Below are 72089 nucleotides of genomic sequence, written 5' to 3'. Positions count from 1 at the left end.
AAAGGAGTGCACAATGAGCCATACAGGAATTAGCGCCAACAAACGCCTCGCAATACATCCTGAAAAGAAAGCAGTCAATAACTGCACAAATGTATCAACATTCAAGTAAATCACGAAACACCAACAACAGGTAGAATGCCATCTCCCCCAGCTCCTTATCTCTCCTGTTCTAGCCCCAACCTGTGAGCTTCAGAAGCCGCTCCAATCCTGAACGAGTGAGTACCATATAGCCCTGTTTTCTTACCCAATTCTCTCAAAGCTTCCTTCAGTACAGCTAGCAGGTGAAATTAAGTCTGCGGTTTTCCATTCCAATGGTAAAAAAAATAAACGTGTATCTGTTACCATCTGCATTCTGCATTCCATCCTGCTGTCCAATGGACAAATTGACCAAGCACCCTTCTTCAAAAAAACTGTTCTCCCTTTTCGGTTTTGATCTCCTTAACAAAATAGTCAACACCCCACCCTGCAAATGAACTACCTTATATTAGAGGCCTAGAGAATAAGCATGCCCTAGAAGCTCCGAAACCTGAAACGCCCCCCTAAAAGTCCAAACCATGCACAATTTAAATACCAGAACTCAAAACTCGAGATACATGTGTGCTTTTAATTTCCAACAATCAATAATCAAAAGATCTGCTGAAATCGGCTCCCTACCCCTGGGTTTTCCTACCCCTTACGTGGCTTCAACCTTTCAACATTCCACTACCCAGTTCTCCAGCCAAAGGCTCAACACCTCAAAACAGTTTACCATGAGAAATCACCTACACTTGCCAGCCTTCCTGCAATAGGATATCCTGATAAGTCTTCTCCATTAACTGCAAGATAAAGGAATCCACATGATCATGCCAAACTAGCAAACCGTTGTCTGAATAGTACATCCTGCAGGCACCTCCCTTAATGAACACCGCCAAGCTTGCCTGTACGCATGTGTAGTTGAAGGAGCCAAGCAGTGTTCAAGAATCTGCCTTATCTTTAATGCCCTTAGTGCCCACACTGCTTCCAGCACTTCTGTCTTCTGGGCCTTCCCTGCGAACAGGGGTTCATCTAAATAATGTGTAACTCCTGCATGACCTGTTCTGAAAGAAAAACATCACTACACGAAACAGCTTAATCTTTCAAATAGCTTACAAGATATGGCACACTCCATCAGTAAGTGTGATACCATCAAATTCTCAAGTGGTCAGTCATTAAAGGGACCTGCTATGCTCCCTTCCCTCACTTCTTTAAGTATCTTGTCCCTTAGAGCCTGTAGCAGTTTTTAGGAGATTTTAGACTGTCCGCAAAACAGCATATTTTGGGACACTGATATCCCAGGCAGAAGGCCTCTCTGATCCCCAAACTAGAAAAGAAGTGTGAACCCTGTTGGGGTAATACTCCAGCCATTCTTCCATAATACACATCTTAACTGGGGCAAGCTGTTGGCCTTCTTGCAACCCCTTTCTCTGTTTAATTTATCCTGTTCTCCCTGTGTCATCCATACATTGTGCAATAGGGAGCCTGCCTCCACAACATGAACATTCATGTGTATAGCAGCAGGGGGTTTTGTTACAGGATCCCTGTTAAAACCCTAGCTTGTCCCAGAGTTGAAGCCTTGCCTGCTGCCTGCCACTCCCATCCCCCCAAGGGTGGGACACCCTAGAAAGGTCCGATATAGTATTGGTAAGCTACTGGCCATCTTTTCAGCAATACCGCTGCATGCCGTTGGTGCTATGCGGCTCTGCACTGAAGACATTCCGCTCTGCAAATGACTTGCAGAGCCTATATAAGCACCATATCTGCGTGATGACATCAGTTGCTTTCAAGACTGTACGGGCCTCCAGACGCAGAGCCCCAAAGCAATTGGTGTGACTAATGTGCCATACACTAGACCTGGGATCTTAATAATGGATAGAGTAGAGCTACAGAACAGGAGGATGGGAGGGTCAGAAAGGAATCTGCTAAGTAGTTTCAAGCAGAAAGAGTAAGTAACTTGTTCTTCTGACAGAGACTTCTAGCTGCAGATTGATCACCTTCTGAATAGATATCAAAGCAGTATCTATATGGAGGTGGGTCTGTGGATGGACTCAGACCAGAAAATCCTGAAGAACTGAGGGGCCAAAATGCCCCTTTCATTGTACTTGACTGTCCAGACAATAATGCTTTGTGAATGTACAGCGGGACCACCATTTAGTTGCCTGGCAAATGTCGAGGACAAGTACTCCACATGCTAACACAAGGGTGGCAGCTATGGCCCTGATCCGATGAGCGCGCACCCCATCTGAAAATTACCTTTTACCCAACGTGTAGCAGATCTTAATGAAGAGCATGATCCACCAGGAAATGGTTCTCTTCTGCACTACCATGCCTTTTTTCATCCCTAGAGAACTCCAAAAGAGCAAATTGTCCATATATGTTCCTTGGTATGATCTGTGTAAAATCTCAGATTTCTCTGGAAGTCCAGGTGATGGAGTCTCTTGTCCTCTGTAGAGGGGTGAGGCAGAGCAAAGAATGCCAGCAAGGTGAAGGTTTTGCGGGCATGGAACGGGTTCACAACTTTTGCTGCAAAGGATGCTTATGTCCACAAAGCCAGTTTGGGAAGAAGGTGGTGTACAGCGGTTTGACACAGAGAACCTGAAGCTGACTCTCTCGCTGTGTAATGACAACGAGGAACACTGTCTTGAGGGTAAGAAGCCGTGAAGGGCAGATGTGAAGGAACTGCAATGGAGTACACATCAGAAATATGAAGACCAAGTTAAGATCCCTCTATGACATGATGAAGAGAGAGGGAGGAAACAAATCATGTAATCCCTTTAAGCAAAACATAACAACTGGAAATTTAAACAATGAAGGCTGTTTCAGCAACCGCAAAAAAGCTGAAAGAGCTGAAAGGTACTTTTAACTGTGACCTGAGCAAAGCCTTGCTGGGCTAGGGTCAAAACAAATAAAAAACATTAGAAAGCTTTGCATGGTGAGGTTCTATCTCTCATGTACTGCACTGGACTACAACTTTATCCCAATGACAGACATATACAGTTTTTGTTCAGGGAGGTTTGGGTGCCAAAGATGGACCTGCCACCTCCATGGGAAGGCTGATTTGTGATCATCTGTCGCAGCTCAATCTTCAACCTTGAAGGTGGAGATTGTGAAGGCTGGGATAAAGAACCCAGCCCTGCTGCTGTGACAGCAGGTTCTTCCGGAGGGGCAGCCCATTCGGAGGACAGATACCCAAGCCCTGAAGTTCAGAATACCATACTTTCTGTGCCAACTCTGGAGCCATTAGGATAACTTGGACCCAGCCTGTCCTGATCTTCTTACGAACTTTATTAGGACTGACAATATTTTGTATTTGCACCCAATGCAGCATTTTCCCATCTTTCAGCCCCCCCCAACTCCTCCTCTTAGTGGCGCTCTAACGCCCCAAACTCCCCCTCCTGCCCCATACCATTCACAGCAGACCTTTCACCCCATCATGCACTTCCCAGTCAATTCTGTCATCTGTAAAAGGCAGATTCGTTGTCAGGATGGCTGCTTCTTGCCACTCCCTCCCTTTAGGCCTCTGTGTCCAAGCTGCTGGAGACCTTACTGGTAGCTGCTGCCTTGGCCTCTTTTGCAAGGATTGTTCCCTCGTTCCTCACAGCCTCGCTCCAATTTAGGGCATCTGTGGTCCTGTTCTATGTGGTATCCTGTTTAGCCTGCATCTCCCATGCTGGTGCCCTCTCTTCTGCCAGGATCCAAGTCCATTTACCTCTCTTAAAACCTTTGTTTCCTCTGTGCTCTAATTTTGTTTAATTTCAGTGGTTGATATATTTGTGCAGTTAATTGTCTGCTTTCTTTTCAGGTCAAATCTTGTAACCCTTTTAAGCAACACATAACAAGTCTATGTTAACAACCCTCTCTTCTGCAGGGATCCAAGTCCATTCACCTAGCTTATCACTTTTATTCCCTCAGTGCTTTGATTTTGGCTCCATCTGTCAACCCTGTGTCCAAGACCATCTTACTCTACTACCATCTCTGTTAGCACGTCGGACCTTATTTGGTTTCTTATCTTTAGTTTATAAGGGGACACGTTAGAGGTTTGATGACCTTTTGACTATGCTTAAAGTAAATCCCACCATAGGACTCAATTTCAATGCCAATCAATAGCAATATCAATCAATAGAATCATCAGTCTTGGGAGTCAGTAATTTCCACACACCATGACCCCTTTGGCCAGGAATAAACACACCTTGATGTAAAAGTTAGAATGTTTATTTCCCTATATTAACAATGCTAATATCTCGTAACTTAATTTCAATACCAAATTATAAAGATACAGAAACAACACTGGTTGACCAAATCTTCTAAAGAATCTCAATTTAATCAAAGCATGTATGGTTACACATTCTAAGATTACAGTACAATTCAATAGCAAGAACAACTGTGCAATAGACATAGCATACATTTAGATTCAGCAAAGAAACTTCATCAGTTCTTGTTGATAATTAGCAACCATCTTCGGTGAGTCTCCTAGCTAGCCTTCTGATTAGAAGAGCAGATTTGGACTTCATGCAAAACAATTTAGTCAACACAAATTTGGAAAGCATCTATCTATGGCTCGATCCAAATTAGAGGTGGGTTCCTAGGAACAAAAGACAAATTATATCAACTATAACATTTGGCTAGTACCTCTCCTAGGTATGGATCAGCAAGCTGCGACTGTCTTTGTCAATTGTACATCTGTTCGGTCAGCATCGGAATTTAGCAATAAAGTTCATGATAGAATTCTCTAAGTAAAGGATCAAGGCGAGTACACCTTATCGGTGAAGAAGAAAACGAAAAAGTATCTAGAATGGGGATAATCGGAATGGTGCTTCTCAGCAAAGGATTAAGGGAAAAATGAACTCTCTCTCGCTGTGGAGTCAAGCTAAGTTATAATTCTCTAGAATACTTTCCATGTTGCTATTGGTCAAAGAATCGCACACTGACATTTAGTCCAATGAAAGTAGAACTTCAAATCTTAGATATAACGAAACTGTCTTTCACATGTCGATAATCGGCTCCTCTTCTCCTGTTCCAGTCGTCGGACTCGTCAGGTAACAATTTTGTTTCTCTCGGTCCTTCAGTCAGTGAATCCATTGTTAGCTTCTGGTAACAATGCTTTCACACACACTAAACTTTACAATGTATCGATAGTTAATACAGCGTATTTTAGCAAGCATAGGAAAAGAAAGCATTTACTAGTGTTTGTTCTTCGCAGTGGAATAATACAAGTATTTGTTTCTCTAAAAAGCCATTTGATGTGAATTAGTTAAACAGTGCAACTTAACTTGAGGCTGTGCAACTAGGCCCAAGACCTCGCTAACTTAAGGCCTACGGTTAATAAAGCAAATACATAATACGTAATAATTAATATAGCATACTACTACATTAATCTAGACGTGAGCACGTAATTTCTTATTAATGAGCAATTAATAAAGACACTTTGGGGGTGATTCTAACCCTGGCGGTCGGTGTTAAAGCGGCGGCCAACCCGCCAACAGGCTGGCGGTAAAAAATATGGGATTCTGACCCTGGCGGGAACCGCCAACACAGACAGCCACTTTAACACTCCGACCGCCACGGCGGTACAAACAAACAGCGCGGCGGTCACCGCCAACAGCCAGGCGGCAGCCAATGTACCGCCCACACTATCACAACTCACCAATCCGCCACCTTTTCCGGGGCGGGAGCACCGCCGATAAAAACACGGCGGAAACAGACTACGGACGGGAAAACGCTCACCACTACGCACTCCAGGAGGAAGGAGGACAGCATGGAACCGAATTAAACATCCTACCTGCTCTCGTCTACCTTCTCATCTACCACGAGTACGAAGTCCGGCGCAGACGACAACGGTGAGTACTGCACCTACGACACACGGGAGGGGGGAGGACGAAAGGTTACGGGCACACACATATGCGACCCCCACCCCCCCCCCAACTATGTACACACCAATGCAGAGCAACAAGTCACAGTGACACCACCCAAACACCCCTGAAAAATGCTAGGACATAATCAAATTTGGAATAAATATTTATGTACCAAAAAGCTCCTGAAAATTATCGTACAACCATGAAAGATATTCACAACAAAACTAATGACATACACATCAGTGTATAACTGAAGTAACAAGTCCTGCACATCCTACGAATTCATCATGTCCGTGGGCCAAAGTTTTGAGAAACAAGGGCAAAGCCCACACAGGAGACCTGAGTCCTTTGGAGAGAACACTGCAGGGGCATCAGATGTAAAAACTACAGGCACCTCAGGGGGAAGGGAAGGGGGGGGCACCACAGCCACATGAGTCCACGACGCCAGATCCACGAGGAGCCACCATGCCCACTGTACCATCCTGGGGAGTGCAAAGCCACAGTCTCTCAATGTCTCTACAGTGGGTGGGCTGCCCACTGTACCATCCTGGGGAGTGCAAAGCCACAGTCTCTCAATGTCTCTACAGTGGGTGGGCTGCCCACTGTACCATCCTGGGGAGTGCAAAGTCACAGTCTCTCAATGTCTCTACAGTGGGTGGGCTGCCCACTGGACCATCCTGGGGAGTGCAAAGCCACAGTCTCTCAATGTCTCTACAGTGGGTGGGCTGCCCACTGGACCATCCTGGGGAGTGCAAAGCCACAGTCTCTCAATGTCTCTACAGTGGGTGGGCTGCCCACTGTACCATCCTGGGGAGTGCAAAGCCACAGTCCATCAGGTGGATGACAGTCTCCACTGGTCAAGGAGGAGGCATGGTGGGCACAGTGAACCATAAACAGTGATTGAGACAGCGGTGCCCAGCGGAGCGGTGCTTGAGATGAAGGGCCCAGCGGAGCGGTGCTTGAGACGGCGGTGCCCAGCGGAGCGGTGCTTGACAGGAAGGGCCCAGCGGAGCGGTGCTTGACAGGAAGGGCCCAGCGGAGAGGTGGCGAGACAGCGGTGCCCAGCGGAGCGGTGCTTGAGACGGCGGGGCCCTGTTCAGCGGTGCTCTTCTCCACGGCGGGCCCTGTTCAGCTGTGCCTATCTCCACGGCGGGGCCCTGTTCAGCGGTGCTCTTCTGCACGGCGGGCCCTGTTCAGCGGTGCCTATCTCCACGGCGGGGCCCTGTTCAGCGGTGCTCTTCTGCACCGCGGGCCCTGTTCAGCGGTGCTCTTCTGCACCGCGGGCCCTGTTCAGCGGTGCTCTTCTCCACGGCGGGGCCCTGTTCAGCGGTGCTCTTCTGCACCGCGGGCCCTGTTCAGCGGTGCCTATCTCCACGGCGGGGCCCTGTTCAGCGGTGCTCTTCTGCACCGCGGGCCCTGTTCAGCGGTGCTCTTCTCCACGGCGGGGCCCTGTTCAGCGGTGCTCTTCTGCACCGCGGGCCCTGTTCAGCGGTGCTCTTCTGCACCGCGGGCCCTGTTCAGCGGTGCTCTTCTGCACCGCGGGCCCTGTTCAGCGGTGCTCTTCTGCACCGTGGGCCCTGTTCAGCAGTGCTCTTCTCCACGGCGGGCCCTGTTCAGCGGTGCCTATCTCCACGGCGGGGCCCTGTTCAGCGGTGCTCTTCTGCACCGCGGGCCCTGTTCAGCGGTGCTCTTCTGCACCGCGGGCCCTGTTCAGCGGTGCCTATCTCCACGGCGGGGCCCTGTTCAGCGGTGCTCTTCTGCACCGCGGGCCCTGTTCAGCGGTGCTCTTCTGCACCGCGGGCCCTGTTCAGCGGTGCTCTTCTGCCCCGCGGGCCCTGTTCAGCGGTGCTCATCCAGCAGGTCAAGGGAGCCAGACCTGGCCTGGACTCCCGGCTCAGTCGCCCTCGGACCGTGACGTTTCTGGACCCTTCGGGGACGGACTCCTGGCCTCCTTAGTGTCCTCCTTCCCAGCTGGGATGTGGCATGTGGGGTCCACCTTCTCCGCGCTCCTGCTGCCCTTCCGCTCCTTTGATGGGGCTCTCGGGCCCTTGCCTCCCCTAGATGGTGTGGGTGGTGAAGTGGCCGCACATTGCTCCTTGGGGGCAGCCCTGTCGGTCCTCGCACGGCGGCCTTTGTTTTTGCGGGTCCTCTTGCCGGGGGGGGGGCTGGACGTGTCCTTGCTGCTGATCGATGTGTCACTGCTGGCAAAGGGTGGGCTCCAGAACCCATGCACAACAGTGACACCCGAAGCTGGGCTGGTGGTGGCTGCGGTGCTCTTGGGACTCTTTGAAGATGGATGGGGGAGCTCATCGGGGGAAAGAGGTCAAGGTTAGCCAGGAAAAGTTTTTTAGGGCCAAGGTAAAGGGTAGGAGAAGTGGAGATGGAAGTGGAGGTAGAGGAGGTGGTTGTAGGAGAGTCAGGTGTGCTGTCATTGGGTGAAGGTGCTGGTGCTGTAGGCTGTCGTGAGGTGGATGGCTGTTGGGTGGGTGGCTGCCTGCGTTTGTGTGTCTTGGAAGAGGGGGTGACAGACACAGTGGGAGAGGACACAGGGGACGTGTAAATGGCAGTGGGGTGGTGACTGCACGAGTGTGGTCTGTACTGGAGGGTGAGGTGGTGATGGAAGCACTGGCTGATGTTGGGGTGCATGCAGGTGTGAGTGTAGACGTCACAGGGAGGGAGGAGGGAGACGAGGAGGAGGGGGACACAGGGGTGGCAGTGGCTGTTGGCATGTCTGCATCTGGGTGTTGCTTGGGTGAGTGTTTGTGGGATCTGTGGTGCTTGTGTTTGGATGAGCTGCTCTTGGGTGTTGAGGTGTGTGCAGGCTGGTCTGATGGTGTGGATGGGATAGGCTGAGGAACAGGAGACAGAGAAAGGCTGGAGGCAGTAAGAAGAGGGAGGCTGGAAACAGGGACAATGGCTGCCGTCAGTGCTGAGGCCAGAGCAGTGAACGCTCGTTGATGGGCAGCCTGACCCGAATGAATGCCCTCCAGGTACGCATTGCTCTGTTGCACCTCCCTTTGCACACCCTGGATGGCATTCAAAAGGGTCGTCTGCCCAACAATGAACGTCCTTACCAGGTCAATGAGCTCCGCACTGAGGGCAGCAGGGGCAACAGGGGCAGGGGCTGAGGTGCCTGGGGCGAAGGAGACGCGCGCCTTCCTGGGCGAACCGGCACGGAGTGAAGACTGAGGGGCTGCTGGGAGGGCGGGGCTGGTGCGCTGGGGGCACGGATGTTGCCGCCACCGCTAGGGAGCTCCCATCCGAGGACGTGTCGCTTTCGCTGCTCTCACCAGCGGTCCCCGTCGTGGTGCTCCCCTCGCCCTCCGGATCACTGGTGCCCTCGGTGTCTGTTCCTGGGCCCACCGGGGCCTTGTGTCCTGCACCTCCCTCGTGCTCCGATGCCAAATCTCCTCCGCCTGATGATGCTAATGCACACATGCACAAGAAGATGAAGAGAAAGGGTGGGTGGAGAAAAAAGAAGACCAGGTTGAGTGCATGCAATGTCAACACCGTTGGCGGAGAGGACAGACACAGGAGCCTAATGCACTAAGCCGCGCATTCGGGGTACACTACTCAGTACTACTGACTAGGACAACAGGCCAAGAGACGTCAAACGCGCACATGGGAGATGCTGGACCTTCAATGGCTGTACTTGTCACCCTACCGAGGTGGGGGCCGGGGGCACAGGGCCATGCCTAAGGGAGAGGACTACACTACAGAAAGCGCCCTGGCCTAATGTCACCCACAGCCCTCCTCCCCCACCCAGACGCCTCCACTGCGCAGAAAGATAGGAGAATGTGCTGATACTCACCCCCTTGTGTCTGCTGTGATGTCTTAAAGCGCCCATCCAATTCTGGGTAGGCCACCGCCAGGATCCGGGACATCAGGGGGGTCATGGTGCGACTGGCACCCCTCCTAGGTTGGGAGGCCATCCCCAGCAGTGTTTCTGCGGTCTTCCTTGTTCCGCGGCGGATGTCCTCCCACCTCTTGCGGCAGTGGGTGCCCCGTCTGTTGTGGACCCCCAAGTTCCGGACTTCCTTGGCGATGGCACGCCAAATCTCGATCTTCTGATGGGCGCTGACCTATTTGACATGTACAGGGTGGAAAGGAGGAAATCATCAATGACCTGCATGTTAGATGTGATTGGCCCCCCCCACCAACTTTGCCATATGGCACATGCTCTCATCTGTCGGGCGTTGCACTCCTCATTCGCCCCCCACCCCACCAACTTACATCCACCCCAATCCACACAGGCATAGCCCATTCCATGTGCACCCGGTGTCCTCACTTGTTGGTCTGGAGGACCGTAGAGTAGCGCATACTGGGGGAGGACCCCATCCACGAGCTTCTCCAACTCTTCAGACGTGAAGGCAGGGGCCCTTTCCCCAGTCGCAGCAGCCATTGTATCTTCCAGACCAAGGTCACAGCAGCACTTGCAGTATAGGTCCTCTCCTGTGGATGATCAGGTCTCGAGTGATTAAGCAGATAGAAAATGGCGGTCACGCCCGCGGCGGTGCGTACCGCGACCGCCGGCGCACTTCGTCATTGGCTCCTGAAACCCATAGGCTTCAATGTTAACCAATGCGGCTTTGCGCCGCGGTCTTCGACCGCCTACCGCCACGGTGTGCCCCGCCAGCGCATTGACCTCACATCCCATTGTCCCACTTCACAGGTCAGGCAGCCGCCATTTCAAGGGCCTACATGGCTTAATTTTGACTGCGACACACAGGCCTAGGCCTTGCATTGCCACACATACACGCCTTTCAACCCATTGCCATTCTTTAACTGTGCAAGCTGTCTGTACGTACCTGTGGTTTGGCTGACTCTGTGCTCCATGTTGTCCTTCCTAGGCACCGTCCGCTGGGACTTGGGATGAGAAGGAGGAATCCTCGCGTGTACCGACCGCTGGTGGACCTGTCGACAATGGAAGAACGCCATATAATACTTCGATACAGACTTGACCGTGCCACTATCCATGAACTGTGTGCCCAGCTGGAGCCAGCCCTGATGTCCCCCATCCGCCAACCCACAGGGATTCCCCCTCTGGTGCAGGTTTTGTCAGTCCTCCATTTTTTGGCAAGTGGGTCATTCCAGACCACAGTGGCCATGTCATCTGGAATGTCTCAGCCTATGTTTTCAAAGATTTTGAGTAGAGTGTTGTCTGCCCTGATGAAACTCATGCGGAGCTACATCATTTTCCCAGAGGAGGGTGACTTGCCTACAGTGAAGGGTGATTTCTATGCCCTTGGACATATCCCCAACATCATTGGTGCCATTGATGGGACCCATGTGGCTTTGGTACCCCCAAAAGACGATGAGCAGGTGTACCGAAACAGAAAAAGTTATCATTCGATGAATGTCCAGGTGGTCTGTTTGGCTGACCAGTACATCTCCCATGTAAATGCCAAGTTCCCAGGGTCAGTGCATGACGCGTATGTGATGCGAAATAGCAGCATCCCCTATGTGATGGAGCAGCTACAGAGACAACGTGTGTGGCTAATAGGTGACTCTGGTTACCCCAACCTGCCTTGGCTACTGACCCCAGTAAGGAATCCCCGGACCAGGGCAGAGGAACGGTACAATGAGGCCCATGGGCGAACTAGGAGGGTCATCGAAAGGACCTTTGGCCTCCTGAAGGCCAGGTTTAGGTGCCTGCATATGACTGGGGGATCCCTGATGTACTCACCAAAGAAGGTGTGCCACATCATCGTGGCCTGCTGTATGCTTCACAATCTGGCATTGCGACGTCAGGTTCCTTTCCTGCAGGAGGATGGTGCAGATGGTGGTGTTGAAGTAGCTGTGGAGCCTGCGGAGAGTGAAGAGGAGGAAGACTCAGAGGACGACACAGACAACAGGGACAGAGTAATAGCACAGTATTTCCAGTAGCACACAGGTAATGATCACCCATGCCATTTTACATTTCCTGAAAGCCTCCTGCATCTCAACTTTGTCGGTTTCCCCCCAGACCTATGAACATGATGTTTGATTTTCCCTTCCCTTTTCTGTGCTGTATGAGCCACTGCGTGACCTCGGCTTGGTTGGCCCATGGACTAATGCTAAGTTACCTCGGTATGTGTAATTCACAATGTTCACAATACGTAATTGATATGTAATGTGTCATACATTTGTAAATAAGACAGGCTGAGTCCTGATTGATTTCAGTGCAATGTGTGATTTATTATTAGTGCATAGATATTGGTACATGATAGTGAAACAGTGATGGGTGGGGGTGGAGTAATGTCCATGGCGGAGTCCAGTTCTCAGACTCACAGGTGCATTGTCCATATGCCTGTGGCATGATGGAGCAGGGGCAGTTCAAGGTTTGACAGGGTGGCAATGTGGGACAGTGGGAGGACTTCAGGGGGTATGTGATGCTGGCGGGGGACTTGACATCCTACTCTGTCGGTTTTTTGGATCTCAGGCTCCTTTTGCGGGGCGGTTGTTCTTCAGCAGGAGGTGGGGTTCTGGTGGGCTGTCGTTGTGGTGGGGCCTCCTGTCCACTAGCGCCGGCGGAGGTGGTAGGCTGTTCCTGTTCCTGGCTAGTGACAGGGGCCCTGTGTGATGCCACATGGTCCCGAAACGTGTCCTCTATGCGGTTCAGGGCCTGGACTATGCTCCCCATAGCGGTTGAGATGTTGCTGAGTTGGTCGCTGAACCCCATGTAGCGTTGCTCCTGCTGTGCCTGGATCTCCTGGAACCTGGCCAGTACCGTCGCCATCGTCTCTTGTGAGTGGTGGTAGGCAGCCATGATGGTGGTGAGGGCCTCTTGGAGAGTGGGTTCCCTGGGCCTCTCCTCCCCCCCCTGTCGCACAGCAGCCCTCCGAGTTGCCCTGTTTCCCTGGGCCTCTGTCCCCTGGACGGTGTGCCCACTCCCACTGCCCCCAGGTCCCTGCTGTTGTTGGGTTGGTGGGTTACCCTGGGGGCCCTGTAGTGGTAGACACACCGCTGCTTGACCTGTCCTAGAGACAGAGGCATGGGCCCGCTGGGTGGGAGATGTGCGGTTGTTCCCAGAGGGGGTTGGGTCTGCAGACTGCCCAGAGGTCCCCGATGGTCCGGGCTGGTCGTCAGGTTCCAGGTCGACAGAGCTGCTGTCATCACTAGTGGCCTGTTCCGGGGGTGGGATGGACATTTCTGGTCCCTCCTGACCGGTGTGTTGTCGTTCGGGTCCTGCATGGGGTAAGAGGGTATGGTTATTGTTTCTGTGTGTGCATTAGCTTGCGTTTTATAGGTGCCCTTGTCCCCCAGTGCTGGCATCCCCTTGGGGGAGGTGTTGTGAGGGTGTTTTGTGGGGGGGGTGATGGGTATGTGCAGTGGTCATGCTTAGGTGATGGGTGTCCATAGTTTGGGGGTGGCATGCAGGGGTTGGTGTTGGGTGGGTTGTGCTGGGGAGACATTCTCAGGGAGGATGTGTGCTGGGGGGTTGGGGGTGAGGGTGGGGGTTAGCATGCTGGGGGGGGGGTGAAGTGGTTGGCCTTGTACTTACCAGAGTCCATCCCTCCGTGTACTCCAGCGAGGCCATCAGGATGCAGGATGTTGAGTACCTCTTGCTCCCATGTTGTGAATTTGGGTGGAGTGGGTGGGGGTCCCCCGCCAGTCTTCTGCACTGCGATGTTGTGTCGCGAGACCATCGAGCGCACCTTCCCCCGTAGGTCGTTCCATCGTTTGCGGATGTCCTCTCGATTTCTGGGATGCTGTCCCACCGCGTTGACCCTGTCCACGATCCGCTGCCAGAGCTCCGCCTTCCTTGCTATGGTGGTGTGCTGGACCTGTGAGCCGAAGAGCTGGGGTTCCACTCTTATGATCTCCTCCACCATGACCCGGAGTTCTTGGTCCGAAAAGCGTGGGTGCCTTTGTGGTGCCATGGGGTGGTGTGTATGAGGTGTGGGGTGGTGTATGTGATGATGTGTGTGTTGGTGTGTGGTGCTTTGTGCTTCTATGTGGTGTGTGTGATGTTGCGGTGTGCCTCTGTGTGTCTGGATATCTATTCTCTGATGTGTCTCTCTCTCTCCTTCGTCTCTGGTTTTTGTTGGTAGGGGTTTGTGGGTGATGTGGGTGTGTGTTTTATATGGTATTGGATGTGTGGGAGTGGTGTGTGTATGTGTTTCAGGTGTGTGCCTTTCAAATTGTCCAATGTGGTAGGGGTTTGTAAAGGTGTGTGTATTTTGACCGCGGCGGGGTCTACCGCCAATGGAATACCGCGGTTGAATGACCGCCGCGTCGATTTGCGGGTCATAATGGGATGGGCGTATTTCTGTTGGTGTGGCGGTGGAGGTTTGGTCTTCTCCAGTTTACCGCTGGCCGCTGATGTGGCGGACTGCAGTGGAGGGCGGATTTTCGGAGGTTTTGCAGTAGTGGGTCAGAATGTCCGTGGCGGCTGACCGCGGCCGCGGCGGTATTGTGGCGGTGTAGGAAGTTGGCTCTGTATGTGCTATTTCAAAGTAAGGAATAGCATGCACAGAGTCCAAGGGTTCCCCTTAGAGGTAAAATAGTGGTAAAAATAGATAATACTAATGCTCTATTTTGTGGTAGTGTGGTCGAGCAGTAGGCTTATCCAAGGAGTAGTGTTAAGCATTTGTTGTACATACACATAGACAATAAATGAGGTACACACACTCAGAGACAAATCCAGCCAATAGGTTTTGTTATAGAAAAATATCTTTTCTTAGTTTATTTTAAGAACCACAGGTTCAAATTCTACATGTAATATCTCATTCGAAAGGTATTGCAGGTAAGTACTTTAGGAACTTCAAATCATCAAAATTGCATGTATACTTTTCAAGTTATTCACAAATAGCTGTTTTAAAAGTGGACACAGTGCAATTTTCACAGTTCCTAGGGGAGGTAAGTATTTGTTAGGTTAACCAGGTAAGTAAGACACTTACAGGGCTCAGTTCTTGGTCCAAGGTAGCCCACCGTTGGGGGTTCAGAGCAACCCCAAAGTCACCACACCAGCAGCTCAGGGCCGGTCAGGTGCAGAGTTCAAAGTGGTGCCCAAAACACATAGGCTAGAATGGAGAGAAGGGGGTGCCCCGGTTCCGGTCTGCTTGCAGGTAAGTACCCGCGTCTTCGGAGGGCAGACCAGGGGGGTTTTGTAGGGCACCGGGGGGGACACAAGCCCACACAGAAATTTCACCCTCAGCGGCGCGGGGGCGGCCGGGTGCAGTGTAGAAACAAGCGTCGGGTTCGCAATGTTAGTCTATGAGAGATCTCGGGATCTCTTCAGCGCTGCAGGCAGGCAAGGGGGGGATTCCTCGGGGAAACCTCCACTTGGGCAAGGGAGAGGGACTCCTGGGGGTCACTTCTCCAGTGAAAGTCCGGTCCTTCAGGTCCTGGGGGCTGCGGGTGCAGGGTCTCTCCCAGGCGTCGGGACTTTAGGTTCAAAGAGTCGCGGTCAGGGGAAGCCTCGGGATTCCCTCTGCAGGCGGCGCTGTGGGGGCTCAGGGGGGACAGGTTTTGGTACTCACAGTATCAGAGTAGTCCTGGGGTCCCTCCTGAGGTGTTGGATCGCCACCAGCCGAGTCGGGGTCGCCGGGTGCAGTGTTGCAAGTCTCACGCTTCTTGCGGGGAGCTTGCAGGGTTCTTTAAAGTTGCTGGAAACAAAGTTGCAGCTTTTCTTGGAGCAGGTCCGCTGTCCTCGGGAGTTTCTTGTCTTTTCGAAGCAGGGGCAGTCCTCAGAGGATGTCGAGGTCGCTGGTCCCTTTGGAAGGCGTCGCTGGAGCAGGATCTTTGGAAGGCAGGAGACAGGCCGGTGAGTTTCTGGAGCCAAGGCAGTTGTCGTCTTCTGGTCTTCCGCTGCAGGGGTTTTCAGCTGGGCAGTCCTTCTTCTTGTAGTTGCAGGAATCTAATTTTCTAGGGTTCAGGGTAGCCCTTAAATACTAAATTTAAGGGCGTGTTTAGGTCTGGGGGGTTAGTAGCCAATGGCTACTAGCCCTGAGGGTGGGTACACCCTCTTTGTGCCTCCTCCCAAGGGGAGGGGGTCACAATCCTAACCCTATTGGGGGAATCCTCCATCTGCAAGATGGAGGATTTCTAAAAGTTAGAGTCACCTCAGCTCAGGACACCTTAGGGGCTGTCCTGACTGGCCAGTGACTCCTCCTTGTTGCTTTCTTTGTTCCCTCCAGCCTTGCCGCCAAAAGTGGGGGCCGTGGCCGGAGGGGGCGGGCAACTCCACTAAGCTGGAGTGCCCTGCTGGGCTGTGACAAAGGGGTGAGCCTTTGAGGCTCACCGCCAGGTGTTACAGCTCCTGCCTGGGGGAGGTGTTAGCATCTCCACCCAGTGCAGGCTTTGTTACTGGCCTCAGAGTGACAAAGGCACTCTCCCCATGGGGCCAGCAACATGTCTCTGGTGTGGCAGGCTGCTGGAACTAGTCAGCCTACACAGACAGTCGGTTAAGTTTCAGGGGGCACCTCTAAGGTGCCCTCTGTGGTGTATTTTACAATAAAATGTACACTGGCATCAGTGTGCATTTATTGTGCTGAGAAGTTTGATACCAAACTTCCCAGTTTTCAGTGTAGCCATTATGGTGCTGTGGAGTTCGTGTTTGACAGACTCCCAGACCATATACTCTTATGGCTACCCTGCACTTACAATGTCTAAGGTTTTGTTTAGACACTGTAGGGGTACCATGCTCATGCACTGGTACCCTCACCTATGGTGTAGTGCACCCTGCCTTAGGGCTGTAAGGCCTGCTAGAGGGGTGGCTTACCTATACTGCATAGGCAGTGAGAGGCTGGCATGGCACCCTGAGGGGAGTGCCATGTCGACTTACTCGTTTTGTCCTCACTAGCACACACAAGCTGGCAAGCAGTGTGTCTGTGCTGAGTGAGAGGTCTCCAGGGTGGCATACGACATGCTGCAGCCCTTAGAGACCTTCCTTGGCATCAGGGCCCTTGGTACTAGAAGTACCAGTTACAAGGGACTTATCTGGATGCCAGGGTCTGCCAATTGTGGATACAAAAGTACAGGTTAGGGAAAGAACACTGGTGCTGGGGCCTGGTTAGCAGGCCTCAGCACACTTTCAATTGTAAACATAGCATCAGCAAAGGCAAAAAGTCAGGGGGCAACCATGCCCAGGAGGCATTTCCTTACACAACCCCCCCCCAAACGAAAGAGGATGAGACTAACCTTTCCCAAGAGAGTCTTCATTTTCTAAGTGGAAGAACCTGGAAAGGCCATCTGCATTGGCATGGGCAGTCCCAGGTCTGTGTTCCACTATAAAGTCCATTCCCTGTAGGGAGATGGACCACCTCAACAGTTTAGGATTTTCACCTTTCATTTGCATCAGCCATTTGAGAGGTCTGTGGTCAGTTTGAACTAGGAAGTGAGTCCCAAAGAGGTATGGTCTCAGCTTCTTCAGGGACCAAACTACAGCAAAGGCCTCCCTCTCAATGGCACTCCAACGCTGCTCCCTGGGGAGTAACCTCCTGCTAATGAAAGCAACAGGCTGGTCAAGGCCATCATCATTTGTTTGGGACAAAACTGCCCCTATCCCATGTTCAGAGGCATCAGTCTGCACAATGAACTGCTTAGAATAATCTGGAGCTTTTAGAACTGGTGCTGAGCACATTGCTTGTTTCAGGGTGTCAAAGGCCTGTTGGCATTCTACAGTCCAGTTCACTTTCTTGGGCATCTTCTTGGAGGTGAGTTCAGTGAGGGCTGTCACAATGGATCCATATCCCTTCACAAACCTCCTGTAATACCCAGTCAAGCCAAGGAATGCCCTGACTTGAGTCTGGGTTTTTGGAGCTACCCAGTCCAGAATAGTCTGGATCTTGGGTTGGAGTGGCTGAACTTGGCCTCCACCTACAAGGTGTCCCAAGTAAACCACAGTTCCCTGCCCTATCTGGCATTTGGATGCCTTGATAGAGAGGCCTGCAGATTGCAGAGCCTTCAAAACCTTCTTCAGGTGGACCAGGTGATCCTGCCAGGTGGAGCTAAAGACAGCAATATCATCAAGATAAGCTGTGCTAAAGGACTCCAAGCCAGCAAGGACTTGATTCACCAACCTTTGGAAGGTGGCAGGGGCATTCTTTAAACCAAAGGGCATAACAGTAAACTGATAATGCCCATCAGGTGTGGAGAATGCTGTTTTCTCTTTTGCTCCAGGTGCCATTTTTATTTGCCAGTACCCTGCTGTCAAGTCAAAGGTACTTAAGAATTTGGCAGCACCTAATTTGTCTATGAGCTCATCAGCTCTTGGAATTGGATGAGCATCTGTCTTGGTGACAGAATTGAGCCCTCTGTAGTCCACACAAAACCTCATCTCTTTCTTTCCATCTTTGGTGTGAGGTTTGGGGACTAAGACCACTGGGCTAGCCCAGGGGCTGTCAGAGCGCTCAATTACTCCCAGTTCCAGCATCTTGTGGACTTCCACCTTGATGCTTTCCTTAACATGGTCAGATTGTCTAAAGATTTTGTTCTTGACAGGCATGCTGTCTCCTGTGTCCACATCATGGGTACACAGGTGTGTCTGACCAGGGGTTAAGGAGAAGAGTTCAGGAAACTGTTGTAGGACTCTCCTACAATCAGCTTGCTGTTGGCCAGAGAGGGTGTCTGAGTAGATCACTCCATCTACTGTGCCATCTTTTGGGTCTGATGACAGAAGATCAGGGAGAGGTTCACTCTCTGCCTCCTGATCCTCATCTGTTACCATCAACAGATTGACATCAGCCCTGTCGTGGAAGAGCTTAAGGCGGTTTACATGGATCACCCTCTTGGGGCTCCTGCTTGTGCCCAGGTCCACCAGGTAGGTGACCTGACTCTTCCTTTCTAGTACTGGGTAAGGGCCACTCCATTTGTCCTGGAGTGCCCTGGGAGCCACAGGCTCCAGAACCCAGACTTTCTGCCCTGGTTGGAACTCAACCAGTGCAGCCTTTTGGTCATACCAAAACTTCTGGAGTTGTTGGCTGGCCTCAAGGTTTTTGGTTGCCTTTTCCATGTACTCTGCCATTCTAGAGCGAAGGCCAAGTACATAGTCCACTATGTCCTGTTTAGGCTCATGGAGAGGTCTCTCCCAGCCTTCTTTAACAAGGGCAAGTGGTCCCCTTACAGGATGACCAAACAGAAGTTCAAAGGGTGAGAATCCTACTCCCTTCTGTGGCACCTCTCTGTAAGCGAAAAGCAGACATGGCAAGAGGACATCCCATCTCCTTTTGAGTTTTTCTGGGAGCCCCATGATCATGCCTTTTAATGTCTTGTTGAATCTCTCAACCAAGCCATTAGTTTGTGGATGGTATGGTGTAGTGAATTTATAAGTCACTCCACACTCATTCCACATGTGCTTTAGGTATGCTGACATGAAGTTGGTACCTCTGTCAGACACCACCTCCTTAGGGAAACCCACTCTGGTAAAGATACCAATGAGGGCCTTGGCTACTGCAGGGGCAGTAGTCGACCTAAGGGGAATAGCTTCAGGATACCTGGTAGCATGATCCACTACTACCAGGATATACATATTTCCTGAGGCTGTGGGAGGTTCCAGTGGACCAACTATGTCCACACCCACTCTTTCAAAGGGAACCCCCACCACTGGAAGTGGAATGAGGGGGGCCTTTGGATGCCCACCTGTCTTACCACTGGCTTGACAGGTGGGGCAGGAGAGGCAAAACTCCTTAACCATGTTGGACATATTGGGCCAGTAGAAGTGGTTGACTAACCTCTCCCACGTCTTGGTTTGTCCCAAATGTCCAGCAAGGGGAATGTCATGGGCCAATGTTAGGATGAACTTCCTGAACAGCTGAGGCACTACCACTCTCCTAGTGGCACCAGGTTTGGGGTCTCTGGCCTCAGTGTACAGGAGTCCATCTTCCCAATAGACCCTATGGGTTCCATTTTTCTTGCCCTTGGACTCTTCAGCAGCTTGCTGCCTAAGGCCTTCAAGAGAGGGACAGGTTTCTTGTCCCTTACACAGCTCCTCCCTTGAGGGTCCCCCTGGGCCTAAGAGCTCAACCTGATAAGGTTCAAGCTCCAAAGGCTCAGTTCCCTCAGAGGGCAGAACTTCTTCCTGAGAAGAGAGGTTCCCTTTCTTTTGCTGTGTTGCAGTTGGTTTCCCAACTGACTTTCCTTTCCTCTTGGTAGGCTGGGCCATTCTTCCAGACTCCAGCTCTACTTGTTCACCCTGAGCCTTGCACTGTGCTCTTGTTTTCACACACACCAGTTCAGGGATACCCAGCATTGCTGCATGGGTTTTTAATTCTACCTCAGCCCATGCTGAGGACTCCAGGTCATTTCCAAGCAGACAGTCCACTGGGATATTTGAGGAGACCACCACCTGTTTCAGGCCATTGACCCCTCCCCATTCTAAAGTAACCATTGCCATGGGATGTACTTTTCTCTGATTGTCAGCGTTGGTGACTGTGTAAGTTTTTCCAGTCAGGTATTGGCCAGGGGAAACCAGTTTCTCTGTCACCATGGTGACACTGGCACCTGTATCCCTCAGGCCCTCTATTCTAGTCCCATTGATTAAGAGTTGCTGTCTGTATTTTTGCATGTTAGGCGGCCAGACAGCTAGTGTGGCTAAATCCACCCCACCCTCAGAAACTAGAGTAGCTTCAGTGTGGACCCTGATTTGCTCTGGGCACACTGTTGATCCCACTTGGAGACTAGCCATACCAGTGTTACCTGGATGGGAGTTTGGAGTGGAACCTTTCTTGGGACAGGCCTTGTCTCCAGTTTGGTGTCCATGCTGTTTACAGCTATGACACCAGGCCTTTTTGGGATCAAAGTTTTTACCCTTGTACCCATTGTTTTGTGAAGAGGCTCTGGGCCCACCCTCCTGAGCAGGTTTTTGGGGGCCTGTAGAAGACTCTTTACTATTTTTAGTTTTGGTTGTCTCATCACCCTTCCCCTGGGGAGTCTTTGTGACCCCTTTCTTTTGGTCACCCCCTGTTGAAGTCTTGGACACCCTTGTCTTGACCCAATGGTCCGCCTTCTTTCCCAATTCTTGGGGAGAAATTGGTCCTAGGTCTACCAGATGCTGATGCAGTTTATCATTGAAACAATTACTCAATAGGTGTTCTTTCACAAATAAATTGTACAGCCCATCATAATTACTTACACCACTGCCTTGAATCCAACCATCTAGTGTTTTCACTGAGTAGTCAACAAAGTCAACCCAGGTCTGGCTCGAGGATTTTTGAGCCCCCCTGAACCTAATCCTGTACTCCTCAGTGGAGAATCCAAAGCCCTCAATCAGGGTACCCTTCATGAGGTCATAAGATTCTGCATCTTTTCCAGAGAGTGTGAGGAGTCTATCCCTACACTTTCCAGTGAACATTTCCCAAAGGAGAGCACCCCAGTGAGATCTGTTCACTTTTCTGGTTACACAAGCCCTCTCAAAAGCTGTGAACCATTTGGTGATGTCATCACCATCTTCATATTTTGTCACAATCCCTTTGGGGATTTTTAACATGTCAGGAGAATCTCTGACCCTATTTATATTGCTGCCACCATTGATGGGTCCTAGGCCCATCTCTTGTCTTTCCCTTTCTATGGCTAGGAGCTGTCTCTCTAAAGCCAATCTTTTGGCCATCCTGGCTAACAGGAGGTCATCTTCACTGAGAGCATCCTCAGTGATTTCAGAAATGTGGGACCCTCCTGTGAGGGACTCACTATTTCTGACTAACACAGTTGGAGACAGGACTTGAGGGGTCCTGTTCTCCCTATTTAGGACTGGAGGAGGGACATTGGCCTCCAAGTCACTAATTTCTTCCTCTGTGAGGTCATCATCAGAGGGGTTGGCTTTTTCAAACTCTGCCAACAGCTCCTGGAGCTGAATTTTGGTAGGTCTGGAGCCAATGGTTATTTTTTTGATATTACAGAGAGACCTTAGCTCCCTCATCTTAAGATGGAGGTAAGGTGTGGTGTCGAGTTCCACCACCTGCATCTCTGTATCAGACATTATTCTGCTAAGAGTTGGAATACTTTTTTTAAGAATCTAAAACTGTTTCTAGAATCTAATTCAAACTTTTAACAAACTTTTTAAACTCTAAAAAGACAATGCTAAACAGGGACTTAACACACAAGGCCCTAGCAGGACTTTTAAGAATTTAGAAAAATTTCAAATTGCAAAAATGAATTTCTAATGACAATTTTGGAATTTGTCGTGTGATCAGGTATTGGCTGAGTAGTCCAGCAAATGCAAAGTCTTGTACCCCACCGCTGATCCACCAATGTAGGAAGTTGGCTCTGTATGTGCTATTTCAAAGTAAGGAATAGCATGCACAGAGTCCAAGGGTTCCCCTTAGAGGTAAAATAGTGGTAAAAATAGATAATACTAATGCTCTATTTTGTGGTAGTGTGGTCGAGCAGTAGGCTTATCCAAGGAGTAGTGTTAAGCATTTGTTGTACATACACATAGACAATAAATGAGGTACACACACTCAGAGACAAATCCAGCCAATAGGTTTTGTTATAGAAAAATATCTTTTCTTAGTTTATTTTAAGAACCACAGGTTCAAATTCTACATGTAATATCTCATTCGAAAGGTATTGCAGGTAAGTACTTTAGGAACTTCAAATCATCAAAATTGCATGTATACTTTTCAAGTTATTCACAAATAGCTGTTTTAAAAGTGGACACAGTGCAATTTTCACAGTTCCTAGGGGAGGTAAGTATTTGTTAGGTTAACCAGGTAAGTAAGACACTTACAGGGCTCAGTTCTTGGTCCAAGGTAGCCCACCGTTGGGGGTTCAGAGCAACCCCAAAGTCACCACACCAGCAGCTCAGGGCCGGTCAGGTGCAGAGTTCAAAGTGGTGCCCAAAACACATAGGCTAGAATGGAGAGAAGGGGGTGCCCCGGTTCCGGTCTGCTTGCAGGTAAGTACCCGCGTCTTCGGAGGGCAGACCAGGGGGGTTTTGTAGGGCACCGGGGGGGACACAAGCCCACACAGAAATTTCACCCTCAGCGGCGCGGGGGCAGCCGGGTGCAGTGTAGAAACAAGCGTCGGGTTCGCAATGTTAGTCTATGAGAGATCTCGGGATCTCTTCAGCGCTGCAGGCAGGCAAGGGGGGGATTCCTCGGGGAAACCTCCACTTGGGCAAGGGAGAGGGACTCCTGGGGGTCACTTCTCCAGTGAAAGTCCGGTCCTTCAGGTCCTGGGGGCTGCGGGTGCAGGGTCTCTCCCAGGCGTCGGGACTTTAGGTTCAAAGAGTCGCGGTCAGGGGAAGCCTCGGGATTCCCTCTGCAGGCGGCGCTGTGGGGGCTCAGGGGGGACAGGTTTTGGTACTCACAGTATCAGAGTAGTCCTGGGGTCCCTCCTGAGGTGTTGGATCGCCACCAGCCGAGTCGGGGTCGCCGGGTGCAGTGTTGCAAGTCTCACGCTTCTTGCGGGGAGCTTGCAGGGTTCTTTAAAGTTGCTGGAAACAAAGTTGCAGCTTTTCTTGGAGCAGGTCCGCTGTCCTCGGGAGTTTCTTGTCTTTTCGAAGCAGGGGCAGTCCTCAGAGGATGTCGAGGTCGCTGGTCCCTTTGGAAGGCGTCGCTGGAGCAGGATCTTTGGAAGGCAGGAGACAGGCCGGTGAGTTTCTGGAGCCAAGGCAGTTGTCGTCTTCTGGTCTTCCGCTGCAGGGGTTTTCAGCTGGGCAGTCCTTCTTCTTGTAGTTGCAGGAATCTAATTTTCTAGGGTTCAGGGTAGCCCTTAAATACTAAATTTAAGGGCGTGTTTAGGTCTGGGGGGTTAGTAGCCAATGGCTACTAGCCCTGAGGGTGGGTACACCCTCTTTGTGCCTCCTCCCAAGGGGAGGGGGTCACAATCCTAACCCTATTGGGGGAATCCTCCATCTGCAAGATGGAGGATTTCTAAAAGTTAGAGTCACCTCAGCTCAGGACACCTTAGGGGCTGTCCTGACTGGCCAGTGACTCCTCCTTGTTGCTTTCTTTGTTCCCTCCAGCCTTGCCGCCAAAAGTGGGGGCCGTGGCCGGAGGGGGCGGGCAACTCCACTAAGCTGGAGTGCCCTGCTGGGCTGTGACAAAGGGGTGAGCCTTTGAGGCTCACCGCCAGGTGTTACAGCTCCTGCCTGGGGGAGGTGTTAGCATCTCCACCCAGTGCAGGCTTTGTTACTGGCCTCAGAGTGACAAAGGCACTCTCCCCATGGGGCCAGCAACATGTCTCTGGTGTGGCAGGCTGCTGGAACTAGTCAGCCTACACAGACAGTCGGTTAAGTTTCAGGGGGCACCTCTAAGGTGCCCTCTGTGGTGTATTTTACAATAAAATGTACACTGGCATCAGTGTGCATTTATTGTGCTGAGAAGTTTGATACCAAACTTCCCAGTTTTCAGTGTAGCCATTATGGTGCTGTGGAGTTCGTGTTTGACAGACTCCCAGACCATATACTCTTATGGCTACCCTGCACTTACAATGTCTAAGGTTTTGTTTAGACACTGTAGGGGTACCATGCTCATGCACTGGTACCCTCACCTATGGTGTAGTGCACCCTGCCTTAGGGCTGTAAGGCCTGCTAGAGGGGTGGCTTACCTATACTGCATAGGCAGTGAGAGGCTGGCATGGCACCCTGAGGGGAGTGCCATGTCGACTTACTCGTTTTGTCCTCACTAGCACACACAAGCTGGCAAGCAGTGTGTCTGTGCTGAGTGAGAGGTCTCCAGGGTGGCATACGACATGCTGCAGCCCTTAGAGACCTTCCTTGGCATCAGGGCCCTTGGTACTAGAAGTACCAGTTACAAGGGACTTATCTGGATGCCAGGGTCTGCCAATTGTGGATACAAAAGTACAGGTTAGGGAAAGAACACTGGTGCTGGGGCCTGGTTAGCAGGCCTCAGCACACTTTCAATTGTAAACATAGCATCAGCAAAGGCAAAAAGTCAGGGGGCAACCATGCCCAGGAGGCATTTCCTTACAGGCGGCCTTCTGACCGGCGGTAAGCGGCTTTTACCGCCGAGGTCAGAATGACCCCCTTTGTGATTGTTGACGGCCACTCAAATAGGTACATTTTCCAAGTTGTGCATTATTTTCTATATTAAGTCATTTTCTTTGCAGATTAAACATTCAGAATACATGAATATTTATTAGTAAAAATTCAGCGATCACACCAGCAAGCCCAAAAACGCATGCTTCGTATTTTAACTTCTGCTTGTCCTCCTCCCAACAAGTTAGACAAAATTCCGGCCACCCATCATCTGTTCTTGGGCACTATGGAAAGTGAGCAGCTGTTGGGGAAAGCCTGCTCTCTAGTGCCCCCTGTTGTGCATGCTCATGCACCTCATTCTTGGCCATAGGCCCGCCTTCTCAATCCTTAGGGCCCTCCCTGCTCCCTCGTTGCGCTCATACAATTGGCTCTCATACTGACCTTCCCACCGATTTATTCTCTGGTGAATTCCCTCCTCTCCACTTGGATACTGCAGTTTCCTCAACCTGCCATTTGTCAGGCAATGCCTGGGGTAGCCCTGCCCCCTTCTTCCAGTCAGATTGTCTCTCCCTCTTGTTGTACTTTTCTTGTTTTCTTTCCATCGTGGCGGCGAGCACACCAAACTGCCATTTCTCCTGCAGCTTCCTTTTTGGGCCTTGAGAGACCCACCCAAACCTGTGATAAAACCCCGGGCTTCAGGAGGTCATCACACCCGCCGAACAAGGCGTCTGTAAAGCAGCTCTAACTGAGTCAGACAACATTCTTTAAATTCCTCGTTTAGAAAAGAAGCAAGAAAGAGCCTCTGTGGCAAAAAACCGCCGAGCAACCAGCAAGGACCGACAGCGAAAGGTGAGTGAGGTCAGAAACGCTGGGTCACCAACCACTCCACCTCGTGCAGTGGACCACACAATTAGAAAACAGCTGGTCCTTTGGGACCCACCATCTGCCCGAAAAACCAGGGGGAGACTTGCCGAAACTTTCTCTTCCCTCGGGATCCCATTGGGCCTGGTGTGGCTGGGTTGATGGAGACTAGATTAGGTGCGCAGGACAGTGGGTGGCAGGGGCTCACTGGGAAGCTATACGTGATCTTGACTGGTAGTCCGTTGAGTGATCCCACGAACATGGAATTGTGCATCGGGGCCTGTGCGGAGCCGGTGTTTGTTTTTCCACTAAAGGCATGGGTTTCAAAGCAGAAAGGGTGGTGCTAAACATAGCTTAAGATGAATGTTTTAGCGATGATAATATGAAGATATGTGAACACCAGCAATGAAGAAGCCCTAAACAGTCAAGGGAGCTGCCAAGATGGCTCTTTTATATCGCAAACTACCTTACAATCACCCACTTGACTTAAATTTCAGTCTGTCCACCCCTGGTGGGTGAGGCTATGGTGGTCAGGGGAGGGTATCCTGTTTTAGTCTTAGTTTTTTGTCCTGTAGTTGTACATCTCGTTCAAATGTAATGTTTGTTAGTACCATTTATACATAATTTTTATTAACAATATTTCTTGAGTGGGCATAATTAGGTTTACTAGTCAAACCATATAATCCACAGATGCTAATCATTTGCCACAATGATCATATTTACAAATCGAACCACATAATCGGTTACATACAGCAAATGAACTTGGCATTTCTCAAACTAACAATACCAATAAATGCACAGTAACGTATGTGATGCATCAACAGGTCTATGTGCGGTACTAATACTTGAATAGCAGGCTCTGCTGCAGGCCAGGATTTGGGAGCACATTCACAGATGACATGCAAAAGACAGGAGGATGAATGCAAATAGAAACCAAATACCGAAATGACTGACGTGTTTGTCAGTGCTGGAATGGTAGGGGGCGTTGCAGGTAGCTGCATTGACAATGAAGGGAGTGGCAAGCTCTATCAATGCACCTCTTCAGTATTGGCCTGCAGCACCCCTTCTACTCTGATCATAACTATAAAATGTTATGTATGCTACCGAGGCTGCAAGAGTTCACTCAATAATTTCCAAGTTTGATGCCTGCCTTTAAAGTACTGAGACACCTACAGAACATTCGCACACTTACACAGAATTCACAGAAATGCGCAATGCACCCCTATCCTGATCTGAGATATGAGCTGGCATCCCATTGTTGACACACTGGGAGACCTAGCTGTTGAGGGGGCTACGATCAGATACAGGCCTCATACAGGCCTTAAGGCATGCATAAAAATTATACAGGGGACACATGTATGTAGTACAGGTGTGTACTAGCTTCTAGCGGCTACTGCATCTTTATTTAAACCCTCGGACCGCGCTGGCCCCCGGATGTGTGTGAATATAATGTTGCATAGTGGCCAGGTGGCTCACTACATCCTTTCCAACCTTTCAGAATGAAAAAACAACAAAATAATTTAAAATAATAAGGCAACAAGTCCACTGAGATTATCTCTATATAAGAAACTTAACTTCAACATACAAAGTCTTGCAGCCTCTGGCTGGGTCTGAGATTGGCTCTCAATTGAAAATGGTGTCCTATACAACCCATATGCTGGCATTGAGTTTATGACTTTTTTTCCTCCCACACAGCTGCTGGTGATGGAGCATGATTGCCCCTACGACCTTCTCCTGTGGTGCTCTCCTTGGCCTCTTCTTGTGTGTTTTCAGCAGCAGTCACCTATTGTTCATGTCATTTCCTCTTCCTCTTCATCAGACCCTCTGGATGGAACCCTTTTGAACCAGAACACGTTTCTCAATATTTCCATACCCCTTCTTTTGGCCATTCCTTTTACTTTCACTACCTTATTTTTCAAAAGGAGTGTGAAACTTCCACCCAGGATGGCGATCTTTGATGACTACATGGTTTCCTACATGAAGAGTAGGCTCTACTGCTCGTCTGTCTCGACTCACTCTCTCATTGTTGCTTCTCCTTCTTTGCTGAGCAGCATGCACATCTATGATGGATGGTTCCCACGTGGGCCCTGATAATAGAAGATCTCGGGTTGACTGTCTCATCAAAAGATCGATTCAGGCACATCCTGTGGTACTATGATGTGCTTGTCTATATGCTCTTAGAAATTGGTTCAGACAATACTCAAGACTTCATGCCTTTCTACTCCAATCCAAAGTGCTCTGTTGAGTCTGCACAAATCTCTCCACTTCCCCCTTGGCTTGAGGCCATTGGGGAGTTATTCTCCGATGTTTAATGTTTATTGTTGTGCAGGTATTCCCTAAACTACTGTCCTTGAAACAGAAGACCATTGTCTGATTTAATTTAGTTGGGTAGTCCCAACAGAGCAAAGATTTTTTCTAGTGCGGGTTTTACGCTCTCAAAGGCAGTGGATTTCACCAGTTCAACTGCCGGAAATTTGGTGTGACTGTCCATTACCACTAATGTTAGTCTGTTATCCGGAAAACTTCAAAAGTTGTTGCTCACAGATGAACATGGCTTCATGCTACGAGATCACTAGTGCTACAGGTGGCTCATTAATTGTGAGGATGCATAGCTGACAATTTTTTACCGTGTCCTCAACCATTCGGTCCATTCCAGGAAGCCACACCTGGCTTCGTAGGCACGCTTTGGTTTTGGCTACCTTTTGATGGCCTTGGTGTGCTTGTTCCAATCCAGGCACACAGACAACAAGGGATTACAATTTGGTGGCCCCTCAATATAAACTCCTCCTCACTTTCACCGAGCTCATCTTTGCATTTCCACAGCTGTGTTCTTGCCTTCTGTTCCACCCCTCCTGAGGCCACGGCATTGTCCAGGAAATTTCTACAGTGATGTTTTTGCAACGCCTCTGCTCCTAGCATTAAATAGCTGTCAGCTTTGGTGTCCATGATTTCAGGCAGCGATAATGCTCAGGAACAGGTTATTTCGGTCACCATCCAGACAAACCTCTCGACTCCAGGATCATCTTCCTGCTGTGTAGTCGGATCGGCGGGCAGAGGATGGCGTGACAGATAGTCAGCTGGATTATTTACTCTGGGAGAGTACATCACCTCAAAGGAATATTGCTGGAGCTGGACATCCCATCTCTCGATCCTTGGAGGGCTGTTCCAAGCAGTGCCTGCAAAGAGTTGTACAAGGGGCTTGTGATCAGTCACCACTTGAAATTTCTGTCCACACAAATAGAGGTGGAAATGTGTGCACGTCCACCTGATGGCCAGGGCTTCTCTTTCAATCTATGCATATCACATTTCCACTGCTGTAAAAGCTCTGCCCGCGTACGCAATGCTAGCGTCCACAATAAGCTCCATGTGTCATGTGGAACTGAAGTATGCCATGGTTGCATCATGTAACAGAGCCATTTTATTGTCTTTGAACAATTGTGCAGCTTTGCTGTTCCATTTCCAGGGAACTTCTTTTCTGGTCAAGGTACTGAGGGGACCAGAGAGGGTGGTCAAGTTAGGAATGAACCTGCCTCAATAATTGGCCATCCCTGAGAAGCTGCAAACTTCTGAGGGACTCTGTGGAACAGCCTCCTTTCTGATGGCTTTGACCTTCGTTGAGTCAACTTGTACACCCTCCTCTAAGAACTTGTATCTCAAAAACTACTTAATTGGTATAAAATGAGCCTTTCTGGCAGTGGAGAGTTAACCCTCTCTCTTCCAGCTGTTGCAGCGCAGCTCGTAGTCTGGTGTGATGGTGTTCAAGGGTGCTCGAGAAAATCAGAATGTCATCACTTACATTTATCACACCTATTAGTCCACATAATTCCTCCCATATGACATCCTGGAAGACCTCCGGCGTGGATTATGCTCCAAAGCTGAGGCACCTGAATCGCTGCAGTCCTACATGCATGGAGAAAGTCTTATCTGCTGGATTCCTCCACCATCATTTAATGATATCCTGAATTAAAGTCGACTTTCGAGAGCCATTTGTCTCCATTTAAATCCGCTACAATTTTGTCTGTGGTTGGGGTGATGTGCTTCTCTCTGCGAATAGCCTTGTTGGGGAGTCTTATATCAATGCACAGCTATATAGCGCCTGGCTGTTTGGGCTTCAGCGCTATGACCAGAGGCCAGACCCATGGAGTAGGGCTGGTCACCTTCTCTATGATGCCGTATTTCCCTAGTTGTTCCAGTTTCTTCTCTACCAGTGGGAAAAGATTGAAGGGTTCTCTCCTGTGGTGCAAAGCCACTGGCTTTACAGTGTCATCAATGTGGAGCTTCACCTAAACAACTTTAAGACATCCCAGCCCCTTAAATTTGGAAAGTCTTTCAGGATTTCGTGTTCATGGGATTGATGAATCTGCCTTGAAAAAAAAAAAGTAGCCCGAGATCTTCCGACATTTGGCAGCCTAGTAGCGTTCTGGTGTTTTCTTGACTTACATGAAATTTGGCTTGTGTTGTGGTATTTCCGGTGGCCATCTCCACCTTAATGACTCCTCTCAGTGGAATAGGTTTTGTGTCCCCAACATGTCTGCTTCACTCCGTCCTCTCCATCTTCCAACACTAGCTGCTGAATATTTGTGCTCCTTTTCCCTCTTGAGGTTGGGGTGTCCACTATGCTGGAGCTCCAACAGACCTTTGCAAAGCGGTTTGGACAGCCACACTCCAGGCACGGCTTATCCTGTGCAGGGCATCCTCAAGGTGGGTGTCAAGTCAACCCACAGTTACTGCACATATTTTCGCTCGTCTTCAAAGCAATTTCACGTGACCTCACTGGGCGCCGTTGTATGGCCTCAACTCGTTCTTCTTTGATCTTGACCTCGCTAGATGTTGTTAGGGCCATGCGTGCTAGGGCAGATTCCATTTCTCCCACACGACTATCAGCCAGGTCATTAGATCTGCCCAGATTTAGTATGTTGTCTAACGTGATGCCAGGCTGCTGCAATATCAGCTTTCTGAAGTTGAATGACCTGCATCCCTGCATTTGCTGTGCTCAGATCGCCTCTTGTTTGTCTATTCCAGTGCACGTGCTTGCCAATTTGCGCAACTGTGCAAAGAACATGTTGATGCACTCACCCGCACCAGACGTGCTTGTCTAAGTTTGAACCTTACATAGTCTGGGCTTAATTGGGGATCAAAATGCCTGTTCAGGGCAGCTACAGCGGCGTCAAAATCATCATCAGCTCGGTGCGTGGTAAGTTTTTGGATAACTGGTACAATTCATCATCTCCCATATTTAACAACATAGAGTGTTTGACGGCTCCACCAGTTTCGCACGTGGTGCACAAGTAATGCTGTAGACGCCCGATCCATTGGCAGCATCGTGGTGCGGCTATTGCCCGATCTGCCAGTTGACTGAATGGCAGTAAGGCTGTGAATGAGGCATGTGCACAGTTTAGTTGTTGGGCCAGAGATGCAGCTCCTTGCTGCGGTACTAACATGTTACTTTACAGTGTGGTTGCATTTGCTTGTGCTTCTTGGATTCTCTCTCTGTCAAATAAGTGGCTGCACGTGCATGTGCTTATTGAGATCTCTGGTTCTCCTGTCGTTTTATTGGGCCCACCCTTCTTTCAACATAGCCCACTTACAAGTCTCACCAGTGCATAAATGTCTTACAAGCTTGCTTTTATTACGGTATTTATTTTTGTGCAATTAATCATGGGACCTGTCTTCAGTCCATTAACTCTCTTGTGCATGCTTGCAAAGCTTAATCTGGGCAGATGCTTCTCTCCTTCCTTACACTTGCGTGTGTCTGCTTTGTGCTCCTCAGCAGGCTTCACTGTCAGGCCCCAATTCTGGCCACAGCTATCGAGCACTTATTACACACCTCACGCTCTGTAACTGTGCAGTCTTGGGATGTTCTATTCTGACAGGAGAGACTGGGGGCCTCGCTCACACATACATGGGCCGTTGGGTGGGGCTACGCTGTTCTCTGACAGACGCTACAGAGCTGCGCCCTGACACCGCTCAGCACAGGCCGCCTGGGGCCATCACCAGGAGAGGTAGTAACTTTCCGTTTCTTCTTTTGCATGTCGGCGAGGTTCCACCTCATCACCAATGTAGCAGGGGCCACAATAAGATACAGGCCTCAAAGCATGCACAAAAATTATACAACAGACACCATGTACTTAGTGGAGGCATGTACTAGCCTCGAGTGGCTAGTGCACCTTTATTTAAACCCTCGTGCCACTCCCGGCCCTCGGGATGAGTGTGTGAATACATCGTTGCACAGTGGCCGGGTGGCTCAATACGCTAACAAAAAGCACCTTAGTCTATAGAAGTAACATGCAATAGCTTTTCAGCACTCAACTATTCACAGATAATGTATGACTCTCTATACCTAGAGCATGCACCTGCTATTCCGCTGCTGGGACACCCACAGTGCTACCACCTTTAAGGCATATTTAGAAGCACTCTGAATCAGTCAGTTGAGAACTCCTTAAATCTCTCTTTCATTGTTTTTAGCTTATGTCAGCATCAACCTAATGTACCTCCAGTTATATGCATACACGATATAAATACAACAATAAAATCGAAACAAAGGAAGGAAGCAACATTTCTTCTATTATAGTAACATCTAGTGTTCAATTTGAAACTACACTCGAGTAAAAAGTAAATTCCCCTCCCAAACCACTCAGCCAATCCACTTGTAGAATACACAGTTCTCAAGCCAAATACTACAGCTCATTCTCTTATACATCAAGCTTGCCACAAATTTGATGATACAAATATAAGCATCCTGTTCTGCTTCTTAAGAAAATGCTGTCACATGATCCTCATTCATTGAAATGTTTGTGTTTGTGAGGGGTTCTTGCACGGTCAGTTGACTGTCAGGCTCCCTGCCAGGCTTCCTTCTTAAAGCAATCCTCTGAAATAAATCTGTCTTACTCACATTGGCGGCCGTTGCATAACTTTAGGGGAGGGGCGGATGGGAGGGCAGAGACTAGGTAAAAATAAAATAAAAAGCACTTACATTGCCTCCGTCCCTGCTGTCTCGCACTCCTCTTCTTCTAGTGTCCCAGCATTCAATGCTGGGACACCAGCACAGGCTACCCAGCAATCCTGACGCTGCTTTCATGCAGAACTAGCAGGAATGCAGCACCAGAATTGGTCTGAGTGGCTGTGACTGCTGTTCAGACACAGTCCTGGAGTCTGTGCAGTTTCTCCAGCCTGGCTGTTAAACACAGCCGGGCTAGAGAAACCTAAGTGCGCGTGTGTGTTTGGCCGGCCTCAGATGGCAGGCTGAATACACATGCGCACTTAGGTGCACTTTCCTCTCCTCCCCCCACCCACCTCTCGTGGCCAAGCACCACCCCTCCCTGCACTTCAGGCTGTGCCAAAAGCAGGCAAATAAAGCAATAGTAAACTATTGTTTCATTTTTCTCCTTCTAGCTCAGTCAGTGGGGCGATGCTCCTTCGCCGTGCTCACGTGATCTGCTGCATATGTGAGCGAAGTCATTGCGCGATCAGTCATGTGCATCTTGGATTGCTGTTGCCTACTTATGCAATCAAAGCCATCCATGCCATCCTAGCTTACAACCAAGGATTGTTGTGGCCTAGCTATTCGCAAGCACAATTCCATGCACAAGCCAAGCAAAGTATTGCACTAACACCAAGTTGGGTGCAAGGAAGATTAATTGATGAGTAACTGAGCAGCTGCATGTAGGAAAGGGCTACATTGTATTAATTTTTTTTATAAAAGCTACCTTTTCTTGACACTCCTTGAGACCCAGTTATAAACTGGGAAGACTGTAAAGAAGGTTTTGAAGTTTATCTAGAAGCGGTAGGAGAAGACATATTTATCATTACTGAAAACTGGCAATGCTCAAACATTGTTTGGGAGCTGAGGGACAGCAAATTCTCAAATATTTTCCACCTCTTCTTGAAGTAGATGGAGAGGAAACAAACTACAATGAGTATTAGGTGGCCATTCAAAGATTAGTCCTAAATAATGGAAAGAAAAAAACAAGGTTGTGTAAAGATTTAAGTTTCTTGAAATAAGTCAACATCCAGGTGAATCTGTTGACCTTTTCATAGCAGCTTCACGTTTTTTAGCATCTACTTGCAAATACAAGAGGCTTCTGGACAAGATGTTGCGAGAGCAGTTGGTGCAAAAAGTAAACAACAAAAGAATACAGAAGAAGTTGCTGAATACTGAGGATGTGGCACTTCAGAAAGCAGTTGATATTGCTAAAAGCGAAGAGAACACTGATGAAGATTTAAAAGAGATGGTGTTCATCGATAATGAGATACTGAGAAAGTGGCGACTGTACAAGCCACTATGTACAAAGCTGATGTTGAGAAGAAAGAGACAATTTCTTGTCTTAAATTCAGTGCTCTCAACAACAGAAACCTGTGTTGCCGGTTGAAAGGTCAACTCACTACTGATACCAACTGCACTGCTGTTAGCTAGACTTGTAGGAAATGTAAAGTGAAGGGGCATTTCGTTGTGTAAGGGAGGAGTAGAAACTTTCAATGGAGTCTAGGTACCATTACTGGTACCATTGGAGTCAGTACCATTAGTGAGAATAAGGAATACTGTGTGACAGAGGAGTTTATAGTACATGTCAGTGAGGTAGGAACTATGGAAGAGGACGATACTTTGCACTATTTTAATTGACAGAGTGAAAGTGTGTGTGATGGAAGATCAAGCTGCTTGATATAACTTTATTGCAGAACAGCATCTCACGAAATTCTATACCCGTTTGTTACGTTCTCCAGACATAAAGTTACTAGGCTATGATAATAAACCAATTGATTTGTCCACTGGAAATATGATTTTGTGGCCACTGCAGTTTTTGCATAATTGTGGGTTTAGCGCATTTGCCACAAAAGCCATCATCTGCTGCATAATCTGCTGAAAAAAAGTGTTTCTATCCTAGATGGGCTGCAGGTAACTAAAAATGCAGGAACACATGTTACTGCAAAGTGGAGACCCTGCACAAAAATTGATTGACCCCATGCTTACTGATGGATTTGTAAGTTAAACTGGTACTAATGAGGTGAAACATCTACCTGAACAGGATTAACAAGTGTGAAAATTGAAAACGAATGAAGTAATACTATCACAAAATGTGCCATATCAAGCCGTATAATGTGCTTTTTCTTGCCACATAATTTAGTGAACCTTGTTGCATAATTTGGCCCTCTTCTGCTATATAATTCTAGGGACCCTGATTGTAGGGTGTCAAAATAGTATCCAACATGTACATTGTCATAGATGATTCCTGTCTCCTGGGGTGGCAACAGCAAAGTGATTTATACATTCGGTTAGACCCTAACCATCTGGACCAAGTTCTGGGAGTGGAGGTCAAGGTAAAAGTTTTGAAAAGAGAAGATAGGGAATATAAATTTCCAGAAGGTTTTAGGGGAGATTGGGGTTGCTCATGGGGTTTACAAACAAACTTTATTGAAAGAAGGGGTGATTCCTAAGACACATAATTAATGTTGTGTACCTTTAGTCATGAGAGAACCCCCTGCGAAGGAAGTTACAGAGTTTATGTGAAGAGAACACTTGAGGAGATTGAGGAATCAGAATGGTTGGCCCCAGTGGTGTTGACCAAGAAAGCTAACAGAGAGTTGAAGTTATGTGTTGATATGTGTGACGTTGATGGAGATATTTGGGTAGACAGGCATGCTTTTCCCAACATTGGTGAGATGCTGACGACAATCAAGTGGGGCTAGATTTTCTCCACATTAGATTTGTTGCCAGCATATCATGAATTTTCTCTTTCTCCAAATTCCAGACCTCTTGCATTCTTTATCACACCTAGAGGGGCATACAGTTAATGCAGAGGTTGTTTGGGAGTTGGTTGACTATCAGACATAACACATGAATATCTCAGCCACTGGTTAGACGAAAATGGGGTATCACCTAATCTAAAATCTTTTAGTGAAGGCGACTGAGAAGCTCCATCTCCTTAATGTAAGGACCACCTATGATCATTCCTGGGACTAGCAAAGTATTATTCTTGCTTTGATTTAAAATTGGCTTATAAGGGTCGCAATGATGCAAGCATCGAATGAGGGCTGTATATTGAAGCTTTATATCATTGGCCTGGGCTAGATCATGATGTAGAGAGAAGTAACATAGGCTGCTTACCATGTGCATTGAGCAATAGGTAAAAGAAAACTGTAGAGTATCCACCACTGGAATTTGATAAAATGGATGCCCCTTGGAAAAAAAGTGGTTTGGATAATTTGGAAATGTACAATATGCTGGGTGTTTGCCCCAAATATATCATGGTGGTTGTTGATTATCATTCAAGGAGGATGGAGGTTAAATTCACCAAACAAGTCAAGTGTAAGTGATTAAGTTTCGCAAAGTGTGGGGGAGAGAGGGAATACCCAAGGCCATTCTGATGGATAATGGGGTACAGTTCGTGTCCCAAGTCATGAAGGACACTTTGAATGTAAATGATGTTGAGCAGATTTGTTTGTTGATGTATTATCCCAAGGGAAATGTATTGGTGGAAAGATGGAATAGAACTTTTAAGGAGGGTCTGCTGTTGGCTTTATGGCATGGTGGCCTATGGAGTAAGTTGTTGTGGCTTTGTCATACCACATATAATAGTGTCACAGATATAACAACCTTTGAGGTCATGAGAGGAGGGAATTTCAGAGTACTCTTGTCCAAGGGTGTGCAAAGGTAGAAGATGAGTGCTAGTAATGTTAAGTAGCTGCAGAGTTCTAGTCATGAGGATATTTGTGTGGGTGATTGGGTGCATGTGAGAAGGGGATGTAGGGGGATGAGAGGGCTGTTCACATTCTCCAAACCGCTTCAGTTAAGGAAAGTTAATCCTTATACTGTTCTGTTGAGCAATGGGAATGAGTGGAATTGCAAAAACATAGTGAAATTGTCTGTGTGTCTTATAGATGGTGGGGAGGATCAATTTGTTGTGAAATTGAATGATGTGACGCATGCAGGGTCCAAGGCACTACTCCAGAGAATAATCTGTCATGCATTGAAATGTCTGGATGATTTTAAAATGTATTAACACCTTCAATAAATGTAATTTGCCTAAATTTGATGTAGATGTACTAATGTATTCTTTTACACATATATCATTCAGTCATTCTTGGAGTTTGAAGTTTTATGCTTAATTATTGTTTGTTTCGAGGAAGGAATATGTGTTGCATTCTGGTCTACTTATCAAGAGCATGTTATCACACCATTCTTGTTCGTTGGAACACTTGTATTTGCAAGGGATTCCTGCTCAGTCAGTTGGCTGGCAGGCTCAATCCTTGAAACAATCCAGTGAAATAAACCTGCCTTACCTCCCATAGTGGTTACTTAAGGAGAAACTTTCAAATACCTCCCAAAGTAAATTGAACATTGTGCCTCATGTTAAATGCACTCCAGATGAACTCCTTGACACTTGGCACTCTTTCTGAGCTAAATAGGCTGCATGGAGTGGGCTATTGTGAACTGTCTTCATGATTTATTTTGTTTGAAGCACTTGGTAGTTTTCCTTAAGCAGTATTGCTATGTTGCATACAAGAAAGGCTGCATTAGACCATAAATCACCTCTACCCATTTTAACAATTACGTTTCCCATGTGCGAAAACCATGTAATGTGAGATGAATCATTAAGAGCTATCACTCCCCTCCCTAGTTTTTATATAAGTGCTTGTGTAACAATTCCTACTTAATCTCATCCAGTATAAAATCGGTGTCAATGCAATAATATACGAGGTAGGTTTTATACCAAAGACCTGATAAAGTGCCACTAGTGGTGTTCCTGGTACTAACCATAGCAAAAATATTAATGGTTTATTTTCAGCCTCATGGATCTCTTTTGTATTTGCACAGCCCGAGGAGCTTCTCCGTGAATTGTAGGTGCTACTTCTTTTTGTCTATAAACTTGTAGTATAGTTGTTATTGATTGATTACCAAGTTTGTGTTTATAACGTAGTACTGCATTAGCAGTCTGGCTTAATAGATTGACTGCTTTTACTCATGTGGGAAGACCAATCCAATTTGCAGTTGAAACGTACTCCCAAGCAATCATAAAGGTTTATTCTTTCCAAGGATTCTTTGTTAAAGAATATGTTTTTCTGGGATGTTGAGCATTTTTCATGTCCATCAATTTTGTTTCCCAATATCTTTTGTAAGGGCTTATCTCAGCAGTATTGCACGGAACCGTCAATCAACTTATGCACAGAATTTGCTGTCTCAGAAAGCATCATCTGCAAATAGCAATATAGGTATTTTTGAAATACAAGTTTGGGCACATCGGCCTCTAAGATCAGGAGAGGGTCTAGAAGGGGTGTGTTAAGAGAGACTTATCCACACCAGTGGGTGGACTCAGCCAGATCTAACCTCCAAAACGAATTTTTGCCATCTTGGATTTTTGGAGAATTTTGCTTTCTGGGATTGATTGTTGTCACATTTTACAGGAAGTGGTCACCCCAGAGGGTGTTTCCCTGCACTCCACTGGCTAGGAACACCCTCCTACTTCCCCACCCAGAAGCAAGGATAAATATGGCAGAGCTGCCCCACAATTCAGATCCCTGCTGGAAGAAGATACTGGAGAAGAAGGTCTGTCCTGTTGAACCACTGGTCTGCACATGAAGAACTGCATTCACAAGGACTGCACCAGCTGCACATTTTGGGCTTCATCAAGAACAGGACTTTGCCTTGCTTCTGCAACTCCTGGAGGGAAATCGCTGTAAGCCAGGGGTCTTCAAACTGTGGGGCGAGCCCCCCTAGGGGGGCCTCAAGTGATCCTAGGGGGGGCGCCAGGCTCTGGCCAAAAGAAGCATTTCACAGATAACAGTGTTATGTTTTAAGCAGAAACATGTTATTGCATTTTTTTAAATGGCAACAGTACTTACCTCCAATGTTTAAATATATCGAGACATACTTAAACATTGCCCTCTTTATAAAATATTTGTGAAACATTCTGAAGGGGGGCCCAGTGATTTTTATTTTCAACTGGGGGGGCGCGGCATTAAAAGGTTTGGAGACCTCTGCTGTAAGCTATAGATACAAAGAAGCTGACCAGTCCCTTGCATCAAGTCCTGCAAGAGCCCAGCTGACCAGTGTCCAGAGGCCATTTGAGGATCTGACCTGGTGCATTCTGAGAACTGTAGCCCCAACTTCCAAGGAGCTACTCAGAGCTTCTAGAAACTTGGATCACATTGGTGGACACTTCAAGGACCCAAAAGGACCACTGGCAGAAGATCCAGAAGTTTGGAGAAGTTTGGAGCAACTGTTATAAAAAAAAACTCCATAAGTTGAAGAGGTGCATTGTGGGCGTTGTAGTCCCAGACCCCAAGAGGAACACCAGAGCCTCTAAACTCTTGGCTGGTGCTGTGGGCCCCTTTTCTGAATCAAGAAACACTTCTGAAAGTAAGTGTAACAGTGTTACATCATAGTTGGCCTGAACTCTGCACTCTGTCCCTATCCAGTGCAACCTTTTTATTTTAACCCTTTGAGTGCTATTTGATTCTAAGCACTAGTTTTACTTTTAATATATAAAAATTCATATTCCTGGTTCCCTGCATTAGATGTTTTGTCATTTTGAGGTCATTTTAAAGATAAAATATTTCCTATTTTTGTAAATTGGTGTCATATTTTTTTTGCGTGTTGTTGCTTACTTTTTTTACTGTTTTGTTGTTATAAAATGTTTTGCACTTCTGTCCTCTAAATTAAGCCTAATCTCTCATGGTCCAAGCTACCAAGGGTTGAGCAAGGATTAATTTATTGACACCTTGACTGGGCCTAGTGGGGGTTGTTGCCTATTGCCAAGTGTAGGTTCCTACCAGCCCTTTCCAATAACCTACTTTCCAACAGTCAAGATCAGACTTACACACTGTAAATTTCCATGTGCTGTTTTCACAGATAGTTGTTGTGCTTATCTTTGGAATTAGGTTGTGGATCCAAATGAATGGACCACTTCTAGACCTCCCTGATGTTGATCTTCCTGCTAGTACATGGAATCTACTAAAACCATCTAGCATTAATTCCTCGTTCAGGCCTCTCGCTTGAAAACAACATATTTTGCAACAAATGTACGCCATCCAACGTCATCTAACTCGGAATTCAGACCTGCCAAAGCAGGGAAAAATATGATTTTCCTGAGCTTGTATTTACAGCATGAACCAGCTTGCTTTCTCCTTTCTGTATTTGGGGACATGCTTATACCGTTTTAACGTGATATAATATAATGATATAAGGATATAATGGACTCCTAATACGGTGGGCGGGATATCTGTCACATCTGGGACGGATTAACCCCCTCCGCCAAAGTTGTAATCAGACCCTATGTTCCTTGCTTCTTCCCTTGACATGTTACATAGGGCCTCATTATGTGTTGGCGGGCGGCCTCACACATTGGGCCAGAAAACCCCCACTACGGATTTCCGCCCACTGGTCCCATTACGTGTTTTCGCCCGCCGTCACAGCGGGACACACACCACTACATTGATGCCAGCTCGTAATCGAGCCGGCGGCAATGTTGCAGTACGTCAACAGCACCTGTTGTGCTTTTCACTGCCTGCAATTCGGGCCCCTGCAATGCCAAGTGCATGGGCAGTGCAGGGACCCCATGGGGCCCCGAAGTTCCCTTTCCGACAGCCTTTGCATGGCAGTGAGACCGCCATGCAAAGGCTGGCGGAAAGGGGACTCATAATCCCCAGATCAGCGCTGCTTGCAGCGCTGTCCTGGCAGATTGAGACCGCCTGCACCACCAGGCCCTCGGCTGGCAGCAACCTGGTGGTGTTGGGAGTCCGACAGTGGCGGCTCCGGCACAGTCGTGATGTGGTGGTCGAACTTAGATGGTTAGTTTGGTGAAGGGGGGGCTTTTTGAGGATTCTATATGTTGGAAAGAGCATACAATGATAACATGAATGGGTGAACCTTGCTTAAACATGTGTGCATTTCCAGGTCTTTGCTGGAAAGCAGATGTGGCATGAAGAGAATGATTGTTTGTAACAACATAGCATAGTGTGATCAACTGCACCCTCTGCATGAGATTCAAGGCCAGGAATACCAACCTTTCCTGACAACGTGTTTGAAGATTTTGAACTTCTAATATGTTGGGAAAGAAGTTTCTCTGTATATTGTGGAATGCCATATGTCTCCAAGATGTAAGGTTGTTAACATTTTGACTGAATACTATATCACTCTTAAGTGTTGGTGTCAATGTGGTTGTATTGTAGTGTTGCCCATTTCAATACATTAAAATGTGATCATTGTTCACATGTGTAGTGTGTAGCGAGAGCCGGATTCTGCTCTGGTAGTGTTCTTGCGCATGGGGGATTCTTGTGAACATTCCTCCTCGCATAAGCTTGCAGTGATGCGCGGGTAGACAGTGCTTCGGTGGCAAGGCCTCACCTCCCTGCAACCGAAGGGCACACATGCGGAATACTTTGAATTCACTGACGCTGTATTTATTCTGGGAAAATAAAGTCTGACAGTGCCACAAGAATGTCACCACTGGTTGGGGAAGGGCTCCCCATACCTGGAGCACACACTAGGCGTTAGGGCCGGAATACAAATTACAGTTACCATGAGTCTGTAAGACTCTCACATTGAGTGTAATTTTTTCACATGGTTCAGAAAATTCATCCAGACATTTTATTGCTATTGCCAGGGCCTTAAACCTATGGAAACCTTGGAGATTCTCTTGCTTTACTTTAGAAGGAGTGGTTGGAAATTACAGTGAAATACTGAGCATTTAAATAGTTTGAAGCACTAATTCTGTATTTATCTTGAAGCAGCATAAACTATAGTTTACTGCGCAAACCTGAATCCTGTATCTACATGAGAAAATGGAAAATTGAATGATTTATCTCGAAAGACTAATGAAATATTCATTATATATATATATATGTATATATATATATATATATATATATATATATATATATGGTGTTAGAGTTAAGGAAAACGAATAATTGGTATACGTGAATACTGTCTAATTCTGATATATTACATTTCGAGTTGTGTGTTCACTCGCTAGCATACTAGGGGGACATGTCGTACTTAGTGTTTGCTGGCAGGTTAGTAAATATGCTGTATCTAGTGTAGTGTTGTGTGTTCGCTGGCAGGCGGAGTGAAGTGTTGAATTTAGTACTGCGGGTTCGCTGGTAAGCTAGGCCATGTGTAGCATCCAGTGTTGTGTGTTCACTGACAATCTATGGAATGTGTTGCCTTAAGTGTTGTGTGTTTGCTTGCATGCTAGGGAAATGTGTGAAGTTAGTGTTGTGTGTTCGCTGGCAGACTAGAGGGATGTGTTGTATGGTTGCTGGCAAGCTGAAGTATATGGTGTATTTAGTGTTGTGTGCTCACTGGCAAGCTGGGGGTGTCTTGTGTGTTCTCTCTCAGTCTAACTGGGTAGGAGATGTGTAAATGTAGCACTGTGTGTTCGCGGTGGGCTGGGGCAAGCGTTGGATTTTGTGTTGTCTTTTCACTTGTAGGTTGGGACATGTGCTGCATTTAGTTTGCTGTGTTCGTTAGCAGGCTAGAGCATGTGTTGTAATCAGTGGGTGTGTGTTTCTAGAGGATTGTGTTGCGTGTTAGCTGATGAACTAGGGGGATTTGTTGTTTTAAGTGTGATGTGTTCGCTCACAGGAGAGGGCATATGGTCTATGTATTGTTGTGTTTTTGTTGCAGGCCAGGACATATGTTGTATTTAATGTTGCATGTTCACTGGCATGTTAGGGCATGATAGAGCATGTATTCTATTCTGCTTTGTGTGTTTGCTGGCATGCTACGAAAATGTGTTATGAAAGACATTTTATTTATTGTTGTCAGTATAAGCGATACAATGAATATAAAAGGTATACATATTACGCCATCACTACACATGCCAAAAACATAATACAAATGTATCATCTAATAAAGTCTTACAATTAATAGGACAAGATTAACTTCTTATAAACAACGTAATTACTTAAATAAACATACAGTAAATAAGAAGTTGCGTTACTGTTTTCTTTAATATCCCATATCACTGTGTTTGCTTCCCTAGTAGACACCGTGTGGACCAAATATAAGAAGCCACAGGGCAGAAAATTGCTAGTTGATCCGCCCTGAAGCAAAATTCCCAGGTGATTGGACACCATAAGTCCTAAATAGTGAAACAAGACAATGTTATGTTTTTTCAAACTTATTGTGCAATAAAGCAAAAAGTGAAATATTGTCCCTTAATCGCACAATTGCAGAATGTATTTCCTTCTGTAAGTTTTCTGTTTTTAACTAGATAAACAGGTTGGGAAAACCCAACCTAAGCCTAGCATATATGATGCAGCACTCATAAGGATAGATCACGTCCGGCCATGATTCGAGCCACACATCGACTTTGCTCTCCAAGTAGCACGCTGCAAGCTTCCTACTCTGGTACCTAAAATGTTTCCCTGTAATTTGAGAGACCAAATAACTACTATAATAGTATCGGAACCAATTAAACGAGAGTTGCTCCAAGGGCGACTCAGTTGCACATGGATAAGTCTTTTTAACATGTGCTAACCAACTTTTTCCCACTGGGCCTCCGTACATCTCAAATAGAGATTTAAAACACGAACCTGCTTCTGGGTTCCATTGTACACGCAGACAGTGCAATATAGATCGTAAAGCAACTACATCAACAAAAATAGCAATACCTAGTTCCAAATAATGGGGTACCGGATAAGCTTTAGAAGATTGCATTAGCATAGCCCTTTCCTTTTTGAAGTGTTCAAGTAATTTAAATTATTTATCGAATCGGATGCCCAAGTATTTTAATCGGTTTCACATTCAGTTATTCCTCCCTGCATGCAGAATTGCCTTCTTTGTCTAGGAGATGGTTTTAATACCAGAGGCCTAGTATTTATGTTAGTTATAACCACAAGCCCCTTTTGTGCAGTATTTCGTAAATCTTTCTAAGAGCCTGCGCATTGCATTTTCGATGCGAGGTAATAGGACTGACTTGTCTGCGAAGAGAAGAATTGGAAGTTTTCTCTTAGCACTTTTCGGCACATCATGGGCAGCTTCCATTGAGTAGTCTGCCGCATCATTTAGAAACAGGCTAAGTAAAACCAGAGCTAATACACAACCCTGTAGGATGACTTTATTGATCTCAAAACCATTGCTACATTCATCATTGAGGTCTTAGGAAACTATAGCAGTGTTGCCATTATGTAATGCCTTCACTGCAGGCAAATGTGCATGAGCCATGCCCAACTACTGTAACGCAGTCCAGAGTTAGGGCCTGATTTAGATCTTGGTGTTAACGATCCTGCCGCCGTTTTTTTCAATGGGAAACCCATCCACCCACTAGGCGGTCCGCCCGCCTGATTTAGATGTTGGTGGGGCCATACCCGATAAACAGCCTGAGTCCCCCCGACTCCGCCAGAACTTCCCAACCGCGTTGATGCGCCATAGGAGAAAGCGACTGATGGTGGGACTCCAGCCACTCTTCCGCTGGGCAGATTTGGATGTGGCTTCCAGCTGAACAAAATGTGGTGGGAAAACCACCACAATTGTATTGGTGGATCGGAAAGAAAATGAGGTAACAGCCTACCATTTTTCCCATTTCCACTACCGTTTTTGACAACACCCGACCGTTCCCACTGGACCACGGAGGAAGCATAATTCCATCATCACCGGACTCGAAGGTTAGCATTACATATTACTTGGAAACATTGTTTGGTCACCTAACACTAACTCAGAACCAGTGCAGTAATATATATGTTACAACCATTTTTTTAAAACTACTTGTGACATGCATGTGACTGCAAAACATCTGTTCCCAATGTTATTGTAGACACCCCTGTATAAAAAATAATTGAATGACATTTACAATTTTTATTTTGGTGTAAGTATTCAGTATCAAACTAATGCCTGCACCAAAACAAAAATTACATCACAATTGTAAACTCTGCCCATGTGTACACTTTGCAATGGGACCTGTAAGTGAAATGTGTATCCAGTTGTGAATTTGAGTCAGTACACGTATGTGTGTGTGTGTGTGTGTGAAAGTGGATTGGCTGGTTGAGGTAGAGGGAGCTGGAGTGGTCTGATGTGGTTTTGTCTCTATGTGTGACACTTGCATGTGGGTCTAGTGTGTATGTTTGGTTGTGTGTTGCTTTGCTGTGTGCCACAATCATGTGATCGTTGTTATTTGATTGTAGTTGTTGTGATTTGTGTAGTTGTGCTTTTGTGTGAGTGTGTTTGTGTAGATGAGTGAGCCATTGTGTTGGGAGTTGTTGTTGTGTCATATGCTGGTGTAGTGTCCATCAGTGTGCTTTCTGCATGTACATGTTGTGCTTTGGTGGCAAAGGATCATTTTGTGCATGTGGTGTATTGTATAGTGTGTTATGCAGGTAGACAGATATGGCTAAAGTATGGTGGGAGGGTGTTACTTACTGGTATTCCATAGCCAGTACCATTGCACAGTGCACATTGGCTCCCGCAATGGGCTCCCTCCATCAGCAATCGCGCCCAGAACACTATCTGCAGAACTGTGACATCTAAATATGGTTGGCAGAAACCTGTCAGCTAGATGGCTAGCTAGAGCACTCCACCATGGCCATTGGCGGTTCACCCACAATACATTTAAATGCGGCGGTCGGAACTCCGTCGACTACTCCCTCCCTCCCGCCATGGCAACGCAACTGTCAATGTCTGTGACAGGGTGGTTTGTTCAGAAAGCACGGCCAAAGCTCCCATGCCGTGGATGAAAGCTTTGCCTATTGTAGGTATAGTCCTCTACCAAGAGCAAAGGACTCAGTAGCGTTGTCCTTGATAATGAATCATCAGGGTTCATTAGGTAAAGGTCCCCCAGTGTGTTACAGCCCCCTCTCAGCCATTTTACTACTAACATTCCCTTAGCCATTCGCACAAAAGGCTGCAGTGTCCAGATGTGAATGTCATTTGCATATGGAGCACATCGGATCTCCAGTTTCACTGCCAGTTCCCACATTTTATAGACATGCCTCACCACATATGGTGTGCCTGGTGGTATTCTGGCCCCCTTCATCAGTAAGGCAGCCAGCATCTCTTTACCATAGGAGCCTTTCATGAGTTGTTTCCCCCAAATGTTTTCAGGGTCTAACCAGTATATCGCATGTTGTAAATGGGCACCATATAAAACAGTTCTATGTTGGGCAGCTTCACTTTCCCCCTTTGCAAAGTCCTTTTAAGGGTGTAGAGGCCAATCCCTTTCTGCTTGGGTACCCGCAGTAATTCTATTATGAGGTTGTCAATTTCAAGATAGTAACGAAGGGGGATCTTGTACAGTGTGCCCTGCAAGGTGTATAAGCAACTTGGGAATAACACAATTTTTACCACTTTTACCCATTTTTACCAGATTTACCCATTTTCTCCAAGGTGAATCTACCCATCTATGACAGAGGCAGTGTCCTCCAGAACCTAATTGTTGGCCACATACCGTCGACCACCCTTCTAAGGTTAAGATTTGTAAAGTCATGTTCAGTATGAGTGATCCTGATTTCCAGATGTTGCATGTTCTTTACCTCCCAAGCCTGTCCCACAGCGGGAAGCTTGTCTGTCGGGACCCCTGTCAGCGCTCCCAGAGGAAAGAGCCTGGGTTTGGTGAAAATAACATGGAGACCCGAGATTTCCCTGAATTCTCTCATTATCCTCAGTAGGGCGGGCACTGAGTATTCTGGCTGTCACAGATAGACAAGAGCGCTGTCCGCATAGAGTGAGATCACATACAGGGTCCTCCCCCACCATGATACCCCAGGGTCCAAGCACCTGACGGAGCCGATATGCTACTGGCTCCATTGCCAGTGCAAACAGTAGCAGTGACAGTGGGCATCTCTGTCGTGTGTCCCTGTGCAGGGGAAAACCTTCTAACACTGTCCCTCTCATCCGCACCCTCATCCTGGGATCCGTATACCGCAGTTTCACCCACTGTATTTATCGAGCACCAATGCCCACTTTCTTGAGAACCAGCCAAAGGTAACTCCATTCAACCAAATCAAACAGCTATATAATATCTAGTAACACCAGGGCACTGGCATCATCAGATAGTTGTGGGGTGTGGTACACATGTGAGAGACACCACAGGCTACAGAGAGTGTTCCGCTTTGGGATAAATCCACACTGGTTTGCGTGTATCAGTGTTGGAAGGTGTCCCAGTGGTCGAGCAGTCAGTACCTTACTAAGTATCTTCACATCTTAATTTAACTTGGAGACAGGATAGTAGGAGTTGGTCTCCGTCAGTTCTTTACACAGTTTAGGCATCTTTACCACCTCCCTCTTGCTTTGCTACCATTCAGGCAATTTATCAGTGTCAACGGGCAAAATCCTCTACAGCCAGGGCCAGTACAGGTTGTCCATGTGCCTGTCTCCTAACCCCATAGGTGTTTTCCAGGCATTCCTCATGTAGTACCACCTTCATGGCATCCCAATGAATGTCCCTACTCCCCGTGCAGCCCCAGGTTCCCTTAAAGTAATGAGTCAATGTCTTATCCACCACTGATGGGACTACTGGGTCTGAGAGGGCCTCCACTTAGAGTCTTCAAAGTAGGATTACTAACCGCCTGCACCCCAGGTCCTATCTCAGCAGCAGAGGGGAGTGACCAGATAGCTACTAAGCAAAGTACAGTATGGTGGTCATTCTGACCCTGGCGGTCTTTGACCGCCAGGGCGGAGGACCGCGGGAGCACCGCCGACAGGCCGGCGGTGCTCCAATGGGGATTCCGACCGCGGCGGTAAAGCCGCGGTCGGACCGGCACCACTGGCGGGGTCCCGCCAGTGTACCGCGGCCCCATTGAATCCTCCGCGGCGGCGCAGCTTGCTGCACCGCCGCGGGGATTCCGACCCCCCCTACCGCCATCCAGATCCCGGCGGTCGGACCGCCGAGATCCGGATGGCGGTAGGGGGGGTCGCGGGGCCCCTGGGGGCCCCTGCAGTGCCCATGCCACTGGCATGGGCATTGCAGGGGCCCCCGTAAGAGGGCCCCTAAATGTATTTCACTGTCTGCTGCGCAGACAGTGAAATACGCGACGGGTGCAACTGCACCCGTCGCACAGCTTCCACTCCGCCGGCTCGATTCCGAGCCGGCTTCATCGTGGAAGCCTCTTTCCCGCTGGGCTGGCTGGCGGTCTGAAGGCGACCGCCCGCCAGCCCAGCGGGAAAGTCAGAATTACCGCCGCGGTCTTTCGACCGCGGAACGGTAACCTGACGGCGGGACTTTGGCGGGCGGCCTCCGCCGCCCGCCAAGGTCAGAATGAGGGCCTATGTCTGTGGGAAACTGTCACCCTGTTGCAGTACCCCCACCCTACACTTTTTGCCTGGTTTCTGAATGCAACTTGGACCGGAGTGCACTGGGAGGCTGCTAACCAGGTCGCTAGTGCCAGTGTTCTTTCCCTAAAATTGCAAAAATATTGATACAATTAGCAACACATTTAGCTGTCACCATAAGTCCCTAGTAAAAGGTACTTAGGTACCTAGGGCATGGAGTACTAAGGGTAGGCCCCTGAGGGCAGCATCACAGATTGTGCCACCCTCAGGGACCATGCTTCAAGTGCACCCAGCACTGCTATTGCAGGCTGAGTGTCCTGCTGCATTCCTAAAATGCAAAACTGACATGGAACAAAGCCTGTGTGATCTGTCCACTACACACTGCATGCAATATAGGTAAGTCATCCCTCTGGAAGGCCTTTCAGCCCTAAGGCAGGGTGCACTATAACGCATGTGTGGGCATAGGTGCATGAGCAATATGCCCCTACTGTGTCCTTACCAAACCTGGGACATAGTAGGTGAACGGAGCAGCCATTTTAAATGCATGTGCTGGACACTGGTCAGTATGAGTTTCACAGCTACATGATGTCCACTCTGAACCCTGGGTTGTTTGGTATCAAACAATTCGGAACAATAAATCCAAATGGTACCAGTATTTATTACAAAATGTACCCAGGGGCCTCCTTAGAGGTGCCCCTGAAAAAGCTAACTAGCCCTAGCATGGTTGCTGGCTAGTGACAACCAGCTTGCCACCACCAGACAAGATACTGGAACCCAGGGGTGAGAGCCCTTGCTCTCTGGGTTCAGAAAACAAAGCCCTTCCTGGGCAGAGGTGTTACACCTCCTCCCCCAGGAATGTGCACTGCCCTGCCAGCTAGCTTCAAAGAGCTTGCCGCCTGTGAAACACGACCCCCAGACCTGCTGCTAGCAGCAGATGGCTGTCCCTGTAGCAGACCCCAACTTTTGGTGGGAGCAACAGTGGGAAAATGCACAAGGGACAGGAGGAGTGGCCACCCCCCGCTTACACCACCCCTAAGGTGTTGCATGTGAGGTGACCCCTCCATTTCATTTTCCTCCATCTTGCATGGTAGGTAAATAGCCAATCAGGGATAGGGAAGTGACCTCTGACAACAGGAAGTGGTCACATAGTGGGTGTAGCCACCATAGGGTAGATGACCTATTGGTCACTACTAGGGACTCCCCTAAACGGCCACAAAATACAGTATTTAATGGGCACCCCTAGACCTGCAGATCAGATTCAAAGGATAAAAAAGGCCTGCAGCAAAGAAGACACAAGGCTCGAGAACTGTATTCCTGCTGCACAAACAAAAAGGTGCAAAACCCTGCCTGCTGCACCTTAGGCTCAACAATCACCGCTGAGGGACTGCATGGAGATCAGATGGACTCTTCAAAACCCCAGAGGACCTCCACCCTTCTGAAAATTGCCAAAGATCTCCATCCAGAGTGAATGCATCATTCCCTGCAACAAAGAGGTAAAAGACCAGTGAAGTCCAGTTCACTGACCGCCGCCGACTAAGGAACCGGACATAGGAGCCAGACTAAATTCCACTCGATAGACAGAGAGGAAAAATCCTGCAAGTGTACGAAACTTGGTGGCACTGCGACCTCCAGTGGCTGAACCATGCAATAGCCCGGGGTACTAGACTCTCAGCATCGGACACCAGGAAGAAAAATCTACTTCGGACTCTCAAAGGACCAGGAGCAAGCCCCAGTTAAGGGACTTCAGGACACATAAGAACCACTGCCCAGAGTGGCTCTACTGACCTGCGATCCACCCTTAAAGTGACCTGCCTCCTACTTCCAAGGGCACCTTTGCGCACAGCTCCTTGCTCACCTATCTGCTCAGCACTCGCCCTCCCTAGGGCCTGCCCAGAGAACCAGCTGTGCTCTAAGAGTCTGCCACCCCATGCGACTGCTTCACTCCAAGGAGACCCACCAAACTCACCTTGAAGTCTGCCTGTGTATTGTTTTTCCAAGTGGTCCCCCACAGTGGTCTTGCACCAGCTCCAAGGACTTTTCAGCAGCTGCTCCTGCTGAAACCGGGACCCGCCCAACTGGTCCACAGGACACCTTGACGACCTCGATCTATTAACAAAAGTAAACACTGGTAAATTAATTACCTGATTTTATAACTATTTTTAAAGTTTCCTTCCATTGATTCTCATGGTGCATGATTACACACAAAAAGAAAAATTTTGCTGAACTTTGAAATATCATAACTTAACAATTTTATAAAAATCTGAGGTATTTTGTTAAATTGGTCTCGAGTTATTCTTTTGAGTATATGTCCCCATTTATTGATCCTGTGAGTACAACGAATGCTTAGCACTTCTCCAAGATTGGCCTAACTGCTTGACCAAGCTACCATAAAAATGAGAGCGTTAGGTGGTCTAGTTTTAACCTCTGTAAACCAAGATGGGGTTGCTTCTACTCTCTGCACAGTGCACATTCTTTCTGTGTGCTCTATAGAGAGCCAGCCACCCACAATGTCACTTCCCGTACTCCCTTTCGGAAGGGCAGCGGAGATCAATCAGTGTCTAGCCTACTATAGTTCCCGGCAGAAGGTGTGTAACATGAATATGCCCTCTCTCCAGGGTGTCTCTCTCTCCAAATGTTCACCAACCTCAGTCCTCTCGGTATGTCCAGCAGGGCCCCAGTCGTTGCCAGTCTAGTGTTAAGTTTAGGGGGTTCACAATCAATCGCATCATTCATCACTCACCTGAAATCACCCGCTAGCATGAGGTCAGCAGCAAGAAACTCAGTTGCAGCAGCTGTTACCTGTCCATAAAAATTTAGCAAACTATATTTGGCGCATATACATTCAACAGGCTGATATCTTTCCCATCCAGTGCCCCAAACAGGTTCAAATATCTACTCTCTGCATCGATTTTATGTCCCTTACGGCAAAACAAAACCCTTTGGGACACCCAATTCATTGCCCCCCATGCGAAACCAGAGGAAGTGGAGTTAAGCTGTCACCTCCATCTCTTTCTCAACTGCGGCACACAGTGCCCCCAGGCATAGGTTTTCTCTAGAAAGCCAACAGAGACACCATAGCATTTTGTGTATGAGTCTTTTTTCCAACTGGCCCAATCCTCTGACATTCCATGTCAATAAATTCACCATATTATCTGCCATCATTCACTCCGTCCAGTACAGCCCCCTACCAGCCACATACTCCCTCATACCAGCCAGCCGAGAAAGTGACAGGTGTAACGTCAACAGGTTCATATTTATACAAGAGCTGTTCAGAATTCCTCATCACAATAAACTAAGTACATTACCAGATACCCTCAACTCCCCTCTTTCGCTCCCTGCGCTCCCCCGCCCTCCCAGTGGGAAACACATGCAAACATCCCAGCATTGCAACTAGCAGACTGGGGAACATCATACATCATCCACGGCCCCATCTCCCTGTGTAAGAAAAAAGAATCTCTCCCACAACAAAAGCTTGTGTTTTGCAAGAGGATCGCTGTCAAGAGGAAGCCGCAAGGCATGAGGCACTCAAATTTCTGCCCCCAAACTGCGGGCCTTGCTTCTGCTCCCGCCGGCACACTAAACATCAAATAAAACTGGATCATAGTTCACAGGAATCTTACATCAGAAGTAACTTTTGGATACCATTCAGAGGCAGTTGTACTATAGATTGCGGACAGCATACAGGTCAGGTGGATAGGTTCAGGTTCAGGCAGATAGTTTCAGGCAAGTCCCTATAGCCCCCACAGCAGGCCCGCAAGAGTTCAACACTCTAGCTGCCAAAAGTACCTCAGCTGAGTCAACTTGGAGTCAAGGCAGGCCCAAATCTGTACTGCCACTGCCAGACCCAGGGTCACTTCTGCGGTGCAAGTATGGTTCCCTCGTGTCTGGCACCACCTCCGTGCCCATGAGGGTGCCATCAGAGCAGACAACAATCCGTCCCGCCTGCCTTGGGCTGTCCAGGCTAGCCATTCGCAAGTTCCACCTGCATAGTCTTACTGTCTCACCACCTTCCGATTATTCTGTTTCCCACTGTGTTTGCCCCAGCGAGGGGCCACCACCAGAGTATCCACCCAGTCGTTCGCCTCCTCTGATGTATAGAAGAACGATGCTTTACTCTGGTGCATCCCTTACAGCTTTGCTGGATACATCAGGCTGTACTTCAAGTTGAGGTTGCAAAGTCCGTTTTTAACAGACATGTAGTTCTTGCACTGGTCTTGTACTTTTTTGGTGTAGTCCGGAAAAATTGAAATATTTCTGCCATCAAATCGAGGCAGAACCTGTACCCGGACATGCTTTAGGATGCATCTTGGTGCTGGAAATTAAACATGCGAGCTTTGTTAGCAACACCTTTCTAAATATTTTGCCAGCCCCATCCAATAATGAGCTGGGCATATAATTGGTTGTGTCCCATTGGCTACCTTTCCTTTGAGTGGGACCAAGATTACTGAACGCCTGGAAGGCGTTATGGGATTGGTCAGTGCAGCTGCTTTGAAATCCTCAGTGAATACGTGGGATCAGAACTTGGGTTCAGCACAGTACAAATCTGTGAGTACAACGTCAAGCCCAGGATCTTTGTTGGATTTCACTTTCACTAATGCTGTTTCTATTGCTGATGTCAATATAATCAAGGGATGGACAACGCAACTGGACCCCGCATTCGGGGCTAAAATATTCATTTTCTCCATTTCATTGACAGTTCCATCCCCAGCTTAAAGGTTTCTTAAGATCCAGTGACCTGCCCCAGTATGGCATTCCTGTCTGTTGGTTCTACCTACATTAATAATATAAGTGACAATTTACCAGAACTTTTTTGAATCTTTCCTATCCATAATCTCAGCTCGGCCTCCATCCTTTTTTCTTTAACACATTTTTGTACTCATCGTAAATGTGACACGTTTGTTGATTTTTTTTAACGAATTACTACTGCAGTTAAGATACTGAATTACATTTCGTAACACTCCGAGTCAAACCGACTATAGTTATTGTCGGGCTTCAGATAACTTGCTTTATCGGGGGATGACTAGAATAATTTTTTTACCATGACATCACTCTAATGATTCAATAAGTAAACCATCCTCTTCACCATTTTGGCTAGGTTCGATTCAGCAAACTTAAATAAGATGGAAGTTAATTTAGGGACTTCATTACAGTATTTACCATAATTCCATTTTATGGATTTCTGTCATTAGTTGGACTAACCTCGAAATAATGCGTAAACTGTCTCAATTGCATAGTTACTCTCAGGGCATTACCACTGCGGGTGATACTTACCACTAATGGGTCATGATCACTTTCCTGCCATTTTGGTAATTGCCATATCAGTGACCACTTCCACGCCTCGACATTAATCAGTAAACCAAATGACCATGACCCTGATACCACAATTAAATGTATTATGGGCTGGTGAGTCTGACATAAAACTGGTTTAGGGGCATATTTATCAATCTTTCACACAGTGGAATGCAGCAAGCCACGTTGCTGTGCTGCATGAAAGGGAAAGGGCAGGATTGTGCCGTATTTAAAATTATACAGTGCGTTCCTGTCCTTTTATAACTCTGGCGCACTTTTGACTGCCTAGAGCCACTGTTTCCTGAAGGCTGGACGCGCAAGGAACTTTTCAGCAGGTGCTTTTAAATAACAGGTTTCGAGAGTCGTTGCTAAACACAGCGCCCCCCTCAGGTTAGCACGTGGTGCTGCTGCACCGCCGTAAAGCCAGCCCTGAGTGGATGTGTGGGAACACCCATGCTCCATCCATGGAACGCTTCCCTGCCGCAGCTTAATACAAGGCAACAATTTGCGCTGCCTTGCGTAACTCTAGATTTATCAAGCCATGCAGGACTACGCAAGGTGGCCTTGCATGGCTTGATAAATCACACTTAGGTTTTGCGTTGTCCTTGCGCCCCCTTGTGTGCGCCAATCCCTCTTTACCAATTTTTTCCCAATTTAAAATATGTTTCAGAATTCCACAACACACATCCTCTTCTACAAAATTTAGAGCATCATGTGAGGTGAATGTGCTGAAGTGTCCGCATATAAGCAATACTCGGGAATCACTGCTACAACCATTATCTTGGATATAATTCACTTACTTTACTAAGGCTTTCCAGAGATTTTGCACCTCTGGCGACCAAACTGGGGGTATATATAGATTCAAAATGTCATAGTTACAACTTCCCTGCTGACTCCAGTTAATCTCACATGCAAGATGTTGGAACATGTACTTGCCACATATAATAATTGTGATTTACCATTCAATTTACTTGCAATACATACCAAGAGACAGCCAACAGAACACCCTTTTATACATGCTGTTGGTACATAGAACTCGCTATAATCAACTAAGTCTGTTTCTGATCCCACCCATGTCTTTTAAAAGCAGCAAACATCATATTTAATGAATTCCTAACAATCATCGTCATTCAGTCTAGAGCTAAGATTAGCAATATTCTAGGACATGATCATCATGCAATCTGTTGTACCAGCCACCCCCTCTCTAGCTGTGATATTCACTAAGTTTCTGCTTTGGAGACACAGGCTGGCCTACTGCTAAATGTTCAGGCACATCTCTCTATGCTCCAAAGATTTCTCTTAAGTGGACAGAGCTGTCGGTAACCATGAGGAAGATGTATTGTAATTAATGTTGTGTGTTGAGGGTAATATGTTACATTTAGTGTTATGTGATTTCTAGCAGTGTGATGTGTTGCATCCAGTGTAGTGTGCTCTTGACCGACAGGGGACATGCTGCGTGAGTACTCACAGGGGTACATGCTATGTGATTACTCACAGGCAGGGGTACATCCTGCGTGATTACTCACAGGCAGGGGTACGTGCTGTGTGATTGCTGACAGGCTTGACAGATGTGGTGTATTTGCACTGATTAGTGTTTGCAGGCTGACTAAGGCATGTTGCATTAGTGTTGTATGTTCGCTGGCAGACTGGATGTGTTGTGTTTATTGTCGTGTGTTTGGTGGTAAGCCAGGGGATGTGTCACATTTAGTGTTCTGTTTTCTTTGGCAGGTTAGGGGATATGTTGTATTTAGAGCTGTGCACACCCGAGCAGATTATGGAAATGTGCTGCATTTAGTGTTGTGTGTTTGCTGGTACACTTGACAGATATTTTGTATTTACTTTGATTAATGTTATTTTTTATAGAATTATAAATGGGGAACAGCAAATAAAGGGGATATGTTTAACATGTGGTTTCTGAGAAATTTAAATAGAGAATAAGTGAGTTTGAGAGACAATTAATACGTTACTTAGTAAGTTCTCTCTCTCATGAATTTTATTCTCTTTTTACCACCAATTATATGTTATGTATTTCAACCCTAAATTATCTGCCTCTGCTTTCAACAGCTATGCAGGGACAGAGAGGTAATAGAGGTGCCAAACAAAACACGGTGACCCTTCCCAACTAAATGTAACAAGCACTTGCAATGCAGTCAGTCTCGCATTAGCTAGAGTTAGAGCTATTGGTGTTTTAAATGACAATATTTTGTACCCATGTGTTTTGGTTTGGAATGGAGTGGATTTATGTGGTGTGGTGTGGAATTGTGTGGGTTATGTTGTGTTATGCTATACTGTGTTGTGTTATGTTATGCTATGTTGTTTTATGCTATGTTGTATGATGTTATATTATACTTTGCTTTGCCGTGTTATGCTATGCTAGGCTATGTTGTCTTATGTTGTGTTATGTTATGCTAGGCTATGCTGTCTTTTGTTGTGTTATGCAATGTTGTGTTATGTTATGCTATGCTATATTGTGTTATGCTATGTTGTGTTATGTTATGCTATGTTGTGTTATGTTATGCTATGCTATGTTGTTATGGTATGCTATGATATGTTGTGTTATGTTGTGTTATGGTATGCTATGTTATGTTGTGTAATGTTATGCTGTGTTGTGCTATGTTACGCTATGTTGTGTTACATTGTATTATGTTATGCTATGTTGCATTTTGTTATGTTACATTGTGTTGTGTTGGTACTATGTTGTGTACGTTATGCCTTGTTGTGTTATGTTATGCAATGCTATGTTGTGTTATGTTATGCTATGTTGTGTTGTTTGTTATGCTATGTTGTGTTATGTTATGTACCTCCTGCGCAGTGCAACCATCTCAGTGGCAGTGAGGTGAGTCTCCTGAAAGAGAGCAATATGTGTCCCTCTTTTCTTTAAGTGTATGTTCACCTTATTTCACCTAGGCATGCCATTGAGGACCCTGACATTCCAGCTAAGGAAATTGTACATCAGGGCAGACACCATAAGGATACATTGTTTTCGTATGCCATCCTACCAGGGTCAAGGAAGGGCCCACTACGGGCAACCAGGGCTTCAGGCCAGGCAGGGAGCTACGAAGTGGAGAGGAAAAGGTATACCAACCAATAAACTGTACTCCACACCCCATACATCCACTCCACAACACATGGGTAAAAGATATTGTTATTTAGAAAACCAATCGCTCTCAGATTGCCAAGACCTAGTGGCTTTGTAGAACAGAAAAGACAATGGGCTTGATTACGACTTCGGTGGAGGGGATTACTCTGTCCCAAATGTGACGGATATCCCACCCCAGGTATTACAAGTTCCATAGGATATAATGGAATCGTAATTCGGCGGGCAGGATATCCGTCACATTTGAGACAGAGTAATACCCTCCGCCGAAGTCGTAATCAGCCCAATATCAGAAAAGCGAGGCCTACTGGCTTTGTCAATTCTTATTTTGGCTGTTTGTGGGTCTGTGTTGTGGTTTGCTGGGCAGGTTTTTACTGTTTATTATTCTGATATTAAAACAAACATTGCCTGCAGCAAGCTCACATCCATGCAGACTTTTATACCTACCAAAACACGTATATAGTGTGTCTTTACAAGTACAAAACTGTCCCAATTTGCAAACATGGGCCACTTGTTTAGCTATCTGCTTCACTAGTGGAGGTCACTTTTATGTAGATGCCGGGCATATTGCTACGTCAGTTTACTGAAAAATGTCTATGCTACTGCTACCGATGGCTCCCTCTTTACCTCAGGATGGTACAAGGCGATAGAATGACATGTCCCGAAAGCAAAAAGTCCTGCTCTACCCCACAAAACGGACTGCGGAGTTCTATTTGCACAGGAAGCGACACAGTACACCTATGGGAGCAACCATGCTTGATACACAGCTGTCCAACTGAAGTGGTGCCCAGAGTGGTGTCCGCATGCATACGTAAGGAGAAAACATGAAGAAAGATGAGGTCACGCACCCAATCGGACTGCCGCTAAATAGTAGAATGCACTGGTGCACACCAGGCAAGGAATGCATCCACCTCAAATATGCACATAGTTTGATTATGTGTTTAGAATAATTGTTTTTGAAATAATGATGGCAGGATAACAGAAAAATTGAAATGTAAAATGATTAATTTTAAGGATTTATTGAAAAAAATACTCCTGAGCACTTAAAATGCGTACTGATAATGCTGTAAGTTTTAAAATAGACTTATTTGCTCTTGATACGGGCAGAAACCCAACACTTCCCGCATGGCTTCTACATTTATGTACTGCTAGGAGTGGGCTGCCGTTTGTTTTGTTAGAGGGTCTGCGTCAAAAGAGCCTAATGGACATAACAGAGTTGCCAATGCATGCAAACTGGGCTTTTTGCTTGAAGAACAAACGTTGTGAATTCTTTTTATGCAAAGTCAGTGAATGTGACTGCAGAGAGTCATTAAAAATAATACAATGTAAGTCCTTACTTATCAGCTACAACGTTTATGATTACATAATGAAATATACCAGTATACCACAGATCTGAAGAATAATTACATTTTAATTTTGAAACTTCTACTGAAAAAGGCCTCATGCTAATCTGTGTTTTCCCAAATGAGCGTTAACCAAATAAAGCAAAACATATATATTTATCATTATCTTTGAAACTCTCCCAGATGCTTCTAGTTATTTCTTTCCTAAGATGGCCACAGTAGACACGTGTCGTAAGGGATGCCCATCCTGCACTAGTGTCCGTCTCTGTGGGTCAGAAATATAGGAAACTACACTGAAGTGAACGGTACCCCGGGAGGCTCAAACCATTTCCTGGCAGGTCTAAACTCGCGTCTACATGTTTTGTTGTTCCTGGTGTCGTCTGTAGCAGTAATGGCTAAAGAAGCCACGAGGAGAAAGGATTGCAGCTGGGATTAAAGGCAAAATTGAAACAGAAGGGAGGAGGGGCCATCACACGTTGTAACAGGAGGAAAGAGGAACAGGAGGAAACGTAAGCGTATTGTGATGACCAACAAAAATGTTCTCTCAGCAAAATCCCCTGGGAGGGAACTAAGAACAAAAGGGAGGGACATTTTGAAAATTGGACCAAAAAAATGAAGTATTTAAGACACGCACAACAAAGAAGAAATGGCAAGAGTGGGCATGGTTAAAAGTCCATATTGAATACAACATGTCTTGCAGACAGCGCTGTGCGCTGCCTACAGTTGACCTAAAACCCCATATTGAATACAACATGTCTTGCGGACAGCTCTGCGTACTGCCTACGCCAACCTCAAAATAATGCTTAGTCTCCTGCCATCCACTTTCACTGACCTCTGCTTCTATCTTCTCCCTCCAACTAAAACACAAAATGTAACCTGGTGACATGCCAAACACCCACTCCCCCATCTTTTCAATCCTCATCATCTTCCTGTCCTAATATAAAAAAAAATCTGGCATCCTTCTACCCATCCCAACCATCCTCTGTGCTTTCCTTTCCTCATCCTGCGCAAAGCTGAGCTCTCGGCTCTCACATTCTGCGCCGATACCATGCTGGTCAGAGGAGTGTGTTTTCTGTGCTCAGTTAAGGACTGCAAAGACCCGGACTTACTGGGTGTTGCGATGGGTAGCAAAGGCACAGTGACACGTTTTCTTCTGTCATTGCCCGTCTGTCATGAGCTAAAAGAGGCGGAAGAAAGTGGATAAAATCACCTACTGCCAATCTCCGCTGCCTCACTCAGTTCCCCAAAGACCCAGGCAAGGCGGGGAAACATAGGGGAAGTGAATGATTCCCCTTATGACTTATCAACAGTGGGAAACAACTTTTATTTTCCACCATTGTTACATCATAGAAGTGAATAACTAGATTTCGGTTTGGTTATTTATCTTAAACAGGGTCATAATACCGGGCCCTGCAGGTCCTGCAGTGCAGGGGGGGCAGGGTTCCCCATCTGGCATTGGACCCCTCTGCTCTCCTGTGACTTTTTTTTATTTTACGTTCCTGGTGAGAGGGTGTGGCAAAAAAACTGGTGCTCTCATGACTTGTTGCCTCAGAGGCAAAACAGTACTGGTGAGACGACACAGGACAGGGGGAGATCACCAAAGGAAGGACAGAAATTTAATTAAAGAGGAAGGAAGACACAATAGAGAGAGACAAGTGAGAAAGAGAGAAGAAGGAGGGGGAAAGAGACGTAGATGTGAGAAACGGAAGAAGGGAGGGACAGTTAAGATAGTTGAGAGGTGCCAAAGAAGGTCGAGGGTGCAAAAGCCAGTTGAGAGAGAGTTAGGGCATTAAGGGGGGAGGGATAGAGAGAGAAATAGAAGTAATGAGGGATACCGGTGAGATGGTGGAAGAGTTGTGGGGAAGGAGGGAAAGAGAGGGAAAGAAAGAGGGCAAGGAACATGGAGGAGAAGCACGAGAAGGAGAGATGGATAGAAAAGCAAAGAGACAGATTGAGGTTAGACAGCAAAAGGGGGACTAAGAAAGAGAGATAGAAAAGTAGATAGACAGCTGAGAAAGGTTACAGAGATAGGTGAGAAAGCAAGAGCAAAAGATAGAGAACGAGATATTCAGATGTTAGAGGCACTGAAAAAAACATCAGAGATGACAGACAGACGACAGAAAGCAAGTGAATGAATGAAAGAAAATGTGTAAAGTGCAAATGGAAGACCGGTGGCTTCATGGGACTAAGAATTGCAGGAACACAAACTCTAGCCTAACATCTCTCTAGTAGAATAGAGAGGTTTTCAGAAAAAGGAGAACAGAAAGAGGAACAGAGGGCGGAGACAGGCAAGAGATTGAAAAAAAACAGCAGGACACAGGATGAGGAGACAGGAGAGGGTAGATGTGAGGAACAGCGCAGGGGCGAGAGAGATAGGAGATCGCGTTGCCTGAAGGACAACAGTGGGATGGGAGAAGATAATTATTAGGAGTAGAAGAAAGATAGAAACGCTAGAAGAGCGGGGTGAGACAAAAAAGCCAATGGGTATGTTCTTATGAATCGTAGGTATAATCTGGCAGAGTAAGATGGACATGAAGATTTTCATATGCTAATGTCATGAATGCGTGCATGTATTTTGTGGCAATAATCTACATTTACTCTGCGGCAAAACAATGGCCGTGTGTCATAGAAAAACAACTGGTCCGTTGTCCATACACATTCTTTGAGACCTTAATATGATTTTTTGGGGGTATTAAAAGGCAGCAGGTTGTAAAGCCCAAGAGACCAAAGTAGTTTAGTCTTATTGAAGGCATAGGAGCATGCATTACCTGATACTAGATATTTCTAAGGGGGACCAAGCATCCTTCTTAAATGGGCAGGGCCCTTTTGGGGGGCGGGGGGGCGGTGAGTTTTGGACATGATTGATACTGCCATATAAACCAATTCTTATGTTATGTTATATTATGTTAAATTGATTTATTGAGCGTACATATACCCAAAGGTGTTTTGGCGCTTAAACGCAACTGAAATCAGTGGACTGAGCACCCTGGGGGTTAGTGGTTAAAAAGATATGTGAACAGTAAGTAAATTGTTGATAGATTTCATATGGAGAGGTAACGAATCACACAATTTGGATGCACTGGTAACAAAACTCCTACCTCCCCATAAAGCAAACCTAAATCTAGAATTAATATCGTTTTTGTCAGTCGAGGATCTTAAAGTTCTCTGCAGGGGTACCAATTGAATTTTTTTTTCAGCTAGTGCACTCCGATGCCATTTAAGGCCTTTTAAGTAATACGAGGGCTTTAAAAGCAGTGCTTAATTTAAAGGGGACGGCGCCACAGGGGTGACGTGCACTGAGGGGGGAGTGCTCAGCATTTCCCCTCAGAGTGCATGTGTGTTTGGCCAGCCGTCTAGGGCCATCTAGAGTTCCAAAGGCACCACCACTTTTCTGAACCTGACAAATTCTTGGAACCCCAATACAAGAACACTGAGGTCTAAGTGCTGGAGAAGGAGAATAGAGATCAAGATGACATGGGCAAAAGAAGGGCTCTTGTAGATTGCTCAGTGGAAAAATACAGAAGATCGTAAAGTTAAGCTCTTCCTGACAAGAAGTCAGGGCAGTTTCGCCAAATGCTGAGAAAAAGGCATCCACATATTCAACCTGTTGGTCAGCCTAGCATTTTGAATAGTTTGGAGTCTTGCAGAGGTTTGGGCATTCCCAAATAAAAAGCCTTTTCATTTAAGATCAAATGATTACCTGATCAGCAGAATAGGAATAATTCGACTTAGGGCACTATTTATAGTTTGGTGACAAGATACTCCATCACAAGAATGGCAGTTCCACAAGTCTGCTGTACTACTAGTTCATAATAGCATAGGGCACTTGCAATATGGCAAGCTGGATCTGTCACATTTTGATAGAGCTCCCCCAACCACAAATATGGACCTTAGGAGCATATTTACAAGAAACTAGCGTATCAGTGCTGATGCACCGGTTTTCTTGCGTCGCCCCTGCCTAATGCATAGCATGCAATTGAAACTATTACCGCTAATCACAAGAACCCACGCAAGGCCTCGTTATTGAAGGTCCCTGATTGATCATACATTAAAGATTGGGGTTGGGTGAAGGGATATAGGATTGGGGTGGGGTGGAGGAATATAGGATTCTTTTAATTTTTTTGGAATGATTAGAGAACTCAGTCTTTGATGTCACGTTTGAGCAGTCATGCAACAGTAGCAGTTTAACCTTTCGGGATAGCTCTTCTTTGTGAGGTCTGAGCCTGGAAGACAAGTCTCACCTGAGGGTAGCTCAACAGCGAAAATCCAAAGTCTGTGGCTTTGTGAGACCTTGTAAAGATGGGAAGTGGGGTAGAAGGATGAGATGGGAGTGTGGTGGCCCCCCACCTCACTGTTCCATGAAGAGTGCCCCCTAAGGTTTGTTATTCCACAGATCCTAAAGGCTGTGAGAGCCAGGCATAAAAGAAAGTTTTAGTTGCAAGCTCAAAACACAGGGACAGCGGAGAAAATACTCAGCAGTGCACACTTCATCATTTACAATATTCTCTGTAAGCTAGTTTGAAGGGTTAACATGCTTACTGCTGAGATGTCAGATCACTTGATAAATATAATCATTCACTTTCTTGTCAGACCCACTATATTTTCTGCTTCACTTCTCAATCTCTAGTGTAAATCCCCAAACCCCTTTTTCCAGGTTACACTATTTTTCCTTTTTTCATAGCTCCACTATGTCACCCTACACCAGCATCAAAGCTCCTGGAGACAGACTTGCATATTCAAAACATCAAAGACTGAAAGCATACCGTAGGAAGGAAGAGTGACTGAATAGCGTCGCCCATGTCCACAGGTAGTATGTGTGGTGGTGCAAAGGTCTACTCTGGAGAGATGGAGGTAGTTCATTCAAGAGTATTTTTCCTACTTCCCCTCCCCTCTGAAGTGACATCACAGTGAACAGTCTTATGGTCTAGGGCAGTGACACTAGACTCTATGGGATGGTTAATGAAGGAAGGATTCGAGATTTCTTTGTAAAATCATGCACCTGCCTTTGTAATTGGTTGTGTCTTAACCGCTAGACCAGGACTCATTGGAGGTCCCTGATAACTTTGTAACTGAGTTTAATTTAGATGAATTGTGGTCAGACCCTGAAACTCTGGCATGGCTTTGGCCCTCTGGACTAGATGCACATGGCTGGCATAACCCGCACTTTACCTCTGTGCCTGTAGCCCAGCTGAGCACTCAGTAGTATAAAGAATAAAATAATGTGTCCTCATCTGTAGATGCTCAGGATGTCATCAATTGCCGAGGTATTAGAAAAGCACAACGCTTCGGGGCTTGTACTTTGTGAGGCACATAAGACAAGGGGGCTCACACGTAAAATGACATGATGGGAGACATTATTCTGTATAATGCGAAAATGGCAAACGTATTATGTTTTTGAAGCTGCACAATAGGTGCCCTAGAGTTAGGAAAAAGCTTGCTTTTAGAGAGTCAGCCTTTTGTTTTCAGGAAGGACAGCTGTGGGAGCTGATATGCTCTCTGGTTATTTTCCCTCGCTCTGCTGAATGGTTTCCTCTTCGTTTATTTATTTACATTCAGAATTTATGAGTGTTATGAGTTGTGTCTTTGAAGGAGAACAAAGAGGCTTGTGTTTTGCTCTTCCTCGGCATATCTTTATTGCATTGCTTTGGCACCACAATACATCACATCAACAGCACGTCATTCATGAATAACAATTTAAATAAAGAGATAGAATGATAAAGCGTTTTTCAAAATGTAAAGAGGACACAAGAGAAACACATTTACATGTAATTAAAAACATAGGAGAGTACTGTGTACAACTAAATATTATTTTTACAACTTTCTAATTACATCAACTTTTAAAGAAGAATAAACTGAGAATGTCATGAACTAACTTCATTTTCCGGGATATAATTGTCGGCCTGGTACAGAAAGTGCCTGTTTCCTTCTGAAGGCAGTTTTAAGGAACGCATAGATAACATACAAATATCGTTCCTTAACGTAAGGAACAACAATGCTGTTCTACGTCAATTAGCCCCCATCTTTCCTAGCTTTAGGCAGTCTTAAAATTGACCTTTCTGGCTCAACACATCGATAAAGCTGTCTTAAAGCATGGCAAAACACCTTTGCAAATTAGGCCCATTTTCCCTAGTTTCACCTTCACTGGCTTAAGATAGTCATAAGGCAATCTTAAGGATGGGAAACACCTTCATAAATCAAGCCCAACTTTCTTAGTTTACACTTCCTAGCCTAAGATAGTCTTAAGATTATCTTAAAGAAGTGAAACACTTTTGTAAATCAGGCCCATCTTTCACAGCTTAAGGGAGGCTTACGACTGAATTTGTAGTCTTAAGGCTGTTTTAAGATCAAAAAGGCCCATCTTTATCGGCTTAAAGAAGTCTTGACTTAGCCCGAAGCCATGAAAAAGCTATTGTTAATCGGGCTATTAGTCCTTAACTAAGGACTTGTTTACAATCATGTCTGGGGCCTTTCAGCAGCATGCTGATCTTACAATCATGATCTCCAAATTAATTCCATAACAAGTATTTGGACATGTGGATGATGAGAGGTGAGGTATACAAATAAAGCTGAATGCATATCCCTCAGTGGCCTAGCCTTTATCACAGGTTCCCCTGTCATAATGTGCACTATCTAGATGTAAGAGTAGAAAGTGCTAACTTAGCTAAATAATATTGTGATCCCAAAACCACTGAATGGCGTTAGATTTAGTATTTTTCTATACGCTTACTAAGAGGTAATTTTTGGTCAATGCCCCTAAAAGTTGCGAACACCCCTCCTAATAAATATTCGCATGATCACCTTCTTTTTCTTGGGCATAGCCTAGCCTAAAGAATCACTAAATGATTTGTATTTCCTACTAGTCTAAATCTTGGTATCACCTGGCTGAAAAAACCTTACTCCTTCTTTCTTTGATGCAAATATTTAAGAACCTTACTTGTATTGCAATGAGCACCACCTTGATTCTGTTAACTTAACACTCTGTTAACTCTGTTATCCGTATTTCTCTTACATGTGAAACGGCTTTAGGATCTATGCCACCCCATACAAAACCAAAGAAGTAAAATAAATAATTTGATGAATCTCATTTTTTTATTCTGGTTCTATTTGCTGTGAAATATGTTTCCCCCTCTCAGCATTATTTTTTTATGCCCACTAAATGCTGGATTTCCTGGTCGATCCAACGTTCATCAGTATTTGCTCTAAATTCTGGTCTCTGACATTTTTTGGTTGACTGTTAACAAATGCTCCGTTGTAATCCACTGGCCCTCGTGCTTGAGGAAGTCCAATCACTGCCCGCAGGGGCATAACACAGGCCCATGCAGCCCCTGTGGCAAAGGGGAGGGAATATCAGTAATTCAGGTCCCCTTTGCACTACAGAGAGGCCCAACCAGCCCAAGGCCAATGTATATCTGGGAGATATGAGAGACTTACGGAGCCCTCTTAGCATTTTTCAGGGGGTCACTTGTTTTAAAATTACAGTAGATTGCTGATGTAGCCTTTTTGGAAGTCTGACACCAACAATTACTACTATTGCAAGTATAGCACGGGATACCAAGTTGGATCCTTACGGGACTCTTACAAATGGACAATTACTGTACAAATCGGTGTTACTGCACCTGATTCATTAGTAATTCACCATTTTCCGCAGCCCTCCCACCAGTAAATGTCACAATTATTAGCAGGTGAAATGTCCATGGCAAGCACCAGGAGAGCTTACCCTACATATGTTGTAATTTCCGATTCAGGTGGTAATTCGGCTACTGGCTGAATCTAGATTTACACAGCACTCAGAATCAGATACTTCATGAGCTGATCTAGAGCCTGATGGACTGGTGGAAAAATGCTTCCAGAATTTGACATTGGAGGCTAAATATTAAGTTAATATACTCTGATTAATTTGCGATAGCAGTGCATGTGCATTAAACAGAATACAGTATGGACAGTGAGTTGCCTCAATTGAATTTAAAAATGCTCCAACCTTCCCATCAAAATTCATATTTTTATTTTTTTACATTTGTTTGTGAATTAAATAAGTAATTTCATAATTTGTGCATTTGTTTGATGGATGCTTGTATCTATTTTTTATCTAATGTTTTGCGGCTTCAATCATTGAGAATGCTGATATGCCTTATGCTGTTCACTTGTAGAGTCATCTCTGCTGGCCGTTAAAGTAATTAAATAGAAAAGCCAAGAAAACAATAGGCAAGCCCAAAATATCTTGTTCATCTGACATCATGAGGACCTTAAGGTCAGGCACATTTTCAATAAACAGTAGAGGACAATAACCTACGTGCCATTTGTTAGCAGGGCCGAACAGTTATATTTCACATGTCTGCATGACCATTGCTGGGCGACTGGTCCCTCCATCACCCCAGGCCCTTGACTTAGAATTAATAAAGAGTAGTGTGGAGTGAGTATGGTCGGGGCCATCCTTCTGGATGCACATATTTGTTAAAGCATCTCTTTGCATCTGAAGCCAGTCTGGTCTGCACAGTATCACTCCAATCCAGCGATAATAGCCAGTCTATGATGCACCCACCACGCAGCTCTTACAAAAGGTCCATTTCTTGGGGTCCTGGGGAGTCCCCAGCCAGCACAATAGCCACTGCAGCTATGATACTGCAAAGTCCCTAGTCAACTTGATAAACTGTGGTACCTGGAGCAGTGAGGCAGTCCTTCTGAATAGCACTAGGAAGACATTAATGCCCTCAACCACTCTTCGATTTGTGCTTGGGCAATGCAGGGGCTCCACTGTGGCCACCGGCACCTGTTGCTCGCTAGCCTTTTCAGAAAAGAAAAAGGCTGGCGGAGAACGAGGTCGTAATCCACAGGGCAGCGCTGCATGCTGCGCTGCCCTGGCAGATTACGATCTCGGCCACTGCCAGGCCGTCAGGATCATGGATCCTTGTGGTGCTGGTGGAACCCTGGCATTCTGACTGCCAGGTTCTTAATGTTGCAGTCAGACAGCCACAGCAGTGGCAGTCCTGACCGCCACCGCGTAATGAGGCCCTTAATATCGGTTGTGACTTTGGAGATACATTGTAGAAGAATCATTATCGTAGTGGGACACAGTTGATGGTATTAAAAAATGAATTGCTAATACGTACAAGACCCTGTGTGTGATCCTTGACTTTCTCACCTGGAATCAACAATGATATTGGGTATCACCCATATTTGAAGTGTGTTGGTGGCTACCCTTCTACCTAGTTGGAGCACAAAAAGAACATCACATTTAAGGACTATTGGAGGAATACTGTTGGGAGAATTTTACGCTGACATTGAACTCTGTCCACCTTTTTATTATTTGCCACTCAATATGAAGTTGAATGTGATCTGCATACATTTGGAACTATAGGTGGGATTTTTAGAGAACGTGGTCTAGCTGTCATATAGAAATGTTAAGTAGGAAGATATCCTACATGAAATGTGTTTCATGCTCTAAGAGAAAGATTTGATTTTGATTTGCTGGCCAAGATCTGATAATGCTTTGCACCATTGGTGGGCCAGTCTGAAGTACCCTGCACACTTTTCCCAAGTGATACAGTAATGATTTGTGATCCACTTTGTCAGAGTTCCCGTACAGGTTAAATAGGATTAGGATTTTTCAATTGTCCAGAGTTGAATGAGGACAAATTAAGTTTTCTGATGTCAGTTATGGATTCTGTCTCCCTGTCCAACCTAAAATCAGTTTGTCTGCTATGCAGATTTAGGTGGATTACACTTATTATTGCCATTGATGGGTAACCTCGCCTTTTACGCTCTTACTGAAGAAGGGCAGGTTTGAGAGTGGTCTATAGTTATCTTATTCCAGTGTATTGGCTGAAGGTTTCTTTAGTAATTTGTTGATTTCAACATATTTTTCACAGCTTTGTGGTCATTTCCCTGTTGGAGAAAAGTGTTTATAACTCTAGTTACATCCAGACTAAACCTGAGAAAATTGTATTTTGTCATAGTTGCTGAAACACAGCTTCACTGGAATAATTGATGGTTGAGACTACCGCTAAGTCTAGTTGAGGGCTTCTGCCTAAATATCAGCCCTGAAAGCATTGAAAATGTTAATAGTATGTATATGTAAACTAACAGCTCCCAAAGGGCAAGGCATTTGCTAAAGATTCAGACCATCTTCCCTGAAATGATAAGAGGGTTAAATTCCCTCTTTTAACTAAACATGCCTTAACTAACCGCCACAGCAAGATATTTTTATACCTATAATTCCTTTTGGAGGAAAGAGGGACTCCTTCCAGTAGCCACAGTGCCACCCTGCAAAAACAGTATAAGTAAAAGGTGTCAACAGTATCCTTCAGGGATTTCCAGTTAGGGGGAAAACATGTGAAAGATATCAAGCGTCTCCTTAATACGGCCCATGTTAAGAGAAAAATAACAAAAAGGATTAAAAAAATCTCATTGATAATCTTGTAGCTTTTTATTGATGATTTATACATCAATAAAGAGCCTGTGCCTGCAGCCAGCAGAGGCGGCGGCGATGGAGGTAAGTGTTTTTTAAAAATGCTTTATTTAATTTTTATTCCCCCCGGCCTCCTGCGCGCTGCCTCGCCCCTTCTGCTTGCTGCGAGCCGTGACTGAACAAAAGTGCAGGTCATTGGTTAGACTTGGAGGCGAAAGACGTTGAGTGTTCAGACAAAGGTGGAATGAGTCCGATGAGGAACTTGTGTGTCAACAGGTATGACAATAACATGATTAAAGTGAATGGATTGTACCCGTTTGTAGAAGTAAGTAAGAAGAAGGGTGATTGTGGTGGCGTAGGCAGTATTATTACAAAAGACACTGAGGAACAGGTGGATGTTAAGAAGGGGGTTGCGAGTGCCTTGCTCGAGAAGAAATTTGAGAAAATTCAATCTCCCAAACAAGGAAGGTAAAATTATCGGAAAGATATGATGATTTGCAACACACTGCACATACATGTGTTCAAATATTAATGATGTGTCTTACATATTCGTGATACTGTATTTATTATCTATGCCATATTGTATTGTTATCGTTTTTCTTCTTTTATTATTTGGTAGATTCACTGTGTTGTATTTATTGTTCTAAATTCTCAATTCTACCAGGTTAAAATTCTTTATATTTTTTTCCTTTTTTCTCTCTTATTCTTTTCTCGATCTTTATTCAGTGTCTGCATTTATCTTCTTTTATTCTCCGCCTGAAAGTACTCTACATTTTGATCGTTCCTTTCATGTACACGCTCTATGGTTTCATCCCCTATGGTTTTGGCTTTAGACTATCTTGGTGGTCAGTTGGTGTTTGAGGCTAACATTAGGATGGGGACACAGATTGTGGTGAATAAATCGTAACACTAAATTGTCTCCTTTGACTTATCTGCTGACACTACAATCCCTGGTTCGAATTGTAGCTCTTTTGTCAGTTGCGTGGTTCTGCTGTGAGCTGTGTGAGCTCAGCGAGTCAAGGAAGGACCTGAGGTGTTAACTGTTGGTGACGTCAAAATGTACGCCATTGTGCGCGCTTCCAGCGGCAGGAAAGGTGATCTCGGGAGTTTGCAGTGCTGTGGAGCTCACTGTTACTGGGCGGCCACTGTGGGGCTCTGCAGTATTCACCAGTTAGTAGAGGGCTGTGTATAATGTGATGTGATTCTGCAACAGGCAGCCCCCAAAGCTCAGTTGCCAAAGAAGACACATTCTGAGCCTATTGGTTTAAAAGATGCTCGTGGTAATGCGCAGAGTTAATCAACAGGATACAGCAAGAGCAGTGCGCTCTGAGCTGTCTTCTCGCTTTGTTACAGGACGGCTTCCCTGAGCTAATGAAACACAGGCCACCGGCACAAAGGCAAATCAAAGGATTTGCTTACTAGCCAGTGCCTCTGAAATTTCCCTATGAAGGCCAGCCCGTCTTAGTTGTGCGGCGAGTCTGAATGTCTCTGGTGTAATATCTGTTGTATGTAGAAAGAAGGGAGGGTTTAAACTGCAACCTTACAACGGGGGGAAACCTCAGCCCTCATCTCATTGTGCTAAAGAGCAATGCCCAATAGGAGCAGTATGCACATTAGCTGATGTAAATCCATGCTGTAAGGGTTTTTTAGGTGTATTGTGATGACACTGTATGAGCCTCCATTTTTCCTCTGATAATCCCTTCCCTCCCATCCAGAGATTCAAGTCGGCCAGAAGTGAGCTGCACTATTTCTAATTCTTACTGTTGACAATTTTTATTTCGACTTTCACAGTCTCTGTACTTTTCTTTTAGCAGTTAATGTGTAAATCTTTAACAACTGTACTTGATACACTTTTACGTTTTGTAACTCTATAACTGTGCATCTGATGAGCCTAGTGCATAGGCCGAGCCCCACCTGGACTTACCTGTGACCAGTTCTCTAACTGGTCAAGGCACCTGGGGACGAGGTTTCACCACCTAGAGGCACTCACCTTTCTTCTCTGTCTCTTGCTCTCTCTCACGTTATTCTCTCCCTCTCTCTTTGACTTTGTGCAACTCCTCTCTTCCTTTTTTGCCTTTTCTCTCGCACTTTGTGCCTTTTCTCTCACTCTTGTTTTGAACTTTGTGCCTGCTCTTTGTCTTTCTGTGCCCCTTCTCTCACTTTTTATCCACAACAGCAAACAAATCTTCCCAGTCGTCAAGAACTTCACCACACCAACAGCTGCCACCGGCAACATCAGACCATCAGAATATCTGTGTAACAAACTCTCAAACTTATTTTGCAGCAGGATCATAGCCATATACAGCACCTTTACCTGCAACCAGACCCCTTAACCCTCTCCAGAAGTCTCCCAGTGAAGAATGAAGACAACACAATCACCACATGTGGCACCATTAGCACAGAGGAAACTACAACAATCCTGAAGACCACACACTTTGGTGCCCTGGCAATCCCCTGCGCCCATCACACCTTTGACAAAGGAGCAATCCTTATCAGCGAGGCCCTCACTACCACGCAGCCATCATTGCCCTCCTAAAGAAGCCCTTTGCTGACAACCAAACTCGCCGGTTATCGAACAATATCCCTCCTTCCCTACCCAGCCAAGATCTTAGAAAAATAATCAACAAAGACCTCTCTAACTACCTCACCAAACACAATTTTCTCGATGTGACACAATAAGAATTTAGACAAGAATTCTTCAATCTAGGGGAAACATCCCCCAGGGGGCGCAATATCATCTCAGGGTGGGGCATGCACTCCACCTCAACATTTCACCTTCCATTGTTTTCCATGTTGAAAGTATGTTTGCTTTATTTACAATATATTATATATTATTATTATATATATTTATAATATATGATGATATTTTAAAGACTTTGCAATTTTATGTGCAGAAATGGGAGCTGAGCATGATGGCTTGCTGTTTCCCACAGAAGTGTTGTGGTTATCCCAGGGGAAAGTGCTTAATTTCATCTTTGATTTAAGGAATGCAGTACAGCAGTTCCTTCTGGATTTGGACCCCTGCAAAGCAGGACAACTTTGTAATGTCTGCTGGCTTGTGGTTTTAGCATAACTTGCTGACATCTTTGAGAAATGAAATTCCCTCAATCTGTCTTTGCAAGGAGCTGAAATCACTTATTTTACCATAAATAAAAGAATATCTGCATTCAAGATGAAACTGGAGTTCTGGAAAAGAAAAACAGAAGATGGCCTGTTTGAGCCATTTCCATGTTTAGCAGATGCCCTTGAGGAAACGGAATATGAACTTCCAGGTGTTGCTGAGTTAATACAAAATCACCTGATGTCTATCAGGGAGAGTTTACAAAAGTATTTTCCTCAGATCATATAATTGACTGGGTCTTTCAACCATTTCTGGCAGAGATGGGGAGCCATCTCCCAATATGCATGCAGGAAGAACTAACTGATCTCCAAAGTGACCGCACTGTGCGGATGCTATTGAGTAAACCATCACTGGGGGAGTTTTGACTGAAAATGTCTGCAAAACATTCAGCTTTGCAAGAGATTGCTATCAAAACTATCTTGCCTTTCAGCTCCTCATATTTATGTGAGATTGGGATCTCAGCATGTGCTGTATTGAAGTCTAAGTAATGTTCAAGACTGGATGTGGAGCACAACCTGAGGATGGCAGACCTGTCACATTAACTTTGATGGTGTTATCAATCTAAGTCAAGTTATGCATTATACATGGAAAATAAAGCACCATAGTATTTTTTGTGCACATTTTTTGTTGGAAACTTTTGATGTGAACTGTGTCATAAGCCTCTATCATCTAACTTCAGGCATTCCCAAACCTTCAGTTTACTAAACACTCTTAGTGTGTTTAATGTTATTTGTCATATATTGCCTTGGATATGCAGATGGGGATGGCTGTCGAGTATGCAGTGTACCAGGTTCCAGACATTTTTGTCAGGTGATGGGGGCCTGACAAATGAAAACAAATTCAGAATGGAATGGAACCTGTCCACATAGCAGCAAAGGATGACATCCAGATGATCTTTGACAGGGGGGTAACAGAAGCCCTCCTCCATCTAGGCCAATCAGCAGCCTTTGGCAACTGTCTCCCATCCCAGCCTAATCTGGTGACTCCAGGAACCTGGGATTCAGGGACAATGTCCTTGAATGGATCTGCTCCTTCTCCACCGG

This window comes from Pleurodeles waltl, chromosome 6, assembly GCF_031143425.1.
Source record: "Pleurodeles waltl isolate 20211129_DDA chromosome 6, aPleWal1.hap1.20221129, whole genome shotgun sequence".
Taxonomy (NCBI): Eukaryota; Metazoa; Chordata; class Amphibia; order Caudata; family Salamandridae; genus Pleurodeles; species Pleurodeles waltl.
Note: the sequence above shows the minus strand (reverse complement) of the source record.